The sequence below is a fragment of the Anopheles nili genome, chromosome X, assembly GCF_943737925.1.
Source record: "Anopheles nili chromosome X, idAnoNiliSN_F5_01, whole genome shotgun sequence".
NCBI classification, from domain to species: Eukaryota; Metazoa; Arthropoda; class Insecta; order Diptera; family Culicidae; genus Anopheles; species Anopheles nili.
This window is the reverse complement of record NC_071293.1, coordinates 1,522,912-1,591,819: the sequence shown is the minus strand read 5'-3', so window position 1 is coordinate 1,591,819 and position 68,908 is coordinate 1,522,912. Positions and strand designations below refer to the sequence as shown.

At 37.6% G+C, this 68,908-nt stretch overlaps 14 protein-coding genes across 14 annotated transcripts; 10 read left to right on the top strand and 4 right to left on the bottom strand.

The window, feature by feature from the left end:
• Positions 1-1,851: 1,851 nt before the first annotated feature.
• Positions 1,852-11,040, bottom strand: LOC128728378 (double-stranded RNA-specific editase Adar). The gene is given in 10 exon segments (XM_053822000.1): positions 1,852-2,449; positions 2,655-2,906; positions 3,009-3,166; positions 3,305-3,635; positions 3,701-4,157; positions 5,774-5,884; positions 6,389-6,811; positions 7,103-7,793; positions 8,202-8,380; positions 10,854-11,040. Coding segments are annotated over 10 exon segments (3,387 nt in total).
• A 3,059-nt stretch (positions 11,041-14,099) lies between these two features.
• Positions 14,100-17,917, top strand: LOC128728300 (kinesin-associated protein 3). Its single transcript, XM_053821920.1, has 8 exons — positions 14,100-14,242; positions 14,426-14,543; positions 14,619-15,012; positions 15,089-16,470; positions 16,535-16,700; positions 16,767-17,110; positions 17,178-17,428; positions 17,491-17,917. The coding sequence occupies exons 1-8, from the start codon at positions 14,100-14,102 to the stop codon at positions 17,528-17,530; spliced, it is 2,838 nt and encodes a 945-aa protein (XP_053677895.1). The 3' UTR covers positions 17,531-17,917.
• A 3,776-nt stretch (positions 17,918-21,693) lies between these two features.
• On the top strand, positions 21,694-23,479 carry LOC128728377 (uridine phosphorylase 1). Its single transcript, XM_053821998.1, has 6 exons — positions 21,694-21,827; positions 21,985-22,108; positions 22,223-22,360; positions 22,426-22,635; positions 22,706-22,844; positions 22,939-23,479. The coding sequence occupies exons 1-6, from the start codon at positions 21,694-21,696 to the stop codon at positions 23,313-23,315; spliced, it is 1,122 nt and encodes a 373-aa protein (XP_053677973.1). The 3' UTR covers positions 23,316-23,479.
• Positions 23,480-25,787: 2,308 nt separating this feature from the next.
• Positions 25,788-27,268, top strand: LOC128728830 (palmitoyltransferase ZDHHC6). Its single transcript, XM_053822479.1, has 3 exons — positions 25,788-26,564; positions 26,639-26,829; positions 26,896-27,268. Exons 1-3 carry the CDS (start codon positions 25,791-25,793, stop codon positions 27,077-27,079), a joined length of 1,149 nt encoding a protein of 382 aa, XP_053678454.1. The 5' UTR covers positions 25,788-25,790; the 3' UTR covers positions 27,080-27,268.
• A 594-nt stretch (positions 27,269-27,862) lies between these two features.
• LOC128728376 (aminopeptidase N-like) lies at positions 27,863-32,598 on the top strand. The gene is made up of 4 exons (XM_053821997.1): positions 27,863-27,868; positions 29,135-29,329; positions 29,407-31,820; positions 31,909-32,598. Exons 1-4 carry the CDS (start codon positions 27,863-27,865, stop codon positions 32,192-32,194), a joined length of 2,901 nt encoding a protein of 966 aa, XP_053677972.1. The 3' UTR covers positions 32,195-32,598.
• Positions 32,599-33,007: 409 nt separating this feature from the next.
• Positions 33,008-37,264, bottom strand: LOC128728375 (uncharacterized). Its single transcript, XM_053821996.1, has 5 exons — positions 37,244-37,264; positions 36,172-37,085; positions 34,719-35,268; positions 33,191-34,644; positions 33,008-33,089 (listed from the first exon to the last, which is right to left on the bottom strand). The coding sequence occupies exons 1-5, from the start codon at positions 37,262-37,264 to the stop codon at positions 33,008-33,010; spliced, it is 3,021 nt and encodes a 1,006-aa protein (XP_053677971.1).
• A 1,893-nt stretch (positions 37,265-39,157) lies between these two features.
• On the top strand, positions 39,158-40,925 carry LOC128729142 (elongation factor 1-gamma). Its single transcript, XM_053822794.1, has 2 exons — positions 39,158-39,270; positions 39,491-40,925. The coding sequence occupies exons 1-2, from the start codon at positions 39,262-39,264 to the stop codon at positions 40,760-40,762; spliced, it is 1,281 nt and encodes a 426-aa protein (XP_053678769.1). The 5' UTR covers positions 39,158-39,261; the 3' UTR covers positions 40,763-40,925.
• Positions 40,926-42,389: 1,464 nt separating this feature from the next.
• LOC128728372 (retinol dehydrogenase 7) lies at positions 42,390-43,635 on the top strand. Its single transcript, XM_053821994.1, has 3 exons — positions 42,390-42,583; positions 42,709-42,917; positions 42,989-43,635. Exons 1-3 carry the CDS (start codon positions 42,390-42,392, stop codon positions 43,633-43,635), a joined length of 1,050 nt encoding a protein of 349 aa, XP_053677969.1.
• Positions 43,636-44,222: 587 nt separating this feature from the next.
• LOC128729241 (putative aldehyde dehydrogenase family 7 member A1 homolog) lies at positions 44,223-45,948 on the top strand. Its single transcript, XM_053822903.1, has 2 exons — positions 44,223-45,643; positions 45,707-45,948. Exons 1-2 carry the CDS (start codon positions 44,234-44,236, stop codon positions 45,917-45,919), a joined length of 1,623 nt encoding a protein of 540 aa, XP_053678878.1. The 5' UTR covers positions 44,223-44,233; the 3' UTR covers positions 45,920-45,948.
• On the bottom strand, positions 45,738-49,362 carry LOC128728371 (probable serine/threonine-protein kinase DDB_G0280133). The gene is made up of 3 exons (XM_053821993.1): positions 49,204-49,362; positions 48,495-49,088; positions 45,738-48,421 (listed from the first exon to the last, which is right to left on the bottom strand). The coding sequence occupies exons 2-3, from the start codon at positions 49,046-49,048 to the stop codon at positions 46,987-46,989; spliced, it is 1,989 nt and encodes a 662-aa protein (XP_053677968.1). The 5' UTR covers positions 49,049-49,088; positions 49,204-49,362; the 3' UTR covers positions 45,738-46,986.
• A 3,451-nt stretch (positions 49,363-52,813) lies between these two features.
• On the top strand, positions 52,814-55,174 carry LOC128728748 (uncharacterized). The gene is made up of 6 exons (XM_053822391.1): positions 52,814-53,249; positions 53,536-53,937; positions 54,020-54,126; positions 54,366-54,534; positions 54,604-54,802; positions 54,926-55,174. The coding sequence occupies exons 1-6, from the start codon at positions 52,814-52,816 to the stop codon at positions 55,083-55,085; spliced, it is 1,473 nt and encodes a 490-aa protein (XP_053678366.1). The 3' UTR covers positions 55,086-55,174.
• A 527-nt stretch (positions 55,175-55,701) lies between these two features.
• Positions 55,702-57,020, top strand: LOC128728627 (tRNA:m(4)X modification enzyme TRM13 homolog). The gene has a single exon (XM_053822255.1). The coding sequence runs from the start codon at positions 55,702-55,704 to the stop codon at positions 56,971-56,973; it is 1,272 nt and encodes a 423-aa protein (XP_053678230.1). The 3' UTR covers positions 56,974-57,020.
• On the bottom strand, positions 57,020-58,793 carry LOC128728628 (max-like protein X). Its single transcript, XM_053822256.1, has 4 exons — positions 58,736-58,793; positions 58,079-58,181; positions 57,889-58,017; positions 57,020-57,809 (listed from the first exon to the last, which is right to left on the bottom strand). Exons 2-4 carry the CDS (start codon positions 58,086-58,088, stop codon positions 57,208-57,210), a joined length of 741 nt encoding a protein of 246 aa, XP_053678231.1. The 5' UTR covers positions 58,089-58,181; positions 58,736-58,793; the 3' UTR covers positions 57,020-57,207.
• An 833-nt stretch (positions 58,794-59,626) lies between these two features.
• LOC128728701 (RING finger protein unkempt homolog) lies at positions 59,627-64,972 on the top strand. Its single transcript, XM_053822336.1, has 12 exons — positions 59,627-59,691; positions 59,870-60,079; positions 61,890-62,309; positions 62,382-62,584; positions 62,671-62,957; positions 63,030-63,314; positions 63,392-63,509; positions 63,591-63,722; positions 63,809-64,061; positions 64,139-64,445; positions 64,556-64,714; positions 64,778-64,972. The coding sequence occupies exons 1-12, from the start codon at positions 59,627-59,629 to the stop codon at positions 64,970-64,972; spliced, it is 2,634 nt and encodes an 877-aa protein (XP_053678311.1).
• The last annotated feature ends 3,936 nt before the right edge of the window (positions 64,973-68,908 follow it).

Sequence of the window (68,908 nt, the reverse complement as noted above, 5' to 3'; positions counted from 1 at the left end):
ACATTTGGTTGCCATCATTTACCTATAAGGCTACTAGCGATGAAAATAACGAATGAAGTCCTATTATTGAATTGAGAACTGTGGCAAAACAAGGTTATATAATAATAACTATAGCCTAGTTATTAGTCACTGCCGCATGTGACGTGAATTCAAATCAGTAGCTTACTTTAACAAAATTCAATCCAAATTATTTCTCTTTTTACTTTGAAAGATAGAGCAAATTATTCGTCGAAAACTACAAAAAACTCTATGAATATTACACGATCTCCTGAAAGATGGATCATGAAGTGCTCAAAACAGACGCAAACGTTAACAACGAAAAATGCTTCAATAATCGTTTGGCCCCTTATTTGGATAGATGAAGAAAAAAAAACACAAATTAACTAATTCACAACTCACGGAAATAAAACTGGCCCGAGATGGTGAAGAGTAAGTATCTAGTGATCATGTTTTAAATGTTTTGAAAACAATTTTTTTTACATCTTTAACCATCCTTTCACGGTACCAAGATTCGGCGCGATTAGTGAAAAGAGATAAAAACTTTAACGTTTGTGTCAGAAATCAGCAACGAGTGGCTATGTATTTAACTATTACAGTTGATAGCTCATAAGAAAATGAATAATATTTCTGATGGCGAACAATGGTCCGCAGTCCAAAAATGAAAAGAAATGTGTTGCGGCAAAATCCCGGTAGCAGCTGAACGTAATAAAATGATTGAACAAACATCGTCCTTAACCCCTTCACAGTTTTGCCCGAGCAATGCTCGGGCACATTGAGCGTACATCTACTGATTTGCCCATTAGTGCAGTCTACTGCTGTGCTCGGTCAGTTTTGATTTTCCTTTTCTATTCCCCATTTGCCTTGTGCGCTGTTATTTCTTCCCTTTTTAATTTGCTCACTGTTACTTCATCAAAATAATTTAATAAATTTTTATGAACTAAATGTATTTATGAACTAGAAAATTAGTTTTGAGAACGATACGGCTTGGTCGTCTGCAACATAAAAAAATTAAATTTTTGGACTCAAGAGACGAGAGTGCAAAGTTGTTCGTACAGAAGCAAATGCAGTAAAAAGCTACTCAAAGAAACTAGATATTATTATGAAACTATGAATAGAATTCTTTGCTCTAAGCCAAGAAAACAACGATGAAATTTAAACTGTGTAATAATTTTAAAAAAATTACTTCATGGATATTGAAAACAACCAAGTAGTTTTTAAACAATTTTCTGAAACAAATAATTGGCTATTATTTTGTTGCAGCAAAAAACAATACAATTTTTTTATTTTGTGAATTTTAGAGCACGTTTTTTCCAAAACAGAAATAAAATCGGGTGACAATGTTTTGACCCTTTTTTTAATATCGAAAGTCTGTGAAGGGGTTAAAATGGGGCATTACGTTGGACAGGTTACAAATATCTCTCCTTTGTTTATCCTCTCGATTTCTCTCATTTTCATAAGCCTATAAAAAGTGTCTCCTAAATCGTTTCAAGCAATTTGGCTACGTGTTATGTTATGGTCTAGCACGCTCTAAACTGGCGCTTCATTAACCAAACTAATTGAAGCACTACGTAAAAAGTTTTGATTTATATATATATATATATATATATATATATATATATATATATATATATATATATATATATATATATATATATATAAATTGGAGTAATTCACATTACGAATTCCAAACAAAGACCTATTATTTCATATTATCATTTTTTAAGGTCGCTTCAACTAACTACCAGAAGAACTGCAGCAACTGTTATTACGTTCTACGGAAGTATTGTTAAAATTATCAATATAGCAGCCTAATGAAGCATAATTGCGTTTGTTGGAAAATTTGACGTGTTGTCATTTGGAGCCATTCCCCCCACTGCTGTTGGAATGGTGGCAAGCGTTGCTTACTACGGAAATTAATTCGGGTGGCATTGGCACTGCTTGCTGGGGGGATTGCTGTTGCGCAACATGCGACGATTCACTGTCCTTGCTGATGGTGATGGTGGTGGTGGACGCAATCAAAGTAAATTGATCTTGCTCGATTGGTTTCTTCAACCACTCACCAAGGTCCTCTTTGCTGAACGCTGCGAACAATTCGCGCTTCGCTTGCTGATATTCCACTACGGACATTTTAGTTTCAAAATATGTAGGTTTTACTTCGCGGAACGGCATACATGGCAGTCGGGCTACAATCGTAGAGTAGCGTTGATAAAACGATTGCTTCGACAATCGTGACATTTTGTTCGTGTTCGTATTATTATTGATTAGTTTGCCGGTAAACGAATTTACAATCTCTACCTCAGTGCCATTCGTTATCCAATTAATACTAAAATTTGGGGGTTTCGTTTGATTGCGTGATTCTGCTGACGTCATTAACGCAAGTTTTGGCTTATTTAAACGATATGGTGGAGGAAGTCCTTGTATGGCACATTCTATTCTTCCACATATTGCTCTAAATTTCGAAAAAAAACAAACAAACATAAGACAACATTATCACGGTCGATTATATATATATATATATATATATATATATATATATATATATATATATATATATATATATATATATATATATATATATATATATATATATATATATATATATAAGACATGCAACTTTCAATGCAAATGAGTCATTTTCCTTCGCGACAACTTACCGATACATGTGTGCCGGGTGCAGCAAACTACCAAGTACAATCGAATGTAGATAAATCGGTTCAATAATGGAAGCTAACAGTGACCCTTGCAAACCCAATACATTCCAACGCGAAATTTTGTCTGAGCAGGACATGGTTAACAGACGTTGGCCTTGTAAAACACCGTCCCATGTTTGAATGCCATCACTGCTCTTCACAGGAATTGTTCCTTCACCCGATTCCACTTTTGTACGTAGTTGACCACGTGCTTTTCTAAAGGATCAGGGAGGGAAAGAGAGGATTCAGAAAAAAGAAGTGAACAATATAGTGAAGTCCAAATGTTGGAAAACTTTCACCGCTGATGCTATCACCTACCGGTTGGGATGTTTATCCACATCCATGCTGTCATTTTCATGCGGACTGAATACTCGTGCATCACCGCATGGGGCTGTATTAATGTATAAATGGAAATAAATACCCTCTTTCAAAGTGTAAAGATTTAAACCGTCACTGGGTTTGTTAAAAATTAAGTCCTGCTGTTCCGAGTGGCGGGTGTGCTGATCTTTCTTAGCAGGTTCAATGTCGTCATGCCGAGAATCAAACTGCGAAGTCGTACAAGACGAGTCGGCCAACGTTCCGTTCGATCCATTAAGAGAGCCTGTCTGAGATACCATCCCCATTTCCTCTGATGTCGTCAAACCAGGACCTGCGTCGGTTTGCGGTGACGATGTCGACGTCGATTTTACGCAAAGTAAATCCAGCTGACTATAGAAAAAATCCATTAAACCCCTTCGAGCTATAATTTCAGCATGCGAATCATTGATAACGGATCCCGTAACGCTCATGTGTTCTCCGCTAACACATTTGGTGCCGGTGGCCAACGAAATGACACGGGCTGTTTTAACGTCATATCCATAGGTCATTACGAATCCTGCCAGTACCTTACGCCGGCTGTACACATCGCTTCCTTTCATCACCTCGTTGAACTTGTCGATTACCAATCTATAAAGGATTAGAACAGATGACAATGAAACGTTTGTTAAGGGGCTACTTCTTTTTCAACGTACTTCCCAACCGCATCCGCAAACGTTTGTGGTAGCTCGAAATTTTTGTTCTGTGTGAAACTCGTGTCCCCATTCAATTGTTGAACGCTGTTAGGACCACCCAGGACAGATCCGTTGCTGGCACCGGAGGCGCTTATCAACCCAAACTTGGACTGCTGCAGTGGGCTGAACGAAATGTTGCATATCGATGCCAACGCAGCCTTGGCGGCGGCATTTTTTGCCATTTTCTTAGACGGTCCAGTGCCTTCAAAGCGCTGGTTATCGTTGACTGTAACGACGACGGTAAATTTCGAATGCTGAAGCCCATCGGATGAAACACACTCGAAATGTGCATCGGTAAAGAGCTCATGCAAAAGCATAACTGGTCCTTTCTCCGGTTGAGGTTTCGGGTGATGGTGGCCTGATGAAACAACATTCCCACTACTGTTACGTAGCGCATTGCCGGATGAAATTTTCAGCTCTATTCAGCATCCGCACATGCACAGATAGACCGGAACAATACAGACACACGGACGCATCACCGCGCGCAGTGTGTATAACATATCACAAATGACAACAAATGGGTGGCACATACACACACGCAGACACACGCAGAGACAAGCGAAAACGAGAGAACAAGAGAACATATTATGTGAAATTTCAGAATCGAAGGATCAGAGAGCATAAACACACGCACACACATACATTCGACACATATATGTAACAAATAAGATAAAACAATTGAAGGAAAAATATACCGCGCTTGGAAAGGAATCTATCGTTGCAGTAACGAAAATGATAACAGTGATTGTACAATAGTTTGTGACAGAATAGAACAATGGAGATAACAACGTAGGCAATAGTACTGGCAATATTTCACTATCCGCGGTAAGTATGAAGAAGGAAGTATTGGGACACAATATTAGCATAAATACGAACTAAATTTCCTGGTTGGTTAGTTAAACATAATAGTCGACGACGAACGACGGCGGTTACGGTTGGTATATTAACAACAACCCCCACAAATGTGGTGGCTACGATCAACAGCATAAAACATATTTTGTGTTATATCCGGAGTGGGAGGAGATAGGAGGTAAAATAACGTATAGTTTGTTGTGTTCAAAATACAATTCGACGACATAACCGATTCTTGAACATCGCTTAAACAATGCTCAAAACTGTCTGCATGGTTCCATGTTACCATGCTAGTTTCAAATTAAATATACTGAAACTCCAAAAAAGCATAACATGACAATACTCCCTCAACATAAATATAAAAAGCAAATTCTTCAAAATAAACTAGTTGCTCAAAAAACTTTTTGTTAAGTTCAGTTAAGGTATGAATGCACCGTCTGAGTAGTGATATCTCAACATGTAAGTTTAGTTAAAGAACAGCGACCTCTTGTCAAAAAAGGAAAAAGAAAAAACTGAGAAAGTGTTAGAGGAAAATTAAAGGAAAATATGAATGCCTTATGTTAAATAAAATAGTAAAATTAAGGATTTTACTTAAAATTAAGGATTTTAAGGATTAATATTGCTAAAACCAATCATATTGATGGTACGGATTAAATATAGTGTAAACAATTTGAATATGTGCTTAAGAACAACAGTAACAAAAATTATGCATCGATTCATTTGGTTTAATATATTTAATAATTCGCTTTTCATTTTCAACGTTAACGTCTAACGTCGTATAATAAATAGGAAAATATTTCAATGATGAACCGATTATTGAAAGAGACACTACTGCTGCTGGTTAATTTGACATAGACTAGTGTATGTAGGTACAGGCACACAGTGATGCATTGTATAAATGTTGTAAAAAGTGTTGTATCTGTAGCAAGGTACTGGGCTAAGCCGAAATTTTCGTCTTCGAGTATAGAAGAGTTGTATATTTTTTTATGATGTAAATTATGATGATACATTTTAGGATCTAACACATTGTTTGTGACATGAAACTAACCAGGAGCCCTATTTAATTATGCAAATAAAAAATACTTTTATAAAGCAAGCAATGGAATTAAAGAATGAGTTACACACAAAAGAAAATTATAAAACGGAAATAATAATAAACGGAGAATTCAATTTTATACTTGCTTTCAAAACGTTTCTTCCATGCTACAGCCTTTTCATTCGTATTTTTAAATAAGTTTAAGCTTTGCTGAATTTTTTCAACCACTTGCCGATGACCGTTTTGTGCATAAGGATCTAATAAAGTGGAAGGAAGATGATTGTTGATCGTGGTAGGGCGGTGAAAGGTATAACTGTTAACTGTGTTACGGTTGGAATTCTCTTGTATATATGTACTATGGTCGCTTTCGCTTTCGCTTCGCGTAGTATTGCTGGAAGTTATGACAGACGTAGGGGATGTTACAATCACAATCGCGGTAGCAGGAGCGTTATGGGTAGCGTTATGGATTGAAGGATGATACTCCGGTACAGTATCCGGATCGCACGCACTCTTAAGACTCTTGCCCATAATGGCACTTTTGGAAAATGACGCCTTCCCAGAAGTAAAATCACTAGACGTTACGTTACTTAAATCGTCACGTACTAAGGAAACGTATGAATTAATGGGTGTGTCAAAACTAGCAAACTTGTTAAAGTAGCTGCCATGGCATGGATGCTTCTTGGAATGTTTTAACGCAAACGAGTCACATTGTATATAGTTAACAAATCGATTAAATTCTTCCGTTGCACTTGGGGTAATACTTGTGACCGCCCTAGAGCTCGTCTTTAACTTGGATGGCTTTTTGGCGGGAAATGTAGTAATCTCATTTGGAGGACTATTTTTGCTTTTCTGAGCACGGCATGTTTGTACACTTGGTGTGCTTAAGAATGCTGGAATTTGTTCACTCGTTGGCACCGTCAACGGTACCATCACAATCGCAGTAGCAGTGTTTGTGTTGGGATTGTTCTGAGTGATTTGTTGCTGTTTTGCTTTAAGTGTAGTATTTTGTATGGTTTTGTTTTTGGGAATGATTGGAGCAGTGTCTACGGGAATAATATTGGCAACTGTGCAATTTTTTAACGCGGTACCGGTGGAAGCTGCAGTGACAGTGGTGACACTGTGGCCAGTACTAACGCTGATATACTGTTCGTAACTGTCGTTGCAAGTGGTTCCAGTAGCTCCAACTGAAGGACGATACAGCATACCGATGAACAAACAAATATTAGAGATTTTGTATGGATGATCACGGTAACAGTGGGCGGGAGCTTGGAAGAGGGAGCTGATCGGGGGAACAAGGACAATAAAGATAAGAAAGTGTCAAACCAAACATGAATTTACACAAATGCAACTACCATATATTTGCATTTGATAGTGAATGAGAATCAACAAAACCAGATAGGGGAGCGTTAGCCTATGAATGAGGGGAATCAAATTTGGAAGAGGATATTCAATTAAAAAATATATTTTGAAATTACTATTTGTTACTATACTGGATGCCGCTGCTGTGGCTGTTCTGTGAACACTGCTTTGATTAATGTTGTTGACAGCAATTGCAGTTTGTTTCTCCATCGTCGTCGTCGTCGTTGTCATCGTCGTCGTTGTCATCGTCGTCATCGTCGTCGTCAGCCGCTCAATGTCGGTAATAGCAGAATGCACACTAGCAGACAACATGCCAGCCTCCTTTCTATGCTTCCGATTGTTGTTACCATTATTTGAAACTATGACATTGTTGCTGTTGTTGCTGATTGAATGTGGTACGGTGTTACCGGCAAAGTCACATAGCCGGTTGTTGTTGGTTGTGGTGGTAATTTGTTTGCTGCTATTGCTCTTACTGCAACTGCTATTGTTGCTACTATTATATGAACTTTTGTTATTATTGTGTAAAGAATTGTTGTTGTTTGAATTGACAGTGACATTATCAGGCAGAGGCTTTCCACTCGAAGATATTATCTTCTCTTGTATCCCTGGCACGGCATCCGAAAGAGGAAATATAGTGTTCTCAATCATCGGATCATCACTAGTAAAATCGACATTTTGTAATGGCTCAATAGGTGTAAGCGTTGCCCCATCTTTGAACTGAATGAAGCTTCGTAAAGCAGAAGCAGCCGCTGCGACACGAGCTAGTTTTTTACTCGGCCCAGTTCCAATAAACTTTTGCCCATCAACCTGCATCAAGAAAAAAACGAATAAAAAATATCAATATTTAAAATTTGAATAAATCTATTTAAAAATATTTAGAATAATCTTTTAAAATATATAATTCATTTACACTACAATACGTAACATGTCATTCAAATGTCTCCCATGCTCGTGTTGATTGGAATTTATCCTTATCTTCAAATTAGAGTATGATAATATTCTTATGAACATATACGGATGATATTCAAAACAGATGAGAGAAGCACACGTTTAGTAAACATTTATTGATGAGTTTAGACATGTTAAAAGACAAAATGTACAATCAACAATCAAGCGTTAAATCAGGTAAAAAAAGTTTGATAAGAATTATGTGCATTCATATAAATAAAAACATAACAATATACTTTGTTTTATTTTTGTTGTTTTTATGCTTACCACTACCGATATTGTGAATAACGGTGCATGTACAGGACCGGTTTGTGATTCAACTTTATATACAAGATTTCGCTTCAATTCATTCAGTACGGCAACTGTATTTTTCGTTTGTGGTACTTGCTCCAGTCTGGATTCTCCGCTTTTTGAAGAATGCTGTAATTTACGTCGTTTTCTAACGACTACCGATAAAACAAGTTAAATGTTACGCCATTTTAGTGATAAAGATATTATGAAACATTTGGATAGAAGTTGCAAAAACCGATAAAAAAACCCGCCAAGCAAATTCGATATGTGAATGAAAGTGGGTTAACCAAGCACGTGTTAGACAAAACGCATGCCCATGCTTATTTGCTGAGTGGAAGTAATGGTAGGCATATCACGAGGAGAAAAAAACTCCCATTAAAGTTTCTTACAAACGTGAGAAAATTTATGAGGTTGGAGATTGAGAAAAACGCTGAAGGAAAAAGCTTACAATGTTAAAATTCCGGAGAATGCGATATATGTATCGGGGGAGGAAACGTAGTAGGAAAAGCACGAGGAATAGAAACAGCTAACCAAGTTAAATTATTCGCGAAAGCGAGAACATTTAAAGAGTAGTTGAACGTAGAGGCTGTTGGAAAAGCTCATTTAGTATAATTTCAAGAGGGAAAGTAACTCGAGAAGGATAAAAGCTCATCCACTAAAATTTCACGTGGACATGAGAAAATTTACAGGGCAAAGAAAAGTTGAAGGAAAAAAGAATTTCCATCCCGGGGTAAAAATAGATGTTAATGGTGGAAAGAGGAGGTGTTGCATGGAAAATCGCTGGCAAAATTTCACACCAAAGCGAGAAACTAACAGATTTTAAATGTGCGATTTAGAAGAAAAAAATTAGAAGATTTTAAATGTGCGAAAAAGTTGTAACAAACGTAAAGGAGTAAAATCCGTTGCCCAGTAAAATTTCAGGAAAATGCGAGAAAATTTATTGGATGGTTGAAAGCAAAAGCTCACTTTTAGCAGAAAGCGAATTTGCTAAGTATACATTCAAACAAAAAAGCAAGAAAACGTATAAGATGAGAAAAAACTGAGGAAAAACGCGTGGGGGAGAAAGTTCACCTAACAAATCTAACAAAAATGGAATATACAGGGTAAGATGGACACCAAGGACAAGGACGGGATTACAATCAGTTAAATATTGATCATTTTAATTATTTGTTACAAACATTTTGAAATATTTAAAAAATAAATTTTTTTTATTTTTTGCTAAAATCAAAAATTTTTATTAAAAATCATAACAGTGACTATATTTGTTAGCAATATTGGAAATAATTTAAATGTTTGACAAAATAACAATTATGAACTATAAAAACTCCAACAGTAATGATGCCACAAATCTAAATTTCACATACTCTCGTTAATTTTGTTCCGATTTTTTTTAATATGTTAAATTTTGTATATAACCTTAAAGGTGTATATAATCCTTATATGGAATATCAACAATTTTCATCTTTCATTTAACTTCCATCCCCTGTCACCTTATATTTTACCTATTGCATATTACCTTATTTTCCTAATTTTAATCTTATTTGCAGTTTTATTTCGAAAACACTAAATCCCTTCCCCTTTCTCCCTCCACCCAAAATTCAAACATCCTCCACCCACTTGCAAACTAAACCACTTTTCTTGCAGACTACGTTAATATCCAAAATTTTAAATTTGTCGATCAAACATTCAAAAATTCCTGCACTGTTTTATCCTCCCTGCTAAGGCTCGCGGCATACACAGGACAAGCATTCCATTTGGATCCCATTGAAATATTGGTAACCAAATATCTATCAAATGATTCATGCATAAACACTATACAATAATGAATTTTGATGCTTACCTGGAGGGCTCCCTACAATCCATGATACAAGATACATGAAAATAAAGAAAAATATATTTATGTATATTTTTTACAGATTGGAAAAGTATTATGATATTGATAAATAAAAGTGGTTCTTGGTGAAAGTGTAATAATAGCGATACAGAATTCATATTCAAGTAGTGAAATAGGTTATCCATAATATTGATACTAGCCAACCATGAAATCGTATTTTTGTGGCGATGTGGCGATGAAACAACTTGACTGCCATTCCAATAGCCTGGTGGTGACCTGATTTGTTTAAATAATAGCACAACATTTTACTTCTCCTGACAGGACTAGACGAGAATGCGACGCGCAACAACACCAACAAAGGTTTTGGTGTTATCGCTACCGCAACTGTTAAATAAAATAATAAAGTTTCATGTTGTTGTAGCGACCATTATTACTCTTGACATGGTAAATCGGCGAAGAGATTTTCCTATTTTAAAATATTCGAGAACATCTTTTTTGTTCGATGTTGGATGGAATGTTTATTCAACAATCATTTAAATTAGTAAGCAGAATCTCTCGGGCGAAACATTTTTCTGATAAAGATATAGGATCAAAACTTCGTTGCATCTTTAACAAACCAGGTTGTTATCAGGTTAATTTAGACTAACTCCGAAAATAAGTTCAAGGATAATAGACAATAAGACCATGGCTTTTTATAAGGATAACAAGCATTTCTCAAAACTGTTTACATGCCATGTTCTGTAAATTAATTTAACATCCACACTCATATATGAAAGCTGCAAAATTAAGTGAACTCTAAATCACTGCATGATTACCTGTCAAACTTTTATGTTTTGTTCCACGTCTTGGACAAGTACTCAGCATGCCGCCACCTCCACCACCACCAGATGATGGGCAGTTGGTGTTGTTTTTATCGTTGATAGCATTGTTGTTGCTTATGTTGATTTTATTGTTGATATTGGTAGTTGCACTGGTATTCATATTTTCGAAGGTTTAGGTGCGATTGGTTGAATTTTTAGTTGATGACTTATGCAAGACTGCCCAGCACAAACAAACACTGCTGTTATACACTGTGCTGCTAGCGCTAAAACAAAATCTTTTGAATTGCACAAAAGGTACACTTTTCATTAAAGAATGCGCCGCTTTCGGAAAAAGCTATATTTCTTCTTCTATTTCACTTGTCTGGAGTATGGGAAGTGAGCGCACGCGCTCTTCAGTATTTATACGCATCAATTATGTTTGGGTGTATATGTTAGCTATTAGTGTTATGACTCGTCGTTGGGGAGGAAACCGTTTTAAAAAGTAGTAAACGAGAACACAATCAAATATGGATATAAAACGAAGTACAAGTGTCGTTAATAACAAAGTTTTACTTCGTTGTTTGAAACATATATTACGTTGTTTGGGTGGTGGACGAGTAAGAAGAGCATTATTTAGCTCCTGCGACCCCACGCCAGCATCCTGATCTCCGCTACTATGACGTCAAAGGACGTTTTAGTAATAGCAGAAACAGTATAGAACTGGTAGTAGGCAGTTATGCTTCGGTTATACAATAAGCGCATGCAGTCACTTTCCAAGAGCTAAGAAGAAGAAAAACACTACACTAAAAACCACACTATCATCGAAGTGAAACCCCAATCATTTATAAAATCATTTTTCACAAAGCCACTTTTTCACTTATTATATTTTTTAACCATCGCGACCAGCACTATTTAATGCTCCTTTTTTGTCCTTCTTTCTCTTGTCCTGTATCTTTGTTGGTTTGCCACAATACAATTTTGCACAAACATATAATTTATTAGTTATATATAATTTATTCAATGCAATGCATTACAATCGCATTTTACGTTAGAATCCAACATGTATATATCTAAAATATTATTTTGAGATTACAACTTATAGTTATAAATATTAAATATTCTTATTCTGAAAATGAGGAGCTGATTTGTCATAACTAGCACTCCATTTTTCTTATGTTTTTTTATGCGGCAATGCTAACCCAGTCAAAACAAGGCCATGAAAGGCTATTACCCATTCTTTTTTTATAGTAATCAAATTATTTTGTAAGAGAAAATATATTTTTTACAACTTATACAAGCTTGGATGAATTTTAAGTTCAAATCTATCCAGTACATACTTTTCATTCATCAATGCGTAATTTTGTTCTTCCTAAAAAAATATAATTTGAGTAATCTTCATTGGCTCATTCAATCTGCATTCGTCGACATTTTACTAGGTTTCACGATATTCTTATCACGCACTAGCTATTGCACCAAAGCATAAAAATATTGGAAAAAGATTTTTCTACCAGAACACTACACTCGAGAAGCATTTTCTCACACTTGGATACACACATTGAGTAAAGCTCCTAACCATGCTATGAATATGGCTATATATTTTCACTGGAGAACACTTTATTTCGTATCTTCCTATCTACTTTCGCTAATCGTTTGTACAGATTACTTGCTAGCGAATTGTTGATACAAAACATTTAATGTAAAACACAAATTTTAATTATTATTCCGCATACACAGTCAGACGCGTGTATGCAAAGTTTATGAAACAAATAATTTTAGCACCCATCTATATGTTACAAAAATGACATAAGATTTACATAGTGTGCGTAAATGAACAAAACGGTCTGGAAATGACAGATATACGCGCGAGGCAGCCAAAATTTCGAGCAGATTTATTCCGTTTTATAGCAACCACGCCAGTCACAGTGTATCACTCAAGAATATAGACATCTGACCCTATAAAAGTTCATGTACCTTTGCTAAGCAATTTCAGTTACCTTAAGATAATATATAGAAATTTATGAAGCAATTTGTACCATAATGTCTTCAGTAATTGTCTTGGCAGCAATACCTTTGATAAGTAACTTTCGAGGCAGCAACGCTACAACTTTACTTGAATCGACTTGGTTTTTCACTGACATTTTGAAAATAATCATTTTTTTAATACGTTTGGAGCAATGAAAACTTAATATAAAACATTTTGAAGTAAAATATAACTTTTTTTCTTTCCAAAATGCTATCAATTTTTTAAATCAACCTATTATTTATCAAATTATAATTTTAAAATGTTAGTTTTTTTATTTTGTGCTTCATTTTGAACAAAATCTAATTTTGCTGGCTTGTATTTCGAAAACTAAAAATCTTACAGATATATTATTACACATTTTTTTTAGTTCGATCCTGTAGATTGAGAAACCATGTTTATCGAAAATACGATATCAGTTTTTGGACTTTTAACCCGGTAAATGCCCAACGTGCAATGTGGCGAAACAACTCACGGGATATGGCGTGTGTCCTTTCAGTGGACTGGATTTTGAGTGCCGGACTAAAAATGAGTGCTGGCCCGGATTTTTGAGTCCCAGAGTCGTGGACCGTCGCTATCGTACCCAGCCAGCGAACTCGATGACAGTTTCAAAATATGAACAGTTTTGAAATGCGATTGTATTCACATTTGCATAATTTTTTCGAAGCGCAAGTAGATATTAGAATAAATTGCTCCAAATTTTTTTAATAATATGAGAACCATGTCAACAAATAAGCACAATGAGCTCAAAGAACGATTAACAAATGTACGCAAGGAAGCAATTCTCCGCTCAAGAACTTTTCTGAGATTGTTCACAAGATCTTGTGAGTTATTTCTTTACATGTGTTGAACAGTAGTCGTCAATTCAAAAACTTCCGAGTTTAAAACTGAACCCAGGCACATTCCGCCTTTGGGTCTTTTCGTGAGGTCCCGTACTTTTATGAGAGCCTATACTCCTTCGAATCCTGATTTTGACAGCTTATTTGTGCAGAGCACAAACTGAAGTTGCTGGTCGGAAAAAACACTCCTGAGTTACCCTGCACTGACAGCCGACGACTCTGGAACTCAATATTTTAGTCTAACATACAGTGCTGTCATACGCCATCTAGTGTTTGTCTGCTTGTATGTTACCTTGGTGAATCGATGTCGCAGATGGATACAAAAAAGTTAAACAAAAGAAAAAGAGATAAGAGATTTTAGAAGAGAAAAGTTTGCGTTGTATGCTGTTAGCAAATTTTTTGCACCTGCTAGCGGGATTAGCGTTATTCTCATTTACCGTTCATTACATTTATTATATTGTAACTGCGCTGTATCGATTTTCTGAAGCTCAAATGCAATCCGAGGATGCAAAATACATCAAAAAGTAAGTAAAAGAGTAGTGTTGTAATCTCAAATTCGCAAGTCTAAGTTGGTGCCATTCGACATTACCACAAACGCCTACTGTTTTCTATTTATTGATTTTCCATTTCACACTTACTCTTTATCGTTGTTGTGTCTGTTTGGACTGAAATCATGTATTGTGAAAATATTACATACTTAATTGTAGACGATGGAAGGGTGGTACTGTCGAGCCACATCCCACCGAAAAGGCACTAATCGTAAATTACAAATTAGAAGCAGCAGTATTTGGAGATCCTGGGGATCCTATGTTGGAGGACAAAAAGGTAACAAATAGATAAACTTATCTAGCAATAATGTTCGACATAATATCCTTCGAGTACGTGGATTTTTTGTTGCAGGATTGTCAACGAATTATACGCTTAAAATCACTTAATTCAAAAACTGACCCAGCGGCGCTTGCACGAGAAGTGGTAGAAAAATGCGATCTTATCCACAAATCTCAACTATGTGATATTGAACAAATAATATACTATTTGAAGAATCGTAAAACTGTTGAAAGTCCAGTTGTTGGCACCAGCAGCAGCAATCAACGATCAATTTCACGAATTTCTGATAAAGCTAATGCTGCTCAGAATGCGACACTCGACACGACGACGGAACGTGCATCTATTCGAAATGTCGATGAATATATTGAACTATTGTACGAGGATTTACCCGAAAAGGTGAAAGGATCTCGACTTATACTTCAACTGGCTCGTGATCCAGACAATCTTGAAGAATTGGAGAAAAACGGTAAGCAGAATCATAATTAAACGCGTCTTGCAATTTTTGAAACTCATGTCGCCATGTTCTATATTTTCCCTTTTAGAGGCAGTCCTTAGTGCACTTTCACGTGTTTTACGTGAGGATTGGCGTCGATCGTTGGATCTTTCAACAAACATCATTTACATTTTCTTTTGCTTTTCTACTTATACGAACTTTCATTCGGTTATAGTGAATTACAAGATTGGGTCGCTATGCATGGACGTAATTGATTATGAGTTGCGTCGATATGATCAAATGAAACATGATATTGACACCCGCAAGAACGTCATGTCTGTTAGTTTAGGCAATGATCCGAGTTCCAAAGAGAAAGACATTGATATCATAAATCATCCATCATCGAGTACCAGCAAGAGCAGCAGCAACAGCATTGAACATCTTGATACTATTATTGATCAGGAAAAACCAAAAGACATGGAACCACCAAGGCGACGTATACCGGAATTGAAACAACGTCCAAAATCTGGCAATTGGTCTAGTAGCAGCAGCGGAATAAACGCTTCTCCTTCCCTTGTCAAAGCACACTCGATGAGCGGTAGTTATCATCACGATGAGCAACTTACATCTAAGGATGAATCTAGTCCTACAACTCCTATCTCGAATGCAAATTCAACGGAGTCGATAAACACAAATACTACATTGATGGTGGCAGTTGATGGAGCGGTGGGTAAACAACCACCACCAGATCCTCGCAAACTAAAAGATGATTACGATAAAATTAACAAACAATTTAAACTCTTTGTGCGGAAACAAGAACAGCTGCTACGCGTCGCATTTTATCTATTGCTGAATATTGCGGAAAATGTGAAGCTAGAGGAAAAAATGCGCAAGAAAAACATTGTCAAAATGTTGCTTATAGCGCTTGAGCGTCAAAACTTCGATCTGCTCGTGCTGGTTGTAACATTTTTAAAGAAGCTATCTATCGTACTTGACAACAAGGACGAAATGTACGAGCTAAATATTGTCGAAAAGCTGCCTCGATTACTACAGTCACAACGAGATCTTGTTCAGATGACTCTCAAGCTTCTGTTCAATCTTTCTTTCGACGCGCGTCTGCGCGGTAAAATGATACGAGTTGGCCTTTTACCAAAGCTGGTCACATTTCTTAGCGACGATAAGCATCACGGTATAGTGACCAGGATATTGTACCATATGAGCCTGGATGATCGAGTGAAGTCCATGTTCACGCATACGGATTGTGTACCAGTTGTCGTCGACATGTTGCTGCTCAATTTAAATCAAAAATCGGATCCTGATCTGATTGCTCTCGGTATAAATCTTGCACTAAATCGACGAAATGCTGCCCTTATGATCGAAAACAATCGCCTTCGCAATCTGATGTCACGTGCATTCAAGTGTCAAGATACGTTGATCGTTAAAATGATTCGTAACATTTCAATGCACGATACACTTCGTCCGCATTTTGTGGTAACAAAATCACAACTGTGTTGAAGCATGCACTAGTAAGGGAGTAATATCCTTTTTGTTTCAGGATTTTGTTGGGGATCTTGCCAAGATTTTAACAGAATGTGATGATGAAGAATTTACCGTTGAATGTCTCGCTATTTTGGGAAACTTAGCGTTGGCGGATTTAGACTATTCACAAATAATCCACAACTTTAACTTGATTCCACTTATTCGTAATATGCTTGTACCAGGTAAAATTAAAACAAAAAAAACTTCTTTTGGTTTTATTTGTAAAAATTGTTTGTTTTATTTTTAAGGAAAATATAAGGATGATCTAGTTTTAGAAATGGTAGTATTTCTGGGAACATGTGCACTTGATGAATCTTGCACTATGTTGTTGTGCAAAGCTGATGTCATTTTATCACTGATAGAACTGCTAAAAGCAAAGCAAGAAGATGACGAAATGGTGCTGCAGATTGTGTTTGTATTTCAACAGGTACTTCGGCATGAAAGTACTCGTTGCTACATGATCAAGGAAACGGAATCACCGGCATATTTAATCGATCTAATGCATGACAAAAATGAAGAAATTCGCAAAGTTTGCGACGTTTGTCTCGATATCATTGCGATAACTGACGCAGATTGGGCATCTAGAATTACTGTACGCATTTAGTTATGCCATAACCGAAATCCGCTCTCATGCTAATTCTCGATCTTGATCTCGACAGCTGGAAAAATTCCGCAATCACAACAGCCAGTGGCTCAGTATGGTTGATTCTCAAGAAAACGCGGATGAAACGCTGGCTTACGGTGGATCCATTGAAGACCCTGATGAAGCAGATCTACCCACGTATCTTACATCGGAATATCTCGATCAACTGTATCTGCTAAACGCTGATACAACGAATGATGACAGTAATGACTATAGTAAACTACGCTCTAGTTCTTCTTTGTCTAATTACAGTCGCCCCGTCAGTCGGTAAGATATATTTACTGCCTAACTGTTGTAAAGTGTAAGGTTAATATTGCGTTTGTTTTTAGTTATAGCCGTGATTTAGAAGATATGGAAATTATCCATTGAATCCATGGTTTTGACGGTCAAATATTGTGACATGCGTTTTGTAAAAAGTTATGCAAGCAGTAACGTACGTATGCGTGAGACGACGCTTTGTATGGCTTGGAATCTATTTATCAAATGAAATTGCATGCTGCTGCAGATTGGATTTCTTACTGGTATTATTAGCATTTTGACGGTGCAAGTGCTTAGATATCTGAGTGTTTAAAATGTATCGTCATGAGGGGTATAAACTTGGGCTCTTTGTAAGAATTAGTATTATTTCATCTCTGTGCTAGATCAATGGTTAATGTCTGTATGCATATTTTCTCATTGTAATTGCAATCCCATTAAAACATAATATAATCTATAGTAGCAAATGAACCACGTGCTATTTGCTTGAAGTCCTTAAAGTGCAATAAAAAAAACAATTAATTAAAAAAATCGTATGTAAATGAATTTACGAGAAATTTCACTTAACGAGCTTTTTTTTCAACCATATTCTTCATTTTTCTTCTTAAACGGCTCGACAATCGGTGTACGGTCAAAGCCTTGCAAAGCTAAGCTAACTAAGGTTTTCTACGACTTCGAATTACAGGTAGCTGGATAGCCAGTCTTGAATATATATATATATATATATATATATATATATATATATATATATATATATATACATATATATATATATATATATATATGCATATGTATATGTATATATATATATATATATATATATATATATATATATATATATATATATATATACATGAGCAGCTACACCAGCTAATTAAATGTAGGGTGTAATTCAACAAGTAGATACTCGGATTGCGTCAACGGATTCTAATCTGCATCATCCATATTCGCGTCCAGCACTATTGCCAGTAGGTTACACTACCATTTTATTTAAATTGGAAATTTAAACAGCTATCACATGACAACGCACGAAACGTGCACGATTCGGCGCACTAAAAACTTATTGAGTCAACAGTCTGTCAATTGTTTATCATCATGATATAGACAACGTGATTCAACGTTAAATGTAAAAAGGTTTCAATTTGCCAAATTTCACAAATTAGAAGAAAAAGTATAGTAAATCAATGCAAGAAAATATAATTTAATAAAAATTTCATGTAAGTTTCATTGATACATTACATAGTGTCCTCAATTTTCGTGTTCATTTCATATACGTCAGGGTAGAACAATATGATATGAGGTATTACTCTGTTGTCTCTTTGACTTCTATTTTACGAAGGTCAGTAATGGTTCAAATGAACCAAATAAGTATATAAAAAGATCACATCGCTCTGAAATTAATTCACGAAATTTTATAAATCTTTCTCTTGTGTAAGTGATATATAAATAGTATCGGTGATGACTAAAGATGGATCCAAAACTATAATTACCTCAGCTTTCATTTCAATTCGGCTCCACCGTATGCCATAGGGATAGTTGCCTATCCCTGGTGGGTTAACATTGTATGCGCACTAATATTGTTACAATACTGTATACTGACTTGCCAAATTCGGATTGGGTCCTGAGACATTTTAGACTGGCGAGCGCGTACATCCTTCCATTCAGTCTTTGTGGTTTCGTTACTTAGAGTAGGTTGGTGGCACAGTTCAATTTCCGGCGGCCAATCCCAATCCATTCCAAAAGATCTACGAGATAATAGTGAGTTTTAGATTAACTTTTGCCATATTTTTTTGGCTTAACATAATTATTGCCTTAAAAACATTAACAATAGTGCCGCAATGTGCTTCAATTGTACATAATAACTGCAGAGTGTTTGCTTTTGTCATTACGTTCATGTAGATAGAATTAATTTGTCACACTGTAAAAATTTCATAAAACAATGTTCGAAGTATCTAGTAAATACTTTAATTCCTATTATTGATTCTAGTTTCATGAATATGAACGTTTTTTTGAAACCAATAATGAAAATAAGATGCCAAAAAGAGTAAATAGTCGCAGCTGCATATAGTGTGATACTATCAACGAATACATGGTTGTCGGCCTGAATTATTCGGGACGGATAGGAACTGTTTATTCGCAATCAACTGAACCGTTTTAATGTAACTTAAAAGTACTGAGATTACCGAGTATAATGATGAGACTACAATTCACACCAAACATAAAGAAAAGGATAAATAAGGGAAGGGGAATTACAACAAGAAATAAGAGCTAAGTGTCGACCGCGTGTACTACAAAAATCAATATTCAACGTGTCGCCATCTATGTTAAATGTGTTATCACACATACCAGTATACTTCATCATTTTCTTTTTTGTTTCAAAACTTAGTTCTCATTTAATGTTTTGCGTCACCAATTTATTTTTTGTTTAGAATATTTCATTATCAATCTGCTGCTATTGCCTCAATGGGTCACTGCCTTCCGGCAGTTCTGTCTAGGCATAATCTATATATTGTGAAAAACGACAAAGAATAGTACAGCACATTCTATAACTTAGACATAACAGCAATATAATTGAAAAGCTTTGTAACATGTTTCTCAAACAGAGTTGCCTCCATCTTATTGTTTTTTGATTCCTAATTTATTTCTGAATTGTTAGTAGCTGTGAAGTATTGTCTGATTATAATTATTCTATTCAACCTTCACAGTGTTCATTGAACCAACACTTGATGAATGTCTTAACTAATTACATCTATCAGTTCTTTCTAAGTATCCAATTACTTGTATTTTGTGAAAGTTACATTTGTGCTTAGTTACGTAATTTTACCAATATCAAGTGCAAAAATGTGCAGAGCTTACAGATATTTGTATTTTATACTATTTCAGCAAGATTCTTTAAATCAGTTGCAATCACCTAAGCAGCGCAAAACGCGTGAAAACTATCAATTGGTATGTATATTTATACAAACCACTATACTAATCTCGTGCCGATTTGGTGGTACTTGCTCTCTTTGATTGTTAGAACAAAAACAAACGATCCCTATCGATCCGATATCTTTCATATTTAATTAAAGTTTTTTTATATTATTTTTTAGAGAGACTTTGAGCTTTTTCAGCTACATTTGCATCTTAAATTTAATTGAAGTTAAACACACGCTTGGACGTTATGTCGTGGATTTATCGCTCATCTGTTTCCGAGGATGAAGAAAGAGATCAGTAAGTATTAGTTCATATCAAAGCACATGCGATTGTAGTCACTCTATCTGCCGAAGGCCACATGTTAGCCACCGTTTATTAACTGCCAGTTCATGTTCTATCTTAACGGTTAATGATTTACTGTTTGTCAGCATGAGTTGAAAATAATATTACCGTAACAAATTAATGCAACATGCCACCTAAGAAAGCACAATTCAATTAATGCATAAAATAAATTGCTGCTTATTGAGTGTAAAAAGATCTCCACAAACTTAGCATCTTTTTTATCTGAATGTCACGCCATAATTGATGAATTGATGAAAACTGGCTGCAAACAATATTTGTTTACATACAAACGTCAGTCGGCTTTTCCGGAATTCCGTGAGATCACGCTAGAAAGACATTCGAGATAAAGATCTTACTCAAAAGCAAAACTTAAGTGTTATTGATTGGTTGTTTAATCAAGACTCAATCATTTCTTTCAAGACACGCTACGGTGCGGTTAAAAAGAAGTGTTCGTTGACCATTTCTTGCATATCTCGGAGAGAAGTCAGACTAGCTAGTGCTTCGTATTTTTTTTCAATTTATTTTTGTTTGTACAGTGTGATTTTGTCGTACACAAATTGTTTATGCTATAACATACCTACTTTAAGTTAATTAATAAAATTTTAAACTTCTTTCATGAATAATTACACCTATTTGTAATCTTACAAGTAACATAGAAGCCGACAGGGCGAATTGTGAAATCGTGCCAAGACACGTTGCAGTTTAGGTTTTCTTTTTTCTAAGCAAAACTAATCTTAAACAACGTGTGCCATTCACATACAATATCGATGGTTTGGTGTTCAGTGTGTGTGTATGATAAAAATCACAAAATACGGCCCAACCTGTCCTTCAAACCATATCAATAATTTTACTGATCGCCATATTGCTGATAAAACTTAAAATAACCGATATGGCGAAAATAAGATTTAAAATGTGAATGAATGCTGATTAAAAGAATTGGAAGCGGGAAAAGGGACTGCGAAACAATAAATTTAACTTCTTTAGTTCCTAACATTATCATTATACCATAGGTTGTTAAAATGGCTCATCATGAGGATAAGTTGATTGGAAAGGATAATGTGGTGTTTAACTGCAGTTACAAAGAACAAAGTAATGATAAAGATAAAAGTGCACAAGATGAGGTAGATGGTGAATCGATGACGTTGGCTACAAGGTAATTAGATGTTATTTAAATTTTCGCGATAGAGCTCTAGGGCGTGAACAGGTTTACACAGCTAGACCGGCGTGGGGCATATGTTTTACACAAACTCATAGTTAAAATTCACATTCTATATTTCTTCCCCTTTTTCTTTTTCTATCGACATTCTAAGGTACAACGATGGATCGGTCAAGTTACGAAATCCCAACATCGAACTAATGGATCAAGATATTCTCTATCATTTGGCGTTAGGTAGCGGTAGCCATGATTTGCAAGAAATGTTTGGAGATGTTAAGGTATAAGAATGAGAAATATTTTTTTTGATATAACATTATTTTTTCGATATAATACAAAACAGATAGTTTTATACCGGTTTTAAGTAATAACTGATTTTTTTCGTTGCCATCTAGTTTGTTTGTATGGGTGGAACACCCAAGCGCATGGAGTCGTTTGCGCATTTTATTATGGACGAAATTGGTTATAAACTCCCCGCGGGTACCCAGCTACAAGATATAAGTGAATTTTCTTATCGTTATTCTATGTATAAGGTAGTACAGAAAATGATATACAGTTTCATTGAGTTAGTGAATCATAAAAATATTTTTCTACCCAGGTTGGTCCCGTACTATCTATTAGTCATGGAATGGGAGTTCCTTCCGTTGGAATTCTTTTGCATGAACTGATTAAACTGATGTATCATGCGAAAGCAAAAGATCCCATATTCATTCGGATTGGAACGTGTGGAGGCATTGGTGTGGAAGGAGGAACGGTCGTAATTACCGAGGATGCGTACGATGGTTTGTTACGCAACAGCTATGAATTGGTAAATTTAGGACTCCATGTGTGTTAGATACTGAATTTATGATGTATTATGTATTTTATATTTGATATAGGCAATCCTTGGTAATATTGTACATCGTCCAGCAATTCTTGACAAGCGGCTTGTACGGGAACTAAAATCATTATCGTCCAACGATGATCCTTACGACACAATCACTGGCAAAACTATGTGCACCTACGACTTTTATGAAGGTAAAATATTTTGTCTATTTCGAAATAAATTTAAATAATAATTGTTTTTATATTTATTGCATTTCCCGTTCTCTGCCATTCATTTGCAAAAAAGGGCAAGGAAGGCTAGATGGTGCATTCTGTGAATTTTCAGAAACGGAAAAAATGGTTTATTTGGAAAAATTGCGTGACTTTGGTGTAGTAAACATCGAGATGGAGTGTACCATCTTTGCTGCTCTTACGCATTATGCTGGGATCAAAGCAGCTATCGTGTGCGTAACTCTGTTGGATCGACTTAAAGGTGACCAGGTTATGGCACCAAAGGAGGTGATGAATGAATGGCAACAACGACCCCAGATATTAGTTTCACGGCTTATCAAGAAACACCTCGCCCAAATGGGTCAGTTGAAATCGTTGGCTTCGACTCCTTCATCTATCAAATCTCCTCGACGTTTCAAACTTGTGCAACAGGAATCGGAAGCTCATGAGTAACTTGTTTGTTTCAAGAAAAAAGGAATAGCATGCTTGAGAAAATACGTCGTGATCGTAATCGCGTATTTATTGAGCGCGTTTTCATTACATTATAGCATAAAAAGACAAATGATATTGGTTACATGGCGGTGCCTACGGTTTATCAGGTACTAACAACACCTAAACTTGCGCTTAGCTTAATGATGCTATAATATATATATATATATATATATATATATATATATATATATATATATATATATATATATATATATATATATATATATATATATATATATATATATATATATATATATATATATATATATATTGACCGTTGTCAAATAGAATAGAATAGAATTTGTTTCGTTGCTTCTTATGCATAAGCATATTCGTTCTTACTGAGCAGTTAAGAATGTACAGGTTGGAATCCATGAATTATGGGTGTGTTTATTTCATACATCCCATATTATACAGCTATTACACTACATTACCGAAAATAATAATAACCAATTTAAAATTGACAGGCCACATTATGGCTACCATGAAACTAAAAACATAATTTACAAAATTTCTATTTTTTTATAACTTAAATTTCATCACGAACGCAAATTATGAAAGACAATATTGTTTGAGTAGTTAGATTATAGTTCTTAGACACACAAAAATGAAACGTTTGCAATGTTTTAGGTGTTTTAAAACTGCTATTATTGAGGCATGCAAAATATCCACAACCCATTTCGATTTTTGAGATTTCAAAAAGAATGTTTTAGTAAATATCCGTGTGTGCGCGTGCATGTGTATTCTAGAGGCTTAACATGTTGCAAAATAAGATAAACACATTCACACACAGTGCACAGTTGGAAAGTAAAAATCTGATAAACTTGATTGATCTGATCTAAATCATATCGCAGTTATTGTGTATAAAGAAACGAAAACACGACGGTTTGCAGATCGCATTCGCAATCGCGCCTGAAGGTAGATGAGCAATTTATTATCCAATAATACACAAGTTACAATATAATGTTTGGTGTACAAATACGATACCGTCATAAAAATTTACGCGTTGTTCAGTTGCCATATGAACATTTGTCAACAATCGAATGGAATCGAATAATCTAACAGTAAGCAGTAATTATTATACACAGAAACAAAAAAATAAATCGATTAATCTTACCTACAACGATTAAAAATAGCTAAACAGATTCTGCATGCAAACCAATATATTATAATCATGATGACACAAACCCAATTGCTTTAAATTTAAACTACCCAAAAACAGAGAATATTAAATTATTTCCTTTTTTATGTAAGCTCGTTTCCATGTTTGCTGCAAGAGCTTCAAAATGGATGAAACTTATTTGTTCTGCTAGCCCCCCACGTTAATATCGCAAAAATTATACCATCTGATGCGACATATGTAAAAAAAAGTCATTTGATGTGTCGGACAACAAATATCATGTGCAAAAGGCAAATGTAGATAGTGCATTCTAGAAAAAATATTGGAAGAAAGATATATGAACTTATAGTGTATGTGAGAGACACATGTGGCAGGTCTGTGAATGAAAAATGTTGAAATAAGTGTGTGAGAAACAAATTGACACGAGATGTAATCGTGAAAATCGGCTACGCAGAAGGATGAGTAGCACGTGGAAATTTTTATAAGTTTGCGTCTTGTACCCTTCAACTCAAATGTGAAATATGTACTTCTATTTGCTATCTATGTTTACTGCATTTTTGAACATCACTTTAAATCTATTGATCCGAAGTTCGGTGGTCATAAATTTTTCCTAATTAATAAATCGAACTTATTTTTTTTCTTACTGATCTACTTCTCCGACTCCTTCCCTAGCTTTTCCTCTAAATTCTACCTCCTTCTCTTTTATCCAATTACAAGAGGGAGCTCTAAACAACAAAACAAGGTATTCAAAATAATCATCCAAAAATATAAACTATATTCAAAAAGGCTTTAAATGACCAGGAACATGTTCACATTGTTGGGTAACATTACATAAGAATCGGAACAGGCAAATAGTTCGAATCTTAACACTATCAGTTGTAGTTTTCCATATCCAGTCACATTGATCTATGAATTATGCAGTATAAACAACGGCACTCAAAGGACACAACATAAGCTTGACAGACAAAAGAGATAATAACAAATGTTCAGTAACTAGAAAAATCCCACTCATTTTCCGGGGCAGTTTACAGAACGAAAAGAACGACCAGAAACGTCTATTGCTGAGTTTTTGTAATTGATCTGCAAAAAGATATAACGTCAACAATCTAAGAGCAAAATACTTGCGCTTTCGATTTAAATAGGCAAGAGCCAAAAGATGAATTGGGCTAAAAAAGAACTAAAAACTATCCGGCGTTTTCTTCACTGGGGACCGTTGATAGCAATAGGTGAGTAACACACTGTCGAAACACGCCGAATATAGCCTAATCCTCGTAACCCTCATTTTCTCCACAGGAATTATAAAATCTATTACAATTATGACCATTTATATGAATGGAATGTGGTGGCCAGCTCACAGTTCAGCGGGGGCATTTGTTAACCAAGCGCTTTTTCTAATATCTTCCGCTAGTACGGGGTTTTACTTTGTAATGGCTTCTTCAACTGGTCCCCGATTCTTGCCGTTCAAATGGCGACCCAGACAAACTACAGAAGAACAGTATTTACAATATTGCAATGTTTGCCAAGGTTTCAAAGCCCCCCGGTCACATCACTGTCGCAAGTGCAATCGGTGTGTAATGAAAATGGACCACCACTGTCCATGGATTAACAATTGCGTTGGTTGGACGAACCATGGCTATTTCACAGCATTTTTAGCTTGCGCTGTGGTGGGGTGCATTCATGCCACCGGCATTCTAGGTGCATCGCTATACGTTGGGCTATATCGTGACTGGTATCTGTATTACGGTCACTACACCAAAGTGAACGTGCAGCTCACAGTTACGAGTCTCGTACTTTGTGTATTCAACATTGGGCTTGCTATCGGTGTTGTTATCACCGTTGGTGCGCTGCTGGTTTATCAGCTGAGAGCCATTTTAAATAATCGCACCGCAATCGAAGATTGGATTTTAGAAAAGGCACGCTTTCGCGAAGAACGAAACAACCAACAGCCAACAACTTCACGTTTCGTTTATCCATACGATGTGGGCCGATGGAATAACCTGGCACAGGTGCTGAACTTAACCTGCACCGTTGCTGGTAATGGTGTCGATGATTGGCCCGTAGTCGAGGGATGCGATCAGTACACACTGACTGTAAGAATCATGGTAATTAATCATTTCTCCATATTGACATTGACACATTTTTTCTCTCACAAATCAATATGTAGCGCGAGCAACTTGCTCAAAAAGAAGAGAAGAGAGCGAGAACTAGAACATATAAAATAAATCGCCCTTCCACGGGAAGTTGGATACCGTTATTTTCACAAGGATTCAAAGTATGCTGCTCTCCTCCGCTCACCGATGAGCCGCGCATCAAGCTTGCGGTTGGAGATGTCGTTCGAGTTACTAGATGGAGAAAGTATGTATTTAACTAAAATGTATTTAATACTAATCATACTAAAAATATATTTTGCACACTTTTCAGACACTGGTTATTTGGTGAAAAAATACAGCTATGCGATATGGATACCGATGCAACACCACAAAGACGGATAAGAGGATGGTTCCCTCGACGGTGTGCTGTAGAACATATGGAATTTGATGATGGACTAACACTTGATGAAACATTACCGCCAGTAGATAGTAGTACAAGTAAAAAGGTTGCCTAAATCATACAAAACATATGAACCAATCTGCTTGATTTCAATAGAGCTTGATTACAAAACAATATTTTATTCACCTCCTTCAACGCTAAAGCTGTTTACTGGTTGTTTAGGATGCTGTTTTGTTTGTAGCGACAATATTGTAGCAACCGAAAAAGAAATGTGATTATTGAAATAGATTATCTGAAATTTGTTTATTTCATAAATTGTTTTTTCTAACTCAACTTCGCCATTTAACTTGAAATTGAGCAACTTCAGCTATTTGATTCAAGACGACCGCTCAAATGTTAATAAAATTAAATCATACTTAATTTTGCTAAATCAAAAGAAAGAAACAAAAAACGGTGATTAGATGTATCCGGATGCCTTGCTTTGATCTCAATTAGATATATATTCCGAAAAAATATCCAAGAATATATGTGGGTTTTTTGGCTATGCGTATGCTATAAAGAACATATTTTAAATACTGAACAATATCATGATCGAGAATAATCAAATTATATTATTCTCATTAATATTACGTTTATTGCAACCAGAAAGGGTTAATATATCTCATCGTATGAGATGTATGTACCAGTAGATAACATGGTTAACGTAACATCAAGGTAACATCGTGTGTTTGTGATCATGATTTTTTTTCCCTGTTACTGTGTAGTAGTAGGTCAATATCCTAATAACGATAATACTTACGAATATCATGCACAGAGGACGATTATCTTTATGACAAAACTAATGTGGGAGTATGCAAGTGCGAAACTGGTTAGAATTTCAATAAATACAGTTGCAGAAATGATGGTAAGTTTTGACTGTGCCTACAATGCCAACTATTTTTTTCTTAATTAGCCTTTACCTTCATCACTGAATTAATTGAACAGAGCATTGCGAAAGCCAATGAGCGCTCATGCTAACCGGTTTTACAATTAATAGGCCATTTCAAGATTTCTAAAAAGGGCAAAAAACACATGTTTTCTCGATTACTTAACTAGTAAATGGAATTTGGCTGGTATGCTTGTCAAAACAACAAATGTAGCATAGTTACTTGGCTTAGATAATGAATAGTAAAAGGCTGAAGGAAAAATAACCGAATAATTGGGTATATGCTGAATCCCTATATATATGGCTTATTACGCATGTGTGTATGCGTGAGTCAATGCGTATTCCCTTGCGTGAAAGCGCCACGCGATGCGTTGGATCAATCAGACAGCAAGAACTGTTAACCTTTCACCATTCCATCCAACAACATCGCGCAGCATCGTAGTAGTTGTTCCACGGTTCCACTTGCTCCCATAATCGAACGCGAAAAGCATTTCATTTGTCGCCAAATGGCATATAAATGCCAGGTTCGTTACCCAACCAAGTAACAAGACCCTGACAGGATCTCGGTAAGTTCAGTCGTGTGCTGTTGGATGAGTCGTGATTTTCTACTCCCACTAGAATATATTTGAAACGCTGATTTCTTCTATCAACTCGAGCTATGATTTTTTTTATCATAAGAAGTGTACATTGTAGTGAATTCAAAAACCTTATAAGTAACAACTTACATCAATAAGTAGAGAAAAATAAAATGAACTTTGTCAAGTGTTAAAGTGCGTATGGATCGTAGAGCTACTCAATTCATTTAATCATACACAACAATGCTAATAATCTTTTGTTTAGCTTCCGTAAACTAATATAATTTTCAATATAGATCAAGTGCAGTTAAGTGTGTTACAATGAAGTGAAATGTAAAATGGAATCTGCCCCTCGCATAGCCAGCACGTGCTAATACGTTTGTTGCATGCCAATGAACAGACATTTATTGTACAAAGCATGACTATATATTCAATTTATTTTTATGCTTAATATAATTATATTTCAGTTTTGTCAAGAACTCATGACAATATCTATTAAATTATAATTACCTGGAATCATTATTTAGCTATGTAAATACTTCGTAAAGAGCTTGAAGCGCTGCTATAATTTTTAACCTAAATTTTGTAGTTTTGAATACTATATCCAGATTTGTTCGATTGGCGCTAGCAAATGATCGAATGTTGAATTATATCGTTTTATTGGCTACAGAAAATGGGATCATCAAGAAATAATTTACTGGCAGCAGTGCTTGTTACATTGATACAAGTGGCTTTGAGCAGTGAAAACTCATACGACAGTTATAGATTACCTCGAGCTATACTTCCTCAACATTATGATTTGCGTGTTTTCACGCATCTTGGTGATGAGCGAGGTTTCATATTTTATGGTCAAGTAGCAATCCAGGTAAGCCCCGAGCGACAGCAGGCAGATGACTAAACGGAAACTGCATCAGTTTTTTCTATTATACTACTTCTCAACAGATGATTTGTCAAGAAGATACAAACAATATTACGCTTCATTCAAAAAATTTAACCTTAACCGAGCAACGGATAGTGCTGCGAGAAATAGAGACGGAGTCGTCTTCAGGAGCGTCTGAAAAAATAGAAATCAAGAACGTACAGTATTTACCTGCCAACGACTATGTGGTGTTTCATGCTGGCAAGTTGATGCAGAAAGGTCATCGCTATGAGTTAATTGTTCCATTCGAGGGCGCGCTCGGGATCGGGCTAATTGGATACTATCGAAGCAGTTACACGGACAAGACAAGCAAACAAAAAACATGGCTTTCTGTGACTCAATTCGAGCCGACGTACGCGCGCCAAGCTTTCCCGTGCTTCGATGAACCCGAAATGAAGGCAACGTTTGATATTTCATTGGCGCACCACAAACGGTACGTGGCCTTGAGCAACATGCCGATGAACCGAAGCACGCCCCTTGAGGGCGATTCGACTCCCCCTGATTGGGTGTTGGATGAATTCACCCGATCGGTGCCAATGTCAACCTACTTAGTAGCCTATACGGTTAACGATTTTGAACACCGCGAGGCAGCGGTATCAGAAGAGGGCGACGTGTTGTTCAAAATTTGGGCCCGCCGTGACGCCATCGATCAGGTCGATTACGCACGTGAGATTGGGCCACGTGTGACGCGCTTTTACGAGGATTATTTCCACCAAAAGTTTCCACTGCCCAAAATTGACATGATCGCTATCCCGGACTTTGCTTCGGGCGCCATGGAAAACTGGGGACTCATCACCTACCGCGAGACGGCGCTGCTGTATCATCCAAACATTTCCACGGCAAGCAACAAGCATCGCGTGGCATCCGTGATCGCGCACGAGCTGGCACACCAGTGGTTTGGAAATCTAGTAACCATGCGCTGGTGGACCGATCTGTGGCTAAACGAGGGGTTCGCCACGTACGTCGCTAGCCTGGGTGTCGATTATCTGCACCCAGAGTGGTTTTCCCTCGAAGAGGAATCCGTGTCAAATGCGTTGGACATTTTCAAATTCGACGCCCTGCTGTCGAGCCATCCTGTTTCGGTGGAAATTGGCCACCCGAATCAAATTTCGCAAATATTTGATGCCATTTCGTACGAGAAGGGTTCCACGGTTATCCGTATGATGCATCTCTTTCTCACCGAGGAAACGTTTCGCAACGGGATTGCGCGCTATTTAGAGCGCCATGCTTATGGAAATGCGCAGCAAGACGATTTGTGGGCGGCTCTCACGGAGGAGGCGCACGCAAACGGCGTGCTGCCGGATTCGATCGCTGTGAAGCAGGTTATGGACTCCTGGACACTGCAGACGGGTTATCCGATTATCACAGTGACACGAAATTATGGTGAAAATTTGGCCGAAGTCACGCAAACGCGTTTCGTATCGATGCCTTCTGGTGAGGCGAATGTCACCGACTATTGCTGGTGGATTCCGCTGACATACACGACAGCAAAATCGCCGGATTTCAATGACACGCTTTCCAAAGACTGGATGGAATGCAGCATAAATGAAGCCGCGGCCCGGAAAGGACCCATCAAGGTGCTGGACGATATGCCAGATCGTGAGCACTGGGTGCTGTTCAACGTGCAGCTGGCCGGTTTATATAAGATAAAATATGACAGAACGAACTACCGGCTGCTGGTGGCCCAGCTGAATGGAGCAAATTATAGTGCCATCGGTCTGCTGAACCGAGCCCAACTGATCGATGATGCGATGGATCTCGCCTGGACTGGTCAGCAGGACTATGGAATCGCCTTCGCTATGATCAACTATCTGCGGCAAGAACCCGAGTACATACCTTGGAAATCGGCATTATCTAATTTGAATAACGTAAATCGGCTTCTTAAGCGTACTCCCGTTTACCCCATTTTCCAAGCCTATATACAGTACATATTGGAGCCCATCTATCTTCGGTTGGATGTGTTTAATGACACGGCGAAACCGACCATCGATCGGCTGGACGCGATTAAGCAGGTGGTTTTGATAGCGTCCTGGTCGTGCCGATTTGAAGTCGGTGACTGTATCGATCGTTCCGTACAGCTGTTCGCTCGCTGGATGAATGAAACTAACCCCGACGTCGACAATCCTGTCCCCGTAAACCTGCGTCCAGTTGTCTACTGCAACGCAATTCGCATGGGTAAGGAAGCGCAGTGGAGTTTCCTCTGGAAGCGCTACTTGCAAAGCAACGTTGGGTCGGAAAAGAACCTCATCATAGGGGCACTAGGCTGTACGCGCGAAGTTTGGCTCCTGAATCGATTCCTGGGCTGGTCGCTCAATAGCACATCCGGCGTGCGGAAGCAGGACGCGACGCTTCTTTTCAGCGGTGTTTCCAAGAGCGAAGTGGGCTTTAATTTAACCAAGATCTTCTTCCTGGAACGGGTGGATGACATTTACAATTAGTAAGTATCTTCTGGGCTGCCTTATGAGGTGCTCTGTGTTACCGCAAGTTTCAATTATCATGCCACATTTCTCTTCGCTAATTCCCAGCTTGAGTCCAGACACGTCCCGTCTTTCACGATACATTAAACCCCTTGCGGAGCAAATGTCATCAACGAAGGAGCTTCAAGAGCTAACCGATTTGATCGAAAAAAAGGCGTCCATTTTTGAAAAGGCTACTCAAAGCGTAAAGCAAGCGCTAGAAACGGCTCAAACGAACAACAGATGGATTGTGACGAACTTGGACAAAATGACACGACTGTTGCGGATTTTGACTGCACGCTCTGCAAACACTACGATCAATGTCCTGAAGTTATTCGAAAACGTTGACCTTTAGACTGAACATGTACAATTACCATATACAACTAGCGCGTAGTACTTATCATCGATTTTATACCCATTTATCCCAGAAGCCTTTTTAACGTATCTATTAACACTAAATGCTAAGGATTCGATAATTCGTTGGTATAATACTAGAAACATTTTTATTAATGGAAAATTCAAAATTGATACGATATAGTGTGATTGACCTTTAATGCAGAGAATTACGGCTTGTAAACTGTCAAGGAAAATGCAGCCAATGACGGTATGCACATCACTGTTTCAACAATATGTTTTATGACAGTCGATAATGTAACAATTTTTTTGTTGAGGAATGCAATGAGATATCAAATATACACCATTATTTATCCAACGTTAATTCGTTTATATGAAGAAATCGAAAAAAAAATAATAAATTGGCTGCAGTCTCAATAGAAAGCAGCATTGCTTTTCGAGACGCGCCCATGCACTATACATGTGGCAGAGATTGTAAGCACACCTAGCCTCTGGATGGCTGAAGATACCACCAGTAACTGTGTCAAATTAAAAAAAAGAAAAGAACTAAAATATTTTTGATTTTTTATACATCAGATTTTTATTAACTTTTAAATAAATTGAACATTGCTTCTCATTCCTATTCAAAGCAGTTTATCTAACAATTGCTTCTCTGAATCGCACAATCTTTACAATCCTCTGCACACTCAATAAGCTTAATTTAGAATCAGCTGTTCACGTAAGTGTAAATTTGCGCAACACGCAAGACTTGGATATAAGAAAGATACCTGCGATTAATTATTACATCAGGTATTGTTTAAAACTATAATCTGGATCATGCATTTACGTTGAGTACTTTTATATCGGCCTCCGATTTGTATGCTATGTTTTCGAACTTGTTTAGACTGAGATTGTAGCTGATTTCATTGGAGTAGGTAAACGTTTTGTACCTGTTTTGCGGATTTTATGCTGTTGTTCTTGTTGCTGTTGTTGCTGTTGATGCTGCTGCTGTTGTTGCTGCTGTTGGTGCTGCGGGTGGTAGTTTTGCTGTTGCAACGATGGAGATTGTGGTTGTTGATGGTTGTGTTGGTTATGCGATTCCTGCTCCTGCTCCAGCTCTGATTCTTGTTTCTGTTGAACGTCATAACGCGCATAAAATAATAGATATGGTGTTATCACATGACGCCGATTAGGGGAAAGTATTTCCTCAAATTCAAGCTGCGTCATAATTTTTATTTTATCATCGTCACACATGTACCACATTAGCTGCTGCTGACAAGCAGGCAGGCCTCCTCGAGTCGTGTTATTTCCAGCACTGAGTTCACTGTTACCACCGGCAGCAACGCGATCAAGCATCGATTTCGTAGAGCAAGTCGACGATTGACAACTCGTCGCTGTTAACACGCCAGATCGTGCATTATCACCATTCACGATGCTAGACGAATTAAAGTTGTGATGATTGGTGGTACAGTTAGCGCCGCATGATGCTGCTAACATTGATCCCGACGACGACATGGACGATAAATTATGACTACTATTTTTGCGTGAATTTTCAGAAAGTAATAAAACATCACCACTATTGTTGCTCCCACAGTCGTTGGGTGGGAGTCTATTGTTAGCCACCGATTGTTTTGCGGACATCACAGCACAGCATCCAACGCTTTGGCAAGACGAATCATTCATCAAATTTAATGATTTACCACCATTTCCCGCACCACTGATCCCGTTGATTGGAAAATCACCAGCGACATGATGATGGAGGAGATTAGGAATGATGTTGTTATGATGGATACTGTATAAATTATCATTAGATCCAGCTCTGATGGTTGGCTTATCGACGGGTATAACGGAATTTTCGTAAAGATGCAGCGCTTCTATGCCATTGCTAGGGGAGAATCGATTGATTACGTTATTCTTCAACTTTTTACTAACATCACCAGCGCTCGATGCCTTTTTGCCTCCAAACAGCTTTTTTAATTGACCGGATGCACTTTTCTCACTCACGACACTTTGATTTTTCGTACACACGCTGCCGTTAGAGCACACACCTTCGGCGTTGGAGAGCGAATCAGCAAGTGATGTTGTTGTATCAAGTAGAACTTGCTTTCGTTGGCGATCTTTTACACAATTAATGTATTGCAGTGGGATGTCAAGAGCGCTGGTATATGCAATATAGTGTCCAACCGACATACGCGCGCCAACATGCGTTATAACGCTGTACAATCTATAGATGTGTCTCTTTTCACTGTCTGCTTTTCCAAAGCATTCTCGACAAAAGCATTGTAGTACAAAGGGCGTGGGAATATAGGTGTTGATTTTCTCCATGTCACCATTGAATCGTTTTAGCTGCAAAACTAACAGCCGTGGTAGAATATCAAACGAAATTGTGCGACATGCCTCGGTATATCTGGAGCACACTTCGCAACGATACTTATTATCAGTCCTAAAATACTCTTGTGTAATACATGCATCCTGTGAAATAACACAACGTAATTTATATCGTAAAACTCATGCCATTTCTTTCCCATGCCGATAATGTGCATTACCTGATAAAATTGTTGAGGATTCTTAGCAGCATCACTTATTTCGTTACTTGTGATTGGAATTGCAATATCGATCATGGTTTCTTTCTGCTCAGTAACTGTTTCACATGATAGACATCGCGTCCGCGACACCGTGACTCCTTCGAAGTCGTCAGCAAAAAAATTCAAGCCTAAAGTCCGAATGCGCTCCTTTAATTGTTCATCTGCTGCACTGGGTTTTTGAAACGATGTCGTTCCACCATTCGATAAAGTGACCGTTGCCGTTGGCGCCGTTTCCTTGGAAGATGATAATGACTCTATAAAATTATTGCCTGTAGCCGTTTTCACATTTGCCAAGTTGTCCGTAGCCATAGTAGCTACTGTAGAGCTTTCTTTCGCTAAAAGAGCTTTTGTATTCTTTTGTGACTCTTTACGCCGGCGAAAAATGTTACGTCCAATGAACTGTGTGCCACTTGACTTGGGCTCGGCAGCCGTTGTAATTGATGTAGTATCCATTGAAAAATCTGCAATAGGAGCTGTTGCTACTGCCGTAGGACCAATATTCGAAAGTGAGCTAAAAATAAAAAGCAAACAAACACATTAGCCATATCGCTAATCCTTCAGAAGTTCCATGTAGACCTCTTACGATGAGGAGTATAATCAAATATTGTTTTTTTTCTGATTCCTACTATGAGCGAAATATACAGTAAAGCAAACGTGTGTTAACAGCAAAGCAAATCAAAGAGAAAAACTATTTGATTTAACATAAATGTTTACGGGTTCCTGTCTAAAAATGGTGTACATTGCTACGCTCCGATTTCCAAAAAATGATCGATCTTTTTTACCGTATTTTGCTATATTCGAAGTACACCAGAAATGTATGCTCTTATTGCAGAAAAAAAAGTATTAACCAGATAACAAAATTTACTGACACCTCCACGACTCCCTTCTATATATTGAGGAGCCATTCGTAGACCTCTGAATAGGTTTTCTAACTGCTCGAAAAGAGTCAGGATAGAATTAGCCACTTGCATATACTTAAATCTCTTCTCTCATTAAGCCCTTAAATGGGTTATTGGTGCTATCTTCAATAGCTTTTAGCTTAATAGTTGGATCACTGTTAAACCAGCTTCTGTTATCCATTATAAGAACTATTCCCTTATTTGTGATTATTTTATTGAATCTGACGTCAAGTGAATGAAGGATGGAATCTGCTCCTTCCTCTTGAACAACTCTTCTCTCATCCGGCTCTTGTATGTTTAATTGATGCTCTAGTGGTTTAAGCTGACTAGTCAATATTCCGGGAACGACTTCCATAACACGGTTGAGAGATGACCTCTAAATGTATCAAGAGCAGCATTGCAGACTTTTTCAAAAGTGTGCCTCGTGTGTCCTCGTGTGAATTTTTAGTGTTATTTATAAAAAGATCCTCAACAAACGGCGATTCACAATCGACTGCAACGTAACATGTACTTACCTATTTTTTAAGACTTCTGGGTTTTCTAGAAGAATTTCATTAAGTGTATGACAAGACTCTCGTACACTATCCAACAAGCACATGAGAAACTCATGTGCGTCTTGTTGCTGATTCCCTTCGAAAGTGGTACTAACATTTTGTACTGCTTGTAACAATCCACCAGCATGAAATGGTTCGATTATATCAGATGTTTCATTACGCGCAAGATTGTGGAATAGCTCGTGTAGTATTTCACAAACCAACTGCCGGTTACTTTTTATACCACTTCCAGTGACATTGGTTTCAGACTCTCGTACATTATTTGCTATGTTAGCGGAACAGTTTGAGTAAGCTGTACCAATTGCATTACCGTTAAGCACGGCGGCATGGTGCTTCGAGGCAGCACTTTTGTCACTTGTGTTTATATCGCTTAGAACACCAGACCCACCACCAGATGAAACAACAGTGGTATGATTAGCCGATGTATCGTATCCATTGGCACTGTTGCTTTCGAGAGAAATTAAATCTTTGTTACTCCAGCTATGTCCACTCGCACCGTGCAATCCCGAAATATTACGCCCAAGGGACGAAGATTTTGGTTTCGTCGACTGCACTGCCACATGATTTTGCTGATATTGGTTATGCTCCACCAAACACTTTTTCTCCGCATTCGATTTATGTAGCACCAATTCCAAGAATTCTACGAGATGATGCAAGTTGTGCGTAAAATTTGGAGCAAAGCGTAATGTATACAAAACCGAATTCATATAGCACGAATTGCCTATGTTGCATAGGGTTGCTAGTGAATTGTTCATATTGTGCGTTACCATGTTGTTAACCTCTTTTGTTATAATCGCTATAGCGTCAACAGGAGCCGAATCACATTTGTTGTAACAAGAATTCGAAGATATTCCATGCGATGTTATTACTGATGTCTGAAAAAAAATTGTTATGTTACATTCAATCATTGGTTTATTGAAATAGATGCACAAATCGGAAAACGATAGATAGACATGATGGATATCGATTTACATAAACACTCATATATTTGTGCAATATGTTAAATAATAAATAAATTGCTAGAGTGACTTACCGGTAGATAATGTTGAAACATGACGTTTCATAAAAAGGTTTCTGTGTGCCAGCATATCTTTGATACTTGTCGCTATATACTGATCATTTTCATATATATTTTTTTCTAAGTTGCATAATAGATACCGGTGGATCGTATTCTAAGAATGAGGAATATTCAACCATCTGTCATAATTACACAACATATGGGATTCGATTAAAATTCCAGCTCCAAGTCCAGTTGCTTCAAGTCGATTCCTAAACCGTACATACTATTGGTACATTAGTTGATCTGTAACGTGATATGGATGATTATATTATATTAGGATATGACATCTTATTGGATTATGATAAATGACATAAATAATATGTATACACATGTTTCAGCATGTGTGCGGATATACTCATATATAAGGTTACCATAGTAAACATTAAATTAAATATACAGATGTACATCTTAATGCAATACGCATGTTTTTCCTGAAACATGTGAAAAAGACAACATAATTATGACAGCAAAATCGATAACGACCAAGTATTGTCAATTCTATAACCAAAAATAATATTAACGCAAACGTGACATCCTTTTTAATCTGGAAAAGGTGACACATGATGAGGAATAAACGATAATGTAAATCAAGGATATCTATTCGCCGGTGATGGTACTGAAATTGGTAGTCAATAGGCAAAACCAGAGTCCCGTTACTACAATACACGACCTACCCGTGGTATCCGAGCGAACACACTGCGAGAGTTGAGATACAGTAATGGCTTTCACCTCTGTTCACTAGAGATCTGGAGATACTAATAAACAATTTCATCGGCTACCGAGATAGTATCGGGAGTAATCTACTTAGCCCTTAATAAGGGTTAACAGTTTCACAGAATAATTCGGATAGCCGTTGCCGCTTTACACCACTTGCGCGATATCCTCTGTGATTAGGAAAACGGTGCCGTTTCTTCAACACATTATGATGTAGCTTGTGCACCACAAGGCACATTCTTTAGATTGGTTCATCGTATTTTAAGCCAATCTCACACTGTCCTTAGCTGTTAGATTATCAAATTGTCAACACTGTTTTAAATGACACAAACCATCATATAAAAAGGTCCATTTTTTGTTATTAATTTCAGTTTTTATGGAACAGTGGAATTACTCTGGCCAACTAAGTTAATTGTAGTTTTGACAGTCAAAATGCGGTAAATGACAGCAGACATCATTTTCAAGATGAATATAAAGTGCTCTAGGTCAATCAAGTGTTAACATACTCTAAAGAAAGTTGTTATAAAAGTAATCAATGCTTATTTTTTCAAAATCCACAAAAATTTGCACTAAATGCAAATTATTATTGATTAGTAATAAATTAATAAAAAATTTATGAAAACATTTCAATGCGAACTTTTGAATTAGTTTGAGGTATCCTTGATATACGAGCGATAATTGTTACGCGGCTGCTATCAAACGTAGCCATGAATAACTGATCGAAAAAATAGTGCATATGTAAAATATTTTGAGTACTTAGTTTTGAAGAAAACAAAATTTTTGTAGGATTTCGCGAGATACTATCAATATAGGTAATATAGGAAATATTGCTGACGTATTACAATTCGCGTTTATACATAATAATGGACAGGTTTCACTTCATAAAAAATGAATTTCGTTTCAGGAAACTTTTCATTTTGACTCCATTATAAACGTTTTTCTGCTTATATTGCTATAGAAAATACTTGCACCTTAGCAAAATATCTACCATTATTGCTGTTTGAAAGAGGACACTTGCTTCTATGCTGCTAATTTATTTTAAATTTCAAAACTGTACAACTTAATTGGACCATTCATATTGATAGTATAAATATCTATAATTTGTGTGAAGAAATCCGGCTTAATTTTAGATATAGACGTCATCTTTGCCGACTACGGCGACTTCCTTTTCATTTCCGCCACGGAAAGACACGTTCTCGTGTAGCAAGCGGGTTAGCCGAAAATCGTCGAATATTAAGTGATTTGCATTCTATTCGTCACTAAATAATCTGGTTAAGATGGCTGGTGTAAGTAACGATGCATTGCTGTCAACTTTTTCTGTACCTACCAACTTAATGACATGTATATTTGCGAGATACTGTGGCGTTCAACTTCCATGATTCTATAGCTATATTCTTAGCTATGATGGAAAAGGGTTATTTTATCTTCATTCTTATTAAAGAAAAGACTGTTGTTCTTCACTAATTATGTTATTTAATTCACTTTTCTGTTCATTTTTCTTTTCAGACCCTTTACACCTATCCGGAAAATTTTCGTGCATACAAAGTCCTAATAGCGGCTCAATATTCTGGTGAGTCCGTGAAGGTTGCTTCGGACTTTGTGTTTGGAGAGACCAATCGCAGTGAAGCTTTCCTATCAAAGTTTCCCTTTGGAAAGGTGCCGGCGTTCGAAACTAAAGACGGCAAATACTTAACCGAAAGCAATGCCATCGCTTATTTCGTCGCTAACGAGCAGCTTCGAGGAACGAACGATTTTTATCGTGCTGAAGTTCAGTCGTTTTTAAGCTTTGCCGACAACGAGTTGCTTCCTGCCGTTCAGTCATGGACCTTCCCAATCATTGGCATTGTGCCGTACAACAAGAACAATGTTGAACGAGCAAAAGAGGAACTTCGTCGTACATTGACGGTGCTTAACAATAGATTGCTGAAGCAAACCTTCCTGGTTGGCGAACGGATTACGCTTGCCGATATTGTGGTTTTTGCCACGTTGCTGCATGCTTACGAGTTCGTGCTGGATCCTTCGTTCCGTGCACCTTTCGGATCCGTTACACGATGGTTCACGACAGTTATGAATCAACCACAGGTTAAAGCCGTTGTCAAAACGCCAACCCTATGCGCGAAGGCAGCGCAAGCTGATCCGAAGAAGTACGCGGAGTTCCAGGCCAAAGTAAGCGGCACTCCTGCAAGCGTTGATAAGAAAAAGGAAAAGAAGGAAAAGAAACCGGCGGCTGAAGAAAAGGAAAACGTGGCTGAGCAACCGGATGCCGCCGATGAGCTGATTGCTGCAGAACCCAAGCAAAACGATCCGTTTGAGACCCTCCCAAAGGGCACGTTTAACTTTGATGATTTCAAGCGTTTCTATTCCAATGAGGATGAAGCTAAATCGATTCCTTACTTCTGGACGAAGTTCGACCCTGCCAACTACTCGATTTGGTATGGTGAATACAAATATCCGGAAGAGCTGACTAAGGTGTTCATGAGCTGTAACTTGATCACGGGAATGTTCCAACGTTTGGATAAAATGCGCAAGCAGAGCTTTGCCTCGGTTTGTCTTTTTGGTGAGGACAATAACAGTACAATTTCTGGCGTATGGGTTTGGCGTGGTCAAGATCTAGCGTTCAAGCTGTCGCCAGATTGGCAAGTAGACTATGAAGTGTACGATTGGAAAAAGCTCGATGCTAACTCGGAGGAAACCAAGAAATTGGTAGCACAATACTTTTCGTGGAGTGGCGCCGACAAGAATGGTCGCAAGTTCAATCAGGGCAAAATTTTCAAATAATACTATTGTCATCTTGCAGCAGCAGCAACAGTCTTGTGTTAAAATTATTACATTCGTCCTATTCGTTCTTTTAATAACAATGATGGTAGATCATGTTGCTTATTACATGCAACATGAAAAAAGTTGTGTCAATAAATGCTCTACCCATTTTCCTGATCAAGTACTCCAACATTGTGTGAATTAGTTCTCTCTACAAGCAAATGAACGTCGCTAAGTTGTACTTCTTCAATTCAACCTGCGCTATCAACCAGCATGTTCTGATGTATTCAAATCATAGAGACACAAGGTGCACGACGAACCATGTGAATTCTTCGTCATTACTTCGTTTATATATCAAAAGAATCGTCCACCATCAATCAGTATGCGATCTCCAATATGTTTGATTTGTAATAGAGGCAGCATAGTGCATAGCGCATGTGCGTAGTTAAATGCAACATTGCAGTTCGAATTTAATGATTTTGAAACTTACCACCAATCATGCATTGCATGATTTTTTCGTACTAACTGGCTACATTGTAGGGCGTCTTGAATCAGAATAAAACGAACAAATAATGTATGGAGTAAGTATTTATATTATTCATTGTAACCATGTTGTTATTGAATAAGCTTGACCGAAATTTAAGATATTAGATGCGGACATTGTTGCTTACACATTTGAAAACCTGTGAAATATCCATCCTTATGGGTAAGTATATAGTTATCACGAAATGTTAGGCATAATTAAGGCACGGTGTAGTTCACGTCATATTAGTAACGGATGTTACAAATAATGAAAACTCTTGCGTATATTATTTATAATCAGTTGTTGCAAATTGATTGCCTCTTTGAAAAGCGATACTAAAAAAATGAAATTTGAAATAAATCTGCTACGTGAAATGGCACGAGAGTAGGCATTTTTATGAACGTGCTCCTTTCCACACAATCAAGATATCTTCTTACAATTTTTCTTGCGATATGTGTGTAACCTGAAATTAAATCTAGATAAGTGATCTATCTAGATAAGCTATTTTAAAACTTATGTGTTACTCAGTGCATTATGTAGTGACGCCTACATTAAACATTAAATAAAGTGATCTTAATCATTCTTGGCATAACTTTTAAGCATAAACAAATACTAATGAACCAAATATTTGATCATACTTGAACACTTACTCAAAATAAACTTGTGTGTGTATATTTCTATGATTCTTCTCTAGAATCCCATCGTACAGTATGATTTGATAGTTCTTAGCGGTAAGTGGTGACGCAGGTGTTTCTTCGGCTTTTGGGTTTATTTTAATATAAGCCAGTATTTAATCTTATTTGCATTTAGCTGTCCAAATATAGATGCAAAGTACTACTTCTTATGTAGTTGATTAATTAATCCAACTTCAAATGGAACTTTTGTTTGCAAAATATAAATGTTTCTCTCACTTTATCAAACATTATATGAGGCTATACATGTATGATAATTTTACGATTTATGAATGAGCCCAGCTTTGTTTTACGATAACTTTTATCACAGCTTCAGCATCAGTTTAAGCTGTTTATTTGAAATGTAGCCAGCATGCTTATGCTGATATTTTGTTTGTTGTAAAAATTATATTATTTGCAGATTTATTGATAACATTACATAATCACAGCGAAAATGGGTTGGAATCTGCTTCCTGGATGGTTGTGGAATACTAGATCAACACTGCGAGCAGTTGTGATCATTGCGACCAATTGTGCATCAATTATAGCCCTTAGGATGTTACGGCGGCGTTGGTGTTACGAAAATCATAATCCTAGCTTCAGCCCTAACGAAGTAGTCATAATAACAGGATGCGATTCTGGTTTAGGGTACGTACTATTAAATTACGTTCATACAAATAAGTAAAGGAAATGAAGTTTATTAAAGAAATTTATGGAATCCTTTAAATACGCTAATAACCATTGATGTTACTGTCCTTTTCCTTTTATAAAAGCTATAATATGGCACAGTTATGCCTAAAGACCGGCATGACGGTAATGGGAACGTTTATCAGCACCGAATCTGAAGGATATAAAAATTTGGTGAAAGAAGCTAGCGTACCTGGAAGCTTAATATCATTTATAATGGATTTAAGAAATCAGCAAAACATTGAACTTATTCACAAACAAATACGCGACTGGTTTTCAATTAACAGAGCAGATCGTAAGCAAAATTTTAAAAATGATCTACTAGCGTTTAATAACTTTAATAAAATAATTCATCTATTTTTGTAGGTTTGTACGCCATCGTAAATAATGCTGGTGTAATGTGTTTCGGTGAAGCAGAATGGCTTACTAGCAACATTATAAAAGCTCAGCTTGATGTGAACATAGCCGGGACGATGTTGTTCACCATACCATTGCTCGATTTGGTGAGAGAATATCGCTCGCGGTTGGTCGTTGTAACTAGTCACTGTGGCCGCCAAGCATTACCCGGGTTAAGTATTTATTCAGCTACGAAATCTGCCCTACGAGCGTGGACTGACGCCATTCGGATGGAGCTTGCCTGTCATGGAGTTCCGGTTATTGAGTTCTTGCCCGGATCCTTTCTATTTCAGTCGAATATCTGTTCTCGACAGATGCCCAATTTTGAGGAAATGTGGTCAAACTTGAGCACAAATCAACAGTCGTTTTATGATGATTACTTTCATCGCTATACTGGGTATCTGGCTCCGTTGTGTGGAGAGCGTGCACCCGAAAAATTTAGAGAAAATGATCCATTAGCTAAGACTATTAGACACGTACTTTTTGATAAAAATCCAAAACCTTGCTATAGCTACGAGCCATGGCGTTACACCTTCTACTATAACGCATTCAAATTTTTACCTTTAACTTTGCGAGATAGACTGGTAAGGCAATTTTTAGCCATGCCTATGTTTTAAATTCCAGATCGTCGCTACTAAGATTCGATGATTTAATTAAATAAAATTATTATTAAATATTGACGAATATTTTAGTTCATTTGAATGAACCGAATGCTATAATTTTGCAATTCAGTTTATCGCTATTTAATATTTCCCAGTTGCTATGAAGAATAGTGGTGAAGCATTTGTAGCAACATTATCTAACACTTACGGATAACATGTTAACGGATCTATGTATGTGTTGCGAACGGTTCCACCATCAAGCACCCAGAGATATTGCTCTTATCGCGTTGTACTTCGTGCAATCGTATTATATAGTCACCAAGGCGCTTTGAGAGGATAGGCAGTAAGAAATGATGGAATGCTTTCGAACTGATAACGAAATGGAGATAATGTGACATGCGACGCTGGTTCTTCCAGTTACCAACAGCATCTCTTGTTGAGAACAGCTACAGTTCGCAGAGCGTAAGTTCATTTTATATTTTTTCGTGTTCTGTTTTCTTATTATCCCTGCCGGTATTGCCGTTTCATCAAATTTCACACAATTCAAAAATATTGTAGCTTAGGAAGCTGTTTTTATTTAAATATATATATTTTTATGGTGACCATTTTCAGAATGATTACAGCACTATTGCAGACAAGTTCAAAAATTAATAGTGTATTGCTAAAAAATATCTCTGGTAAAACGGTACGCAACATGGCAACGTATTTAGTAGAAGATGCAAAATTCAGTTTCTTGAAAGATCTCGGTTTAAGCCGTGTCAATAGTGGAATATACGATGGGCAATGGAGTAAAGGTAACGCCAAGTCAGTTCAATCCATTGATCCAGCAACAGGCCGAGTGATTGCAGAGGTTACTACGGGTTCAGAAAAAGATCTCGAGCAATGCCTTGCGGCAGGTGTGGCCGCATATGAAGAATGGAAAAAATTCCCAGCGCCGTTTCGTGGCGAAATTGTCCGCCAAATCGGCGAAGAACTTCGTAAGTTTAGAGAACCTCTCGGTAAGTTGGTTGCTCTCGAAATGGGCAAGATTCTGCCGGAAGGCATTGGGGAAGTGCAGGAGTTTGTCGATATTTGTGACTATGCAGTGGGGCTGTCGCGCATGTACGGAGGTTTCATCTTCCCTTCTGAACGACCTCAACATACCATTTTGGAAAAATGGAATCCGATCGGCCTAGTAGGCGTCATATCGGCGTTCAATTTCCCTTGCGCCGTATTTGGTTGGAATGCAGCTATTGCACTAACTGTCGGAAATTCGGTACTTTGGAAAGGTGCACCTACTACATCTCTAGTAAGCGTGGCTACCACCAAAATTGTAGCCGATGTAATCAAACGAAACAACCTTCCGCCAATAGTGACACTTTGCCAGGGTGATGTTGAAGTCGGCAAACGCATGGTGAGTGACGAACGAGTCAAACTGTTATCATTCACCGGTAGTACCGCGGTTGGTCGCACTGTTGGCGTTGAGGTGCAACGTCGATTTGGTAGATGTTTGCTAGAGCTTGGAGGCAACAATGCACTGATCATCAACGATGATGCTCCCCAACAAATGGCTCTTGATGCAGCGTTCTTCGGGTGCGTTGGAACAGCAGGGCAACGTTGTACTACCACGAGACGGCTTCTCATTCATGAAAAGCTGTATGATGATTTTGTTCAAAAACTGGTTAAACGCTACACAAATCTGATGCAACGTGTTGGACATCCGTTAGAACAATCAACACTTTACGGGCCACTACACAATCAGCAGGCGGTTGAAAACTACAAGCAAACTATACAGGAGGCGGTTTCGTTAGGCGGTAAAATCGAATGTGGTGGTAAGGTTTTGGAGCGTCCTGGATTTTTTGTCGAACCTACGATCATTTCCAATCTACCACACAATGCTTCCGTGGTAAAGCGAGAAACCTTTGCACCAATTGTGTACGTGTTTAAGACGAACAATTTAAAAGAAGCGATCGCTTGGAACAACGAGGTCGATCAAGGGCTCTCGTCATCACTCTTTACCAACAATATCCAATCGGCTTTTCAGGTAAGTCAAGTATTTTGCTAAAAAATCTCACGTCACCTGAATTCGTCCAATTCGTACCCTCAGTGGATCGGAGAAAATGGTTCAGACTGCGGCATAGTAAATATTAACACCTCGCCATCTGGAGCTGAAATTGGAGGAGCTTTTGGTGGTGAGAAGCATACTGGTGGCGGCCGTGAATCTGGATCCGATGCATGGAAGCAATACGCCCGTCGTTCTACAATTACCGTGAATCATTCAGCTGATTTGCCACTAGCGCAAGGAATTGTGTTTGAGTAACATGATGAACGGAAACTCATATCATATGTTGCGTAAAATAATAAAAAAAAAAACAAAATCAAAATCAAACAGTTTACTGTCGGTTTCGATGTAACGTCCATGTTTTCGTTGTCGTTGCATTTATGTGTTATTACTAACTGAGTAAGCGATTTCATTGATCGGGTAAGTCACAGATTTCAACATGCAATATAACTAATTTTGGTTTTATTAGTTATTTTCAATCTTAAGTTGTTCATCAAATTTTTAATTACATCCGTATTTGAAATTGCTTCGTAAACTGAATTCATTTCAGCGAATAAAAAAAATTCTCGCAAAATCAATAACCATTCGGTCATTTTAAGGATCGAGTTTCCTAACTTGTTCATGTCCCATGTGTTGATCTTAGTTATCCTATGTTTGTCTTTAGTTGAACTTCACTTTCAAATTAAAAACAAATTAATCCACCTATGAATAGCGTACTCTTCCGCATTATAAATACGAAAAATGGTACACCACTGCTTGTGCTTTTTAGAAAGGGATTAATACACTTCTAAAACCAATCTTTATGCTGTTATTTTACACTTTCTATGCGGGCAACGTATTTAGCACTTGACATGCTGGCATACTTCGCTGCCGAATTGCACGTGCAGCGGCAAAATGTATGGATCGTAATTATTCATATATTTCCTAAGTACGAGGATTCTCGCTAACTTAAAAAACATAAAAATATGTTACCTGCATGCAAAGTGTTAATGTAGCTTGATTTTCTGAATTAGGTTCCAAATTATTTCTTGTGCAGTGACATGAACGCTATAGTTATGATTTGTGAAAATTGTTTGTACCTTTAGCTCCAAAGGACCGTTTCCGATAAATACTACACTTACATCCCAATGAATTGCCTTTTCTATTTCAAATTTTTGTTTCAATTTGCGTTTATGCAGCTCACTAAACTTAATTAAAATATTCTCTTTCTATTCAGCTACAGCAAAGCAGGTTTAAGGATAAAATTAAATGCTTACTATCATGTGAACGATAGGCTACACCATAAATGTATACATACCAAAAAGTATACTTCTTGCTTAACTGATTTACTTGTTCCCGGAATTGGCTGTATTTCCAGGTGAAACATCATATCCCTCATCATCTTCATTGTCTTCCTTACTGTTTTCATGTAGCAACACATACTCTCGAGAACTGAATCCAAACTTTAATACATCTTTTTCATGCAATTCGAGATAACGTTTTGGCTCTATTTGCTTATTATTCACAAAAGTTCCGTTTGATGACTCTAGGTCAATAATGTACGGTCGAACACGTTGGCTAGTCGAACCGTCGAGTCGTTCGTATGGCACCAAACGATACTGCAAAACAGCGTGCTGTTTCGAACAAGACGGATGATCAACTGGCAGATCACAAACTTTCCTGTCCCGTCCCACCAGATAGCAACTTTGGCGATGAATGTAAAGTGTCGGCAAGGCTTGTTCGCCCTTGAAAGGATACAACCGCCAACGACGCTTTGGCTTTCGAGCACCTGGCGGCTCAGCATAGGCAATAACAACACCGTTAACTTTGTTGGCATCTTCTGTTAATTTGCCAGATAACCCAAAGTTCGGTTGCTCTATCTTCTTAGACGCGGATTCCGCTTCATCGTCGCATGCTTCCGTTTTAATACGTTTTTCAAATTTCGAGCCATGCTCCATATCATCGGAGTGGTGCAATTTTGTTTTATGCTCTGTTTGTTTACCCCAATCATGTTCTTGGTCTTCGATTCGATCTGTGGCATTTTTCTTAGAAATAGGGAGCCGTTCGGAATTGTTACGGAGTTTCGGGGATTCGCTGCGTTGTAGTATAAGACTTCGGCTACGGCTGCGATGGGATCTACGACGTGCTTCAACGTTCGGTGAAAAATTAGACTTTCCAGCTGTTGCGTTCGATTTCTGCTTATTATCTGGTTGACTGTAATTACCTTTCCGTTCATGAATATGAGAATTTTCGGCATAATCACGGCTGTTGCGTGTTGGTTTCGAATAGGAATGACGATTGCGAGAATCTCGACTTATATGTTGGTAGGTTACATAACTGTCGCTGCCGGTTCTTCGATGTTGACTACCTGGTTCATTGACAGAGGTGGAGTGTTCTCGTGAATGATCTCCACGCTGCTCTCTAGAATCAGCGCCAACCGACATTCGATCGGTTGTCGGTTGTTCATCGTTTTCGTCGCTTTGTCGACTTACTCTGTTTTGTAGTTTCTTGTCGTTAGCATATTCATTAGAACTAAACTGTCGAGCACGATGCTTCGTATAGTGGGCAATCTGCTTTGAATAATTACTGTGACCTCTTTTATCGTCGTAGTCATTTCGACGCTGATAGTCACCAGAGCGAGAAGCACCAAAGTTTTGATGTTCAGCATAGTTACGTCCTCGCTCTACGTCTCTACTGTGGTAATGTTCACTCGATCCAGGAGATCTTCTTCTATATCGATAGCCGTCGTCATTGCAGCTGTCGGAACCCATCGTTCGATATCTGAAAAAAAATCCAAAATGTCAATATTTCTTGCACATTTAATTCAAGCCATTATTATTATTATTATTCTTACGTTTTGGGATATTTGTTCTCAAGCCCCACTTTCCGATGGTGGGAATGTTCACCTTCTCCAGAGCTATCCCATCGCGAAGCCGCTTGATTAGGCAATGGGTCCTGTTTGTTGTGCGATGTTCGTTCTATCATCCATGATTGGTGAGATTTAGGAGAATTACACTCAGCTTTTCGGCCTTTCGGTGCTGGCTTTTGCATTGAGTCAACAATTGTTTCATGATCAGAAGAAATATTCGAACTTTTCTTTTCATCACTTTCTTCAACAGACATTTTACGATGTTTCTTATGTTTCTTAGATTTCTTTTCCTTTTTGTGTTTTTTCTTTTTCTTTTCAGCAAACTTATGCTTCGATCGGCTGCTTTCTTTGTCGCTATAGCCAGACATACCAAATTCTTCGTTGCTCTTGGTGCTACCTGCGTCCGAATGCATGGCACTCAATACATGGTGATTTTGCTTCAATTTGATCCGTTTTCGGTAATCCTTTGATGAGCTGCGCTCGGATGCACTACTACTTTCATCGGAATGGTATGCTTTTGATCGTTTGATTTTACCCATTCTGCCTATAATACAAAGTGGCGTAGAGTTTCACCTTGCGCTACAACAAAACAATGAAATCGTTACTATCATCGTTAGATTGTTGCAAAGTAATGAATCGAATGGTCTATTGAAAAGGAAAATAATACAATCTGCAATTGCTGTCGTAGACTTACTTAATCTATTATAATCAGTTCACCACCACGTTGCTTGTGTTAAAACAAACTAAACAAAATGAAATGCAATTATGCGAAGCAGCTAGCGCCCAAAAAATTATTTTTGATAATTTTAATCGATCATGAAATGAACAGAAGACGGCATTGAGATTTGCACTACTGACGTTCAGTTTTAAAGCTTTGACATATCTATTGTCTTGTTACATTTTTAGATTTTTAAGTTACATATTCTCGTCTTAACAACGAAAATAACTAAATTGCATAATGTGTAGACATACAATCGTTGTGAATAGATTAGCTTTTGCATGAATTCTTTTACACACTAGCCGAGTGACTGAGGATTACTAATGGGTGAACTTTTCTGTGTTTCACATTACAAGATTTGACAGCGTGGAAAGTTTACCGTTGACAGCAATAGCGCGCGTATTTAGCTGCATATATATTATTATATAGGCTGCAAGGTCCTGTGGTAATGATATTTGTTTACGTTTCGTGTATCGCGTACCTCCCGCTGTGTGCTTGTATACATCGTTTTACGCCGGTAATTGTTGTTTTTTCTCAGCATATTGGATGAATGAAATGAATTAATGGGGTAAATTAAAAAAAAAGGAATGATTGAACCTTGAGTGGACAAACATGTGAATGGGTTAAAAATTGAGTACACAGATTTATGCGTCGAAAAGAATTGAATATACACAAATTAATAGGATAGATTGAGCAAGATAAATGTACGAGTACACAGCAAGAAAGAACTTGATGATAAAGGGTGCACGATGTATTTTATACTTGAAAAAAAATGTATTAGATGATTTTTTTTCGAGCTTTCCTAACTTTTTCGTACGACCCATTTTTCGTAATCGCGAAAACGTTTATTGAGCATATTTCTGTACTTTTGTGTATTTTTGTTTTCTTAACCCCCTTTCTCAATGCGTTTGTGATTTATCAAGAGTGAATTTTTGTAACTGAACTTTTCACCTCTATTCTCTCCTTCATTTCCTCACAATAAGATATAACGCCTAGAATTTTTACTAAATAAGCATCGTTATTTGTAATACTAATGGCTCCCTGCCCCTAGTACTCCTCTCATATTCCTTAAAAGAGGAGCTTTGTCCTTTATTGTACGTATTGGCGTGATTTTTTTGCTAAGTAAACTTTTCTTGAGCAATTGCGTAAAAATTTAAGTGAGCCATTTTAAACCCTCTCATTTCACCTTTAATTTCTCCTACTCCCTCTTTTATATTAATGAACAGTCTATTTAAGCCCCGTTATGCACCATGCTTTCACGTTGTATTTTACTAAGGTTCTGCATTTTTTTTAATGAGAATAGAACCATAGATAATTCGATATTGTGAGATTGTTTTCAGATTAGGATATCAGGTCAACTATTGCTAGATGACAACCGAATCTATGTACAGTTTGTACATTATCATGCGTATGACAAGCTCCTTCATATACCATGCGCACACAGAGCAAGCATTGAAATGGACGTTTCATTACCACTAAAATTGACTAAGTATTATTCATCAATTTAAGTCGATCAAGTATATCCAAATTTATCAATAAATCATTTGATATGAACAAATCCACGTATTAGTTGCAGATAACATTCAAATATGCACAGTTGTGTTTTTGAGCGATTGATAATATATACTGTGAAATGATATGATCAAATACTTTAAACAACATTTAAAGTTAATGAAGTAACCTTTCAACTGTAAAATTATTAATTTTATTATAGCTATTTTAACTGTGGCTGTTTCTGCTACTACTGTAGTTGTTTACGCGTGATATCATACCCCGTGTAACACACGGTTTTATAGTGATTATACGACCAATTTCAAATTTATTGTTCTTTCTATTCAGAGCTGTGTGAAACTTTAACAAGGAAGTCTAGAAATTTTGTGCTCTACAGTCTAATATCTCTTTTTTTCAATGAAGAAATAAAGCTGCAGGTATAACCCAATGAAAATGTCCCCGACAAAGTGCCAGTGAGACGAACGTCAGAAATAAAAGAAAAATCTTTAATCATGAAAAACCCAATTGCAATATGGGATGGACTGATGTGAATTTAGTGTTTTGTGAGCGTTTTCATTATTTTAAGTGAACTCATCGAAATGCTTACACATATTTGTTATTAGTGAAACATATAAAGCATGATTCAGTAACGCAATTGAGGCGCATAACTGTGGTGTGTTTTATTTAAGCTGTAAGGTTCGTATTGCTTAAAATATAGTTGACCAAATGTATATGATTGATGTTGATATCAATTGTACCAATTACATTAAGCATGTGCTATTTGCAGCGTGGAAGTAATATACCACATGAAAATGAGCTGCAGCTGTATAGACCTGTGACAAGCATTCAATTAGGACATTCTAAGCCTAGGTGTACAACCATGTGTATATTTGTGTGTGCGTGTGTGTACGCGCGAATGTGTTTGGTTTTCTTTACTTTTTCAATGATTTTTTTGTAAAATTTATTAAGACGCTATGGATGACAGAGTGGGCTTTTATCCCCCATAAAGCATCTACCTCTTCCAGCGGCTCCCGCAGTCGTTCTCTATATGCATTTTTAACATAAATTATAAGCACCTTAAAACCATTTAAAACACTGCATTCATGGTGCTGCTGAATTGTTTTTTTTCTCTTCATTATAATTATTTCTATAGTTTGTACACGAACCAATGCTAACAAATTTAAGATTAGCGTAAAAAGCCGGTTTTTGTGTGGCCGGTTGAATGTGTAAAATGTTGATCCTCTATAAAGAAATTTACTCATGCAACAAAATAAACATTTTTTTATCTCATAGCCAATGCCTATATCATGCTGTGGTACCCACGCACGATTGTTTGCACGCCAAGCACGATTGTTATTTGCAACAACTACTTTAAAAATTTTAAACATTTTTTTTCGGTTTCTTGAACGGAATGGTTGTACAATGTTTCACCAACATTTATACAATTGTCTTTTGTAGGAATGTTATAGCTCTGCTGTTTGTTAAAGCGTAGCTCATATGGAAAAATCGGTTATTTGAAATGGCGACTTAGAACGATTGATGTGAAAGAATTTGATAAATGTGTATAGCCAATTTTAATGATGAACGATTTCAATGATTTGCTCTGATGGCTCTGATCTGGAGTAAAGTGCATTTTATTTAAAACTATCAATTCAAATGTAATATTGTTACGAAAATCAGGGAAACGAAGCATTGCCTCATTCAAAATCCATTCCTAAACGCTTCCTTTATTGATAATACGTTTTAGTTGATTTATATGCTAGGCTGTACGATAAAATTGTTTCATCGAAAATAATATTTTCATTACATATACTTTATTATTTCATGCATTGATTGTTTTCATTTCAATAGTCTAGCAATGCGACTATAGCGTTTCTATAGTAAATCAAATTTAATTCAATTGTTAATTTTCTCTTAACTCTTCAGAAGAAGAATTTCCGATATTGATGACCTTAATTTTTGCATTTCATTTCAGATATACTAGCTTGAAATTGTATATCTTTACCAACATTTAAGCTATTTGATAAGCGTCACTTATCAACTACAAGCAAGGATACGTTCGAAAAGGATTGGTTCGTTTTTTTGGATCTAAACCATGAATGAAAAAAAGTATAAACTCAAAAATACCGCTGCTAGTAAAGTGAAAGATGATTCTTTCAATTGTCATTTGTCCAAAATTGACGCGTCTGAAACGTACTTACTGAAAATAAAGACATGGAGCCCCGGGAAAAGATCACAGTGTTTTGTTACGTTTTATCGTCACACGAAAAGCAATATATCTACGATTCAACGCAACTCAAATTCCCTTCGAACGCGATTATCTTGTTCGCACAACTCATTGACTGACTCGATAAAGAATAAAGCAGACGATTCGATATTTATAACGCAAGCGATGTCCCACGATGCTTTAGACGACAACAAAATTCTTGATTTTTACAACGTTCCTATTGATTCAGACATCTACACAACGCCAATCGATTTGATCAGGAATACTTACAATGCTGAAACCTCTTTGTATCGAAATCAGAATGGTAAGTTACATACCACATACTACCCTCAAAGAACTCGAAAGATGTTCATGTGCAAAACAAAAAGCTAAAATTACACACAATTCATTTTTATTAAAATGAACATGACTTCACGTGGTCGCCGTGAATTGACGTGTTTTGTCCAGAATACATGCTTCTGATATAATGTTTTTTGTATTTATTGTTACTAAATTAAGCATCCTAAATCAACCAGTAGTATATAATTTCTTCAATAAAACATTTCGTTAAACAATAATCACTACCTTCGATCTTTTCCATTCATTTTCAGAAGCGTCACAGAGGAATAGTTGGAACAATTTACTAAACTGCAGTGAACAGATTAATTCCATTAATGAGCGTAGAAACATTAAACCCCAAATTATTATCGACAGAAAATCGTCAAAATCCGCTGATAAACATAGTAGTGATATAACTGATTCTAAGCGTAACGCTATATCCCACGAGATACGTACTCAGTGCAAAAAGTCAAACTTTTCAGTAAATCTTAAGCAAAAGTTTTGTAACATATTTCGTGTAAGCCGACAACAACATCATAAATCGTTTTTGAGCAACAAACGATCGATCGTTTCTAACCGCACTAAAGAAAATGTCTGCATCAAGGATAAAACCGAAAATACGATTTGCAAAAAATTGAATACCCCTCGGAAACTACCACCTCTTCCTTCCAATGGTAAGTTTTCAGTCTAGATATTGTTTATAAGAAAATATAACTTCATTATGCGTTAATAAATATGTTTCGAATCGTTATACAGAAACTGATTTAAGGTATTTGATGGGAGATACCAGCGATCAGAAAAAACGGACAAGCGAAAGAAGCACGTCGATGGACTTTACTGCAAGCATAGAAAAAGTTCAAGAGGTATGTTTGGTGGTAAAATTGATTTCATTTCATAATTTTAATTCATAATTTAAAATAAATAAATATATATATATATATATATATATATATATATATATACATATATATGTATATGTATATATATATATATATATATATATATATGTATATATATATATATATATATATATATATATATAAATATATATATATATATATATATATATATATATATATATTTCATCTATAATACCTTTCAGTTTGGTTGGTATTGGGGTCCAATAACTTCGGAAGGTGCCGAAAAAATATTGTCTAACGAGCCGGATGGCAGCTTTCTAGTTAGAGATAGCTCGGATGATCATTATATATTTTCTCTAACTTTCAAATTAAATGGCACGGTACGACACGTAAGAATAGATCAGGATCAAGGTAAGTTGCATGATTTGCATTTGAAAAAACAATTTAATCTAATTTATGTTTTTTTATATTTATTTATAGGATCCTTCTCATTTGGTTCTTGTGCTAAATTTAAATCACGAACAATTATGGAATTCATTGAAAATGCAGTAGAACATTCTAGGAGTGGGAGATATTTATTCTTTCTTCATAGGCGTCCAGAATATGGCCCCATGCGTGTTCAATTAACTAAACCAGTATCACGTTTTAAGCATGTGCAGAGTTTGCAACATATATGCAGGTATGCTATACCTTGAACAGAGATGCCACATACAAGACATGTGGGAGCATTTGGTTCAATTAAATTCCTTGAAAGTATTACATTTCTTTATTCAATGCTGGGAATTACATTTTTTATTTTCAGGTTTGTCATTCATAAAACAATCAAGCGAAAAGATCTTATACAAGCTCTTCCATTACCTAGAAGAGTATTGGACTATTTATGTTATAAAAATTGTCTTTCGGAGCGTACTGAGGCCGATGTGCTAAGCAGCCTGGAAAAACCAAATATTGTTCCTCGTTAGATTGGAAATGTGAACCTCTCTTTTCTGATATTGATAATGAAATATAATGTAAAAATAATGAAACTAATAAAAAATTTAAAACTCATAAACAAACGATAGGAATTGCATCATGTTGTTCAAGTTAATTGTTCACATTTGTTCGATGTCTACATATGTCACTGCTTCTTCAACTCGCTCGCTCACAACTAATATGACCACGTGGCCAATTGAAATATAGATTATTCCATTCCTGTCTACAAATAATTATTCTCCGGTCCTGACATCCCATATCTGGATACTCATTACATGTTCTGAGTATAGAACTCTGCAGGCCTATTCCACCTTTAGGATTAGGTGCTTAAATCTGCATATGAAATTTTTCGATTCATTATTATTAACTCCGAATTTAGTCCTGAACACATGTTGCTCAGAAACGACCGAAACGTCGTCGCCGTCTACTGAAAAGCCTACGTTTTCTTCAGTTTTGCTTACGTCAATCAAATCGTCAAGGTACATACTACTAATGCTACTGTTTCTTGACGATAGAATGTCATTTTTTATTTGTTTATTAGGCTAAAAGCCGAAATAGGAAAGTGCTTACTTGTGTTTGCATATTAATTGCAAAACGAGCAGAAACATGGGAGATTTAGCTGAGTCTGAACCCGATCGCAAAAAAATTAAGCATCAACTGGATGAAGATTCGTTAAGGTGTAAGCATTTTGTTCAGCGCAAAAAGCGATTTTGCAAGATGACGGTCGGTGTTGGGAAAGAGTTTTGTGGAGAGCATGAACCTACAAATACATTAATATCCAGTGATCGCATAGTGTGCCCTTTAGATCCGAAGCATACAATATCAGCTTCTAAGCTACAAAAGCATCTAAAAATCTGTAATGCTCGTCCGCCAACGCAACAAAAGGCGTACATCGTGCCCGGTATCAACTGTGCCTCTTCTGGTGATGAACAAGCTTCACCACCGTTGACAATGGCAGCTGGTAAAAAGCTGTCCGAAATACCGGTAGAAACGATGGCTGCACTTATTGCAAAAATTAACACTATTTATGATTCTGCAAGTCCAGCTATAAAGGAACATTCTCCCCGTCATGACATTTTAGAGCAAGAGCTAACAAGGGAGCACTATGGTCCGCAAACGTTGAAGCACCTGACCCAGTCATCTGCCTTACTTGGTCTGCTTGATCATCATGGCTTCCTGCAGAACGATACAGCTTTTATAGAATTTGGAGCCGGCAAGGGCCAAGTCTCGTACTGGCTTGCTAAAATCGTCGTTGACACGCAGTTGAGCCATTGCAAGGTACTGTTGGTTGACCGGGCTTCCCATCGACACAAAAAGGACAACAAAATTGAGGACAGGGAAATAGTACAACGGATTCGTGCCGATATTGCCGACCTCGTATTGTCGGAAATCGTTGGTAGCAACAAACAGTGTGTTGGGATAGGAAAACATCTTTGCGGGAGCGCAACGGACCTGGCTCTTCGTTGTCTTGTAAAGAGTAAATCGGCTAATTCTACTTTCACTGTAAAGGGATGTCTTTTTGCGTTGTGTTGCCATCATCGATGTGAATGGAACACATTCGTAGGAAAGCAGTTCCTCCTAGCCAACGGTATTGGTCAGCCGGAGTTCGAAAACATCGTACGCATGGTTAGCTGGGCAGTATGTGGTACCGGCCGGAGTCGCAATAAAAAGGAATCTCCGGATCTGGAAAACGAAAAACAGGATCGTTGCGGATTATCAAGAAATGAACGCGAAGTTATTGGTAAAAAATGCAAACGAATCCTAGATATAGCACGGTCAAAATATATGCAGCAAAATGGATACGAAGTGTATCTAAGGTATTATGTTACCAGTGAGATTACGCTTGAAAATGTTTGCCTTGTTTGTGTGGAGAAATAAAACACTGACACTTAAACTGTCTGTTTCAATATTTAATTTTTGTGCTTCGCAAAATGAACTCAACTTTAAATCCAATACTAGCTTATAAAACTTACATACCATCATTAAAAAAGATAACAAAACATATGTGCACGTTAAATGTACAGTAATAAATTTTATAATTGCCGGTAATCTAACCTCGCAAAAATTTAATTATAGTACGCGTAGAAGTCGTCTCGCCTAACAACCAATCGATCAATTCATGTCTCTATTTCCAACTAAATCTTGGGTGGAGGTTTCAACGGTGTAGTTTGTGGTGATGTTACCAAGCATACGATTAACAACGTCTCGCAACAAGTGAGGTTTGCAGTGCTCTTCTAGCCAAGGTATTACACCGGATGTAAGCTCGGCAAAATCGTTCATCGGAAGCTGCTCGAACGAGAGGAACATTTCATCCATGATAGCTTTGAATACCTGAAACTTTACATCATCACTAAGACGAGCCTCCGTTCGGCCTGGGGATGCTTGTTGATGTTGTAGCATATTTTCGTAATTTTTCTGTATGATACGCAAAGCCATTACTTCCTTCTGTAGTGATGCACGTTCCTCTTCTAGTTTCTTTTTGTTCTGTAAAAGATAACCGATGTAATCTATCGATTTCTGAAGAACTGACGCTTTGCTGAGTTTGTAGCCGGACGCATCGGTTTGTTGGCATGTTGGCACGAGATCTTGCAGCGAATCGTAGCCTTTTTTAATGGCATCTCGGCGCTTCTGTTCCGCTTGTGTGTGCGCTTCTCGTCGCCGTTCCTTGTAGCTCATCGTGCTACTTTTGTTATCTCCAGAGTCTTCTTCATCTTCTGAACATTGAGATCAAGAATACCATGAAGCCATTTTACGGTCATGCATCGCTTGTGTAACAAACAACAACATGCTTGCCTGAATTATGTGCTGACGATGTTGGTGTATGAATGCTCCCGGCGCTGGAGCATCGAGAGTACATGGTACGATCCTTTTCTGGAGGGCTTGAAGGTTCCATCTTCATATCCATTTCGTACTTTATACCACCTTATGTATGTGTAATCAAATAGTATGTATGTGATCGATATATAGATCCCAATAAACTTACTGTCGTTCATTTGTGTTGGCGTTGTTGTGTGTTATGACAATTTTAGGATGGAAGTTCCAGTTGTTTCACCAACTAACTAATTTTTTAAATTTAATCGCTGAATCTGCAAACAAAGACTAGAATGGTTAACGATGGCAAACGACGTTTAACGCAAAAAACTGATAAGGCGTATAAGCACAGGTGAAGTATGGTAGGCGTGCTTGAGCCGCTCACAGTTTAGGGTTGATAGGCAAGATGTACATTTGTGGAATGCTTATCTAAGTAAGAATTTCTGAATAAGTAATGTATAAATGATTTAAGATACTACGCAGAGATCAAAGAAAATTCTATTTCGGATGTATAATCCTTTTCACCTTTTAGTTTTAAATATAGTTTGAAGCCACATTTAAAACTACGAATAAATTATGGAAAATTACAAAAACACTAAAGGCGTTTTGGGGCCAATTAAGAGTTATTATGAAAATTATTCTGCTATAACGATCCCTAAAGCGACAAAACAATTTATAGTATAGCTTTGCAATGTACAAAAAGGATCAATCGACGATCACGTCACAACAAACGACATTATATCACACCTTGATGAACATATTTTATATTAATATATCAATTTTTCAAAAAATTGAAAGAAATTTCAATTGCAATTGTACTAAAATATACCTAAGATTGCGGATAAAATAATTATCGAGTTATTTCCTAACAACGTATCAACCAAAACAGACCCACACTCGCGTGTATATGCAATCAAGTGAAACACAAATGAGCATCGCTAATGTCAATGAAGGAACAAGAGCAATTTTGGAAGTTCTGTAACATAGCTCTAACGACGTTTAGGACGCCGATTTCATATTACTACAATCTTAAGCTATCTGATGGTTAAGCCGCAATGGGCTTTGAAACTTTTTACATACAACTTTTCAAAATTAAATTAAAAACAAATGTTTTTTGTTGTAGTGGAGATGAACAGTGTATATGCTCCTTTATATGCCATTGACAACTCTCATGAAAGGACGACAGGTCAGATTCATGTTTCGCATCAGGCAATAATTTTGAAGACGCAGTTCATAGTCTTTTCGAATTCAGCAGGTTTAGGGTTTTGTGTTAGTGGTGTCAAAGTGATATTTGCAGCATGTTAAATCTAGTAATATGCAGTAGAAACAAAAGTTAAATCTAGCAATATGTAATTTATTTATTTCAAGTTGTACAACGCTTGTTTTCCTGATAGAAAGATAAAGTAGCATATTGGAGTTGAAACCGTAGCGTCAAAGCAAGTTACACTGAAACAGTGAGTGTTCATTCTGCTGAGTTCTCCACTATAGCACATATCAGTGAATTATTGTTGGCCCATGCTACACCTTGCTACTTCATTCATATCTGGCAAGCCAGCAATGAATGATCGGCCATCACTCATTGACAAAGAGGAGTTGTGTGTTAGGTGAAAGCAGTGTTCGGGAACGGCGCAAAAGAAAAAACGCAGTTTTTTGTTACCATGTTTTAATAGACAGCGCCCTCGAGCGACGCCGCAGCTAAATTAGATAAACAAACCATAAAATGGCGTCAACGGATCCTACGAAATCTTCGTTTACTACGCAAACAGAAAAACCGAATCACTATACGTAAGTAGCGTCCTGTAACATCGACAATGGCGGACAAGCGCCAAAAGCTCACCGAATGCACACCATGCTCTTGCTGTTGGCGAGCTCGATTGGCAAGCACGCATAAACGTCACGCAGGAACAGTTTGTGTACCTGTTAATTGTTTTTTGCTCTTTGATGCTCGTATTTATCCCCGCAGCTACCTTAAGGAATTCCGCGTCGACCAGTGTCCATCGTTCCTGCAACATAAATGCAATCAACATCGGCCATTCGTGTGCTTCCATTGGCACTTCATGAATCAGCGCCGCCGTCGACCTGTCCGCAGACGAGACGGATCATTCAACTATAGTGCTGATAATTATTGCCCAAAATATGACGAAACGACAGGAATCTGTCCGGACGGCGATGAGTAAGTACAGCACATATTTTCTCGTTCAGTTGGCTCTTCTGGGGGAACCGGCCATCCAGACCACCCATGACGCGGCTCATAAAGTTTTACCTATTCTATGCTAAAGCTTATTCTTTTTTGTTCTTAAAAATTGTCTGAATATCATGTTCGTACGTAAAACCATTTATATTTATTTGTTTTATCGTATCATGTTTTAATTACGAATTTTCAGTCAGGTTTTGTGATGCCTGATAAGCAATCAGCTGAGCTTACACGTTTGTTTTTCCTTCATTCATATTGTAAAGGTAGTGAATGCTGTTGTTTTTTCATTTAGAGCCTTTTCCATAGATTCCTTTTTACTCATAAAAAATGTTATAAACAAGAGTACCATATGGCGTTTATAATTGTTGAATTACTCTTACTGCCTCAGTCAACGGGCAGGTTGGGGCAGTTTAATTTGTTAAATTTCATGATTTGGAATCTTTGGCAATGAAAAAAAAAATTGAATATGAATCAAACCAATAAGAATGTGTGGAATATCATTTTCATAATATAGAATCATCAGCAATGCGCTCTCGTTTTCTGCTCATCGTTACAGTCGATTTTAGCAGATACAGGCGCTTTGTTCATAGTTTTTTATCCTTACAACTTGATTCAAATTTGAAAACAAGATAAATAGTAGCGAAAAGAAAGCTCGGTGAAACGAGTCCGATGGAGGTATATACAAAGATGGAGAGTGTGGGAGAAAATGCGGAGCAGTAACGCGCTACATGGCATGAGCGAGATTTTTTGTGTTCTTTAGTTTATTGCGACGCTAGCGACTCTACTGCTACTTTGTCTTTCGTAGAGTGCTACGGTGTCATCGGCGCCATCTTCGTTGTTAAATTTCATAACCTTTGTTTTGAAGACGCTTCTGTATAGACACAATCTGTGCAGACGCAAGTGTGTGTGAAGTATCGTAAGCGCGCTTCTATGCTGGGGTAGTTTGTTCGACGCGAATGAACAGGCTGTGTGGAATGCGAAGCAAGTGCTGGCATAGCATAGATCAATTCGTGAATCGCGATTGTGTGTCAATGAAGCAAGTGTTCGTACGTACGATGTGCGTGTGTGTGTTAAAATGAAGTGCATAGCGTGAATATGTGGTGTGTTTTGGATAAAGCAAAGCACGCTGCGAATGTTTACGGTATCCGTGAGACAATGTGCCACTTCGATGCTACGTCTTTAAACCATAAATTTCAATAGAAATTACACTATGAGTTCAAAATATCAATAGGTCAAAAAGCTCAACAATCAACAGGCCTTAAGGCCAATCGAACCGTTTCCGTTGGCCATCATCGATCAAATCTATTCATCAGACATATTTGCTTCGCAATCAACCATATAAACCAAGTTTTACTGTGTTTTTTGTTTAGTTATGGAAAATTCTTTTAGGAATCTTTCGGATCCGGTTATCCTGCTTATATGCTGTAACGAAAAAGTTATGATTGGTTTGAAAACAATAATGTTTCTTTGTTGTTGGTTACCAAATTGGGCCAATTTTTTATGTGGAAGTAATCTGGCAGGAAAAACGGGTTTATCAATCCAACTGGCAACAATCAGCAATTTTCAGCTCATTCCAATAATGAAACCGAATGCGTACACTAAAAGAGGTTTTGAAAACATGGAATTTCTACTGCTTATTACATGTTGTGATTTGATAAAATTATCAGTCTATATATGGGGAAAAATGCTTGATAGTATAAGTTGAAAAAGATAAACATGTAACTATGAAATAAATACGGCATACGGATTGCCATTAATGGGGTAATTTTCTTAAACTTCTCGTTCCCAGTTGTCCATTTCTACACCGCACAGCTGGTGACACTGAGCGACGGTATCATTTGCGCTACTACAAAACGTGCATGTGCGTACACGACACAGATGCCCGAGGGTATTGCGTTAAAAACGGACACCATTGTGCATTTGCGCATGGCATTCACGATCAGCGCCCGCCGGTGTACGACATCAAAGAACTGGAGGCACTCCAGAATGTTGAAGAAGCCGGAGAAGGGCTGAACGGACCCAACGTTCTCGATAAGGAGCGCAACCTTATGAACGAGGACCCCAAATGGCAGGACACCAACTACGTGCTGGCGCACTACAAGACGGAACCGTGTAAGCGTCCTCCGCGGCTGTGTCGTCAGGGCTACGCTTGTCCACAGTTCCACAACAGCAAAGACAAACGTCGTAGTCCTAGAAAGTTCAAATACAGGTAAGTTGGCAGGATACGTGAGTCGAACAACAAGTGCTACTACCATGCCTGTTGGCTGTCATTGTCTTGCAGATCTACTCCGTGTCCGAACGTGAAGCATGGCGAAGAATGGGGTGAACCAGCAAACTGTGAAGCCGGCGACAACTGCCAGTACTGCCACACACGCACAGAGCAGCAGTTCCATCCGGAGATTTACAAGTCGACCAAATGCAACGACGTGCAGCAAGCAGGATATTGTCCTCGCTCAGTGTTTTGTGCGTTTGCACATGTGGAACGTGAGTGGCGCTCTAATCCATCCCTCTAGGATAGCCTATTCAGATCGCTAGTATCCAACATCTTGACCGAGAATTATTATTTTCAGCCTACATAGTAATGGAAGAGGAACCGCAGAACATGGCGCTGACTGATATGCGCTCATCTGTACTGTCATCGGCAGATGGCGTAGGCCCTTCGTCGGGTAGCGGAGTGTCGGGCGGCGGAAATAGCGCTGCAGGAGGCCCGGTCGCTGGAAGTGTTGTAGGAGCAGCAGTCCTTGGTGGTGTTGGAGGTGTCGGCAATGGTGGAACATCCGGACCAAATGTTGCAGGAGGTTCGCTGGTGTCTGCCGTTGTCGGATCTGGCACCAAAAAGGACTCCCACGATCTAGGGGTAAGCAGAAAATAACTGAGGGCAGAAGCAACGTAGCGCGTCCGCGAACGGTGGCAAGTTTAATCCGCGTAGAATCTTTCGTATTTCCAGCTACTGCCGAATGGCAGTGCTGAAAGCAGCGAGTCGGCAAGCACCAGCAGCCTAGGCTCAAATAACAGCTCGCACAATAAGGCACCAGGGTCGCATTTGCAGCAGCAAAAACACAACGCCACGCTTCTGGGTAATGGACACGGCGGAAATCCGCTCGGCGGTTTGGGTTTATTGAGCAACGGTGGTCAAAATACTGCCAACTGCGGTAGTGCCAATGCTAACTCACTTTTATCAAACATTGACTTCAATCCGGATTTATCGAAACAGGTAATTTACAATATGTGCACACTGTGATACTGGCCCTTGAATTTTCACTAAACTCTCTTCTTTCAACCGTGTGCTAGATAATTGCTATCGACAATGATCTCTCTTTGAATCCTATCGAGCGCGAGCAGCGCAAGCGCATGGCGTGTCTAACGTTTAATATACTTAATGTAGGCTCACCGCTCGACGGTGGAATGTGTAAGTAAATCGCCGAGTCGGTATATTTTCTCAGTACATTAGATGAGAAATACAATCAAATTCTGCTTTTCACGCTTGTAGATGATCTAGCCCGGCGTGACAATATGCATGGACTCGAAAATTCCATCTCTGGTCTCATGCCTTCGGGTCTATTGGCAAGCAGTTCAGCGCCGGTCAACATTCCAGGTTCATCCGTGGGTAACTCAATCACCGGTAAGTTGTGGGCGCATCCATTGGAGTATAATGCCTACGACTTTTAGCATTTTGCGGTCTCCTTCATCGGTGTTTATGAATTGCAGGCATTCTTCAAGGCACGTCCGCACCGGTGAACATTCCTGGCAGCTCTCTAGGCCACAATTTTAGTCCCTCTTCGCATTCGAACTTGTTCGGTTTACATGATCCATTTGGGGCGCATCACATAGGCAGTGGTTCAGCACCGAAGCTGAGCAATAATTCTTACGGGCACAACCATAACGATAATTTTTTCTTCCATTCGAATAACATAATTTCGCCTGTACTTGGAGACGGATTGTCTGCTAGTCCCGAAATAAGGTAACCAAGGATTTCACTAGAGCACCTTCTAGTGAATAATTTTCACAAAAGAATCTTTTCTATACTGTTTATCGTAGAAGAATGTCGGATCTCCCATTAAGCAGTGAGTTAAGTAGTAACACAACGAATCTGCTCTTTGGTGATAATCAGCACCATCAGACGCAGCAGGCGCAACAATCACAGCAGCAACACCTTCATCATCAGGCGCAACAATCTCAGCAACAACAACTACCGCAACAACAGCAATCACAGCAACAACAAGTGCAGCAACAAGCTCCACAACAGCAGCAACAACAACAAATGATGAACTGGGAAGAGCGTCTCATGCAGGCGACTACAGCCTGCGAAGCATGGAAAGCACAAATGGAGGAAAGCAATCGGAAGGTAATCATCAGCAAAACCAAATGTTAAAATGCTATGTTGAAGGCGTTGTCATTATAGTAATAAGCGATTTATTACGTTTATTAATCCTTCATTCCCTTTCCTATTCTTAGACGGTAATTGCAGAGCAGCAGCGTGACGAAGCATTGTCGCATGTGAAAGCACTAAAGGAGCAGCTGGAGCAGCAAAGCTTGTCTGGAAATGGGTGCGCATCTAATTATCGTGTATGTGAGCTACGCGGTATGCCGTTATCAAAATTGAAAAATATACAGGTAAATAGGAACCATTTGTGTTGCAAAACTGAAATAATAATGCCACCCAATATCACTTTACAGGCCAAATTAAGGAAAGACATGGAGGAGGTTGAAACAGTATTATACCAAGAGACGGCTAACAAATGTATGAAGTGCGAGGAAAAAAATCGATCGGTTACGCTCGTGCCGTGCAATCACCTTGTCGTCTGTGATACGTGCGCTACGACTCAGCGAGAATGTCCCTATTGTCAAACGCCAGTCACACCTAAGGCTTAAGCAGCAACAAAGCTGCACGTCTTGGGATTATAGCTAGGCGTAGAAATGGGCGGTGCGTGTGACGTCAGGCGCGTATATTCCATCTACTGTCTAAACACATTGACAGCCGGCCACGCGATAACGCGGGATTCTGAAACTATCACTTGAGCGCCAGTCCGCGAAAACACGGGTTTATGAATCTTTCACTTGAATGCCAGCGAAAACGCTGTAAATTCCGATGTTAGTATATCGTACGTTTACGTTTTTGGTGGAACTGTTTGAAAACTTTTATTATTTTGTAGCATTTTAACCATATAATAAGGGCCAAGTTTCCCAGATCTTACATGTGTTACATGTCACAGAATAATTACAAAAACTAACCGAGTCAGCCGAGGCCTGTATAAGGCTATCTGCGGCTGTTGGGAGGAAATGCCTTTCAGCTCACAAAAAATGATCCGAATCTAAATACGGCCCGTTCTTAAATAAATAACAATAACAAAATTTCCCAGGTCACCATGTCTCCTATTTTTGGGTGACTGCAAAAACGATTTTTTTTCCAAGTAATGACATAATTTTCTGGTCCAATTTTTTTCCTTCCGCACAGTATTTTTCCATGTTGCAAGAATATGTGGTTCTAGTTTCGCATAGCATACGGCAAAGTAGATCGTACTTTACTATTTTTGCTGGATTGAATGTTTTTATAGATGTTTTTTTTATGTTACATGGGTAAAATGTTACAAATTAATAAAAGTTTTCAAACAGTTCCACCAGAAACGTAAACGTACGATATACTAATATCGGAATTTACTCTTCAAAAGTAGAAAGATTATTGCAGAAATTATTACGTCAGTCTTGCGAAATTCTCAGAATGCCGTGTTTTTGCTGGCATTCAACTGATAGTTTCAGAATCCCGCGTTTTCGCGGGGCCGGCTGTCAATATGTTAAGAAAGAGCATATTGCAGACTCTATCGGATTATTCGGTAAATTCAGAAGATTATGTTATAGAACTTGAGGACAGCGATAGAGATATGGCTCCCAGAAAAAGATCAAGAGCTGTTCCAAGCGTGTCCGATAATTCCAGTTATTGTGAAATGTCCACGGATAGACATAGTTACAGCAAAGAGTGGTAAGACGAAGATAAAATACCTAACATACCCCTTTTTACAGGTGAACCCGACTTAAAGCATTTTCCTGCTGATACGAAAAGCGTAAAAGAAGTTGTCGAATTGCTTATTAGTAATTTGGACCAGTTAATTGGAAAAAATTGGACCAGACCATGTTTTCGTTTTTGCTGTCACCCTAAAATAGGAGACATGGCCACCTGGAAATTTTGCCATCACCCATTTTTGGGTGACGTGGCACTCAAAGTGTCAAATCATTTTTCAGTCGCCGGCTGTCTATGTGTTAAGTTGGGCATCGAAGGCGAATACGAAATATATTTATTTTTTCTTACAATTTTCTTGATTACCATACGTTGTGCCGTACTTTTTGCAAACAGGTGCTGCATCAAAACCATTTTGGACACAGAATCAAATCATTTTGAGAGAAGATACTTGATGTTTGAATCGGAAGAGCGACATTGAAACGGCTATATCTGCATTCAAATTTGAACACTAGACAATTTCTGGGTTACGGATAGGGTCGATAGCAATAATATTTAATGCCTCCTTTTTTCTGATGAAATGAAGCACCAGAATCCGGCAAGAATACATTATATAGATGTATTAAAAATAAAAATTCCAGAATAATATTCTTAGCAGTTGCTAAATATTGGACTATGAATATACTATGACGTATTGAATATATTAAAAAAAAACACATTTTTGCTCGTATAATCGCTTCCTCTTGTGAAGTCGTAGTTTATGAAAAGAAACTACAAAATGGAATATATAATCAGGTCTGCTTTTAAATGTGTGTTCTTAATATTTTGGTTTTTATTGTCGAAGCAAAGCATATGAATCTACTGATCAAAATAAGTGAAAATCAACAAATCAGGAAGTTATATAAGAGTAATCTTTCTACGTGCTCATCTATGAGCGGGTTAAGAAGAGAGAGACACAGAAACACCTATGAGTTGTGTTGGCCGTGAGTTTGAACGAGGAACAACAGAAAAGGAAGAAAAGATCAAATAGATCAAAACAAATGATTTTGATGAGCATATAGTAGATATTTATGGTATGCGATAATGAACAATCACATTTTTAAATCTTAAGTTACGGAAGGAGCTTACTGGAAATGGAGAAACATATTTATGTTTATTTAATATTTTTAGTTTTATGTTAGATCGATAACGTGCCGTACTTTGCTTTTTTCGGAGACTGAAAAGGGATAAGAGCTGTGTGAAAACTAAACAGCAAGATAATAACCCATCATCTCTAACCTGCGTGCCGGAGTGGAACACTCTAATCAGCAGGCACAGTATCCTAGATCTATTTAAGTATATTGTTTGTTGTATATCACCTTAGTAGCAATGATTTTTGGTTTTTAAGGCATTTTCAATTTAAAATTTTGTTGGCGAATTTTTTGCGTATAGTTGTTCTCATGGAGAATTGTCCGGATTAGTTCTTGCAAGATATTATAGCTTATTTCTGGTAGTTTAAAATTCGCGTTACATTATCGCCTTTGATTAAAATATTTTTCAAAATATGTCAACTATTCAATGAAAGTTCTGGCGTTGTGCTCTTGTTAAAGAATGAGTTTTTTAAATATTCTTTTTAGAAAATCAAAATACGGATACGTATAGCAGTTCAGTCGGGGGCTCGATAGCCAAAGCATTAGCACACGATAGTATCGGGTTTGAATCTCATCTGAACCTCCCCCGGACGCATGAGTGACTATCCAGCTACGACAAATTTCATGTCATAGAAAGCCTTGGCCAATAAACCTACAGCCTACAAATAATGCAACGTTATTGCACGCTCTTTCCCTCTTAAACCCTTAAGCGATGTAACGTCAAGTAGATGCTTGCGCTACAACTTGATCGAAAACATGGATTACTCCATTAAACACATCGTTCTGTGTCACGGTACCCGTAATATTGTCGGTACCGATGGAACCGGACACCGCACATACAATTTGTATGGAGAGAGGCACGGTTCCCTGTCGTTTGTATCCACCCTTAGAGAATCGACATCACATTTCAATACAGTTTTTGGATGTATTGGATATTATACTTTAGTTACGAAGCCCTTGATTTCGAATACCGAGCAAAAAGATACTGCTTCATTTATGGAAGACTGGAACAGGCAAATCTAAAAGTGGATGCATATAACTTAATGCCGTATATTATTAGTAAACTACAATAACAATTATTACTCTTCCTTTAAACACTTTGTTGACCAACAATATGCTCAAACTACCTCTAGCCACCGACAAAAATTTTGGTTCCTGCTTTATGCATTCTTATGTTATATAGCATTTTGTGAAGACAGTAAGTTGTAGAGGTAGACGGAACATTGAACAAATTGTGGATAAGGAACGAACGATAAAACTCTTTCTCGCAACAAAACAGATGAACAAGTTTAAACAAACAAGTTACTACTTGTCTGCGGTGTCATCGTTCTAACATTCAAGAACGAGTGAACTCGTTAGCGGCCAACAAAGTGTTTAAAATATAATGCTTATAGTTTTTTTTACTGTTGGACGAACAATACGATTAGGAACAGCATTTTTTGTTCGAAAATACAAACGATATCATGTTTCCATTACACCTTCCTGTCATTTTGAAGAAATATAGTTTGAATGTATAGTTATAATACCAAACAAAATATTTGTGATGGAAACAAATCTATAGAGCAACGGATCACTACAGTGATACTACACTTTTCAGTACGTGTTGACCTATTGGGAAAAGTAGATTTTAGAAGCGAATAGAAAAGTGAATGTGAGAGAAAAACAAAGTGACGGAAGGGAAAAGCAAAGTGACGGAAGGAAAAAGCAAAGTAAGGATTCACAGGA

Excerpts from the sequence above, each read along its gene's own strand:
- LOC128728628 (XM_053822256.1), bottom strand. Across the intron at positions 57,810-57,888 it reads ATCGTCAGCACATAATTCAG|AAGATGAAGAAGACTCTGGA; the intron begins GCAAGCATGTTG and ends CTCAATGTTCAG.
- LOC128728701 (XM_053822336.1), top strand. The coding sequence starts at position 59,627 with ATGGCGTCAACGGATCCTACGAAATCTTCGTTTACTACGCAAACAGAA. Across the intron at positions 60,080-61,889 it reads ATCTGTCCGGACGGCGATGA|TTGTCCATTTCTACACCGCA; the intron begins GTAAGTACAGCA and ends TCTCGTTCCCAG. Across the intron at positions 62,958-63,029 it reads AGGACTCCCACGATCTAGGG|AATCTTTCGTATTTCCAGCT; the intron begins GTAAGCAGAAAA and ends TAATCCGCGTAG.
- LOC128728372 (XM_053821994.1), top strand. The coding sequence starts at position 42,390 with ATGGGTTGGAATCTGCTTCCTGGATGGTTGTGGAATACTAGATCAACA. Across the intron at positions 42,584-42,708 it reads GGATGCGATTCTGGTTTAGG|CTATAATATGGCACAGTTAT; the intron begins GTACGTACTATT and ends CTTTTATAAAAG. Across the intron at positions 42,918-42,988 it reads TTCAATTAACAGAGCAGATC|GTTTGTACGCCATCGTAAAT; the intron begins GTAAGCAAAATT and ends CTATTTTTGTAG.
- LOC128729241 (XM_053822903.1), top strand. The coding sequence starts at position 44,234 with ATGATTACAGCACTATTGCAGACAAGTTCAAAAATTAATAGTGTATTG. Across the intron at positions 45,644-45,706 it reads ATATCCAATCGGCTTTTCAG|TGGATCGGAGAAAATGGTTC; the intron begins GTAAGTCAAGTA and ends TCGTACCCTCAG.
- LOC128728375 (XM_053821996.1), bottom strand. The coding sequence starts at position 37,264 with ATGTTTCAACATTATCTACCG. Across the intron at positions 34,645-34,718 it reads ATCCTCAACAATTTTATCAG|GATGCATGTATTACACAAGA; the intron begins GTAATGCACATT and ends GTTATTTCACAG. Across the intron at positions 33,090-33,190 it reads CACCCGCAGCACCAACAGCA|CTACAATCTCAGTCTAAACA; the intron begins GCAACAACAGCA and ends CAATGAAATCAG.
- LOC128728377 (XM_053821998.1), top strand. The coding sequence starts at position 21,694 with ATGGCTCATCATGAGGATAAGTTGATTGGAAAGGATAATGTGGTGTTT. Across the intron at positions 21,828-21,984 it reads TCGATGACGTTGGCTACAAG|GTACAACGATGGATCGGTCA; the intron begins GTAATTAGATGT and ends CGACATTCTAAG. Across the intron at positions 22,361-22,425 it reads ATCGTTATTCTATGTATAAG|GTTGGTCCCGTACTATCTAT; the intron begins GTAGTACAGAAA and ends TTTTCTACCCAG.
- LOC128728627 (XM_053822255.1), top strand. The coding sequence starts at position 55,702 with ATGGGAGATTTAGCTGAGTCTGAACCCGATCGCAAAAAAATTAAGCAT.
- LOC128728748 (XM_053822391.1), top strand. The coding sequence starts at position 52,814 with ATGAATGAAAAAAAGTATAAACTCAAAAATACCGCTGCTAGTAAAGTG. Across the intron at positions 53,938-54,019 it reads ACCACCTCTTCCTTCCAATG|AAACTGATTTAAGGTATTTG; the intron begins GTAAGTTTTCAG and ends ATCGTTATACAG. Across the intron at positions 54,127-54,365 it reads GCATAGAAAAAGTTCAAGAG|TTTGGTTGGTATTGGGGTCC; the intron begins GTATGTTTGGTG and ends AATACCTTTCAG.
- LOC128728376 (XM_053821997.1), top strand. Across the intron at positions 29,330-29,406 it reads ATGGTCAAGTAGCAATCCAG|ATGATTTGTCAAGAAGATAC; the intron begins GTAAGCCCCGAG and ends ACTTCTCAACAG. Across the intron at positions 31,821-31,908 it reads GTGGATGACATTTACAATTA|CTTGAGTCCAGACACGTCCC; the intron begins GTAAGTATCTTC and ends GCTAATTCCCAG.
- LOC128728371 (XM_053821993.1), bottom strand. The coding sequence starts at position 49,048 with ATGGGTAAAATCAAACGATCAAAAGCATACCATTCCGATGAAAGTAGT. Across the intron at positions 48,422-48,494 it reads GAGAACAAATATCCCAAAAC|ATATCGAACGATGGGTTCCG; the intron begins GTAAGAATAATA and ends ATTTTTTTTCAG.
- LOC128728300 (XM_053821920.1), top strand. The coding sequence starts at position 14,100 with ATGCTGTTAGCAAATTTTTTGCACCTGCTAGCGGGATTAGCGTTATTC. Across the intron at positions 14,243-14,425 it reads GATGCAAAATACATCAAAAA|ACGATGGAAGGGTGGTACTG; the intron begins GTAAGTAAAAGA and ends ACTTAATTGTAG. Across the intron at positions 17,111-17,177 it reads ATTGGGCATCTAGAATTACT|CTGGAAAAATTCCGCAATCA; the intron begins GTACGCATTTAG and ends TGATCTCGACAG.
- LOC128728830 (XM_053822479.1), top strand. The coding sequence starts at position 25,791 with ATGACCATTTATATGAATGGAATGTGGTGGCCAGCTCACAGTTCAGCG. Across the intron at positions 26,565-26,638 it reads GCGATCAGTACACACTGACT|CGCGAGCAACTTGCTCAAAA; the intron begins GTAAGAATCATG and ends ATCAATATGTAG. Across the intron at positions 26,830-26,895 it reads CGAGTTACTAGATGGAGAAA|ACACTGGTTATTTGGTGAAA; the intron begins GTATGTATTTAA and ends CACACTTTTCAG.